We start from the raw sequence: 68,096 nt of genomic DNA, 5'->3' as shown, positions 1-68,096 counted from the left end.
GAATATAGATATTTTCAATCTCCAGTTATAATGGCGAGTGTGTCCTTCTGGCCTTCAGCTATACAGCTGGGAAAAGAATATAGATATTTTCAATCATCTGTTACACCTTTGCAGAGTTTAGTATAAGACTTGCAAAATATATATATATATTATGGACAATTATTGGCAAAACAAATAGCCAATTTAATGTCTTTTCATTTCTATTATGCTTTTTATTAAGCTATTTGAGATATCAATTGATAGGCCACAAAATTAATTTAGATCAACCACTACTTATTTTCTTAATATCTAATTTCTGCACAGGTATTGGACATGTGTGGTCTCAGGATATAAAATAGGAAGATAGTTTTATATATTGGTGGTTTATGTTATCTATATCTCTCACACTTACCTCCTCCTGTGGATGTGGTTGGCTCCTCTCTCCTGCGCATGTGGGCAGCTCTGACCCAGGGCATACCTCCTTCTCCCAGTTTAATGTGCATCGCCCCTCCCACCTGTCATTTAGGAAATAGCCTCTTGATAGTCTCTGGCTATTTAGCTCACTCAGACCTTAGTTTCTCAGTCCAGCTCCTGTTCAAACCCCTTGTTCAGTCTGCTGTTCACCTGTGCTGTTCCTGTCTGACTGTTTCAGTGTCCCAAGTGTCTTCAGGCATCTTCAGTGTTACCCTGTGTCTTTGGTGACCCCTGTGTCACGCTTGCCTACAATATCTTTGTATAAATCCTTTGTTCCCCTGTCTTAGGCGACCCTTGTGTCACCTGTGTCTGTTTCTTTCTTTTTAGTACTAGACCCCTGTCTTTGTTTCTGACCTTGTCTGTTTGCTACCAACCTTGGATTTGGCCATCTTTGACTATTATTTTGTCCGCTGATTTGGTACCCCATGTTGTTCTGTCCACGCTGTTGTGCCAAAGGACGGCAGCTGATAACTGTCTGCAGTGCAACACCCCCATCTCCAGGGGCTCTGGAGAAAACCATACTGTTTCCTAGAATCTGTGCCTTGGCCCTTCTTAGGGCTAACACCATCACTGCGCAATCCAGAGAGCTCCCCTAGTGATTTCATCTCTCTGAGCAAGACAATACCCTGAAATGTATCTATGAATTCTGATACGTTATTAAATAACTATAGAAATATAGCACACAGTACTAAAGAATGAGTGTGTATAGCAGTTTAGAAATCTAGTAACAATTAAACTGGGGTCATGCTCTGTTTATTTCTATACTTTTAACAATCTCGTCTCCTTACCCTTTTGTATCTACACTCTCAATGAGGTCTTCGATTGGAGGTTAAAAGTGCTTCAGGTAATGTGGATAATCACAACACACTGATGTGTACGCCCTGACATTATCCTAGTTTAAAAGCAAGAAGATGCTTTCAGTGACTGCATCATTTTCCAGCCTCCATTGAAACCAAAATATAAATATTAGTCACATGTTCAAAGATTACTGATATGGAAGAACCTATATATATATATATATATATACACTGTTCCTTCATGTTCCAATCATTTCATTCATTGGAAAGATAAAATTGACTCTGGTCATCATGCCTACTTAGCAAATTAAGCTTGAGGGTCTAAGTGGATAGAAATATAGACAGTGGATGATAAAAGGTGATCTTTACATCAATCTGGAATACAACAAATAATCAATAACTGTTAAATAATTCAAAATCATACTTTTATTTGACATCTATGACATCTTTATATGACATATTCATGTACGTGACTGACCAAGTGAAGGGCAAAACATATGTCGTTTGTCCATCATACTTGACCGAGTTGATGGTATCTTTGGAGTTTTGAACTGCCCAGGAGGCTGGAGCAACTATTCATGAGTTGTAATAGCATATTGTTTTCTTCTTTATTTCTGTATGTATCATCATATTTGAATGTATGGACTTGTGTATACAAATGTATATATATCGTATTGTAACCATATTGTAGCACGTCACATCCATGAAGTGTCACATCTCACTCTTTTCACATGTGACACACAAACCTATTTACACCTATTTACACTCATGTATAATTACTAAATTAATGCTGTAAGTTTCTATGAACAAAAATAAAAATAAAATAATAAACAAGTTTTACAGAATACAGAACATACTGATCCTATTATTATTACCACACAAATATTTTTAACAGTAACTGTCTCTGCACACCTTTAGCAATTCTTGCTTCGTGAGGACCTTCTGAAATTTTCTTCAATAAGAAGCCTTTTCTTGGCCATCTTTATTACTAGCTGCTGGCTAATGAAAGAATGGGATGCCATCTTAACCTACAGAATATTTAGTCACAGCCTTCCTTGATAGTAATAATGTAGTTGATTTATTGTATAATAGGACAGGTTTTCCATTTCCTTTATGCTGTACTGATCAGTCACAGTAGTGGGTGTCTGGTTCCGTACCTTTTCATAACTCTCTTCTCCAAGTATATCATAAAAGAGAAGCTGTAGAGATTCAAAACAGCTGGTGTAATCTTTATAGCCTTAGCAGGCTGGATATCACTTTTACCTGGAAAGACAATTTAGATGTAGATGAGATTACTGCCCACAAGTAGTTGAAATTCTTAGTAGCAAAGAGATTACCTATGTAGACAGTCCAGCTTTGGAAGCCCATTTATTTAGCTACCATCAGCAGAAAATATAGCACTATATACTACACCCTACTAAAGTGCTGATTAGCTAACATAATCATAACTTTAATTAAAGATCACCTGTTTATAAAGTGGCATTGATTACCCTTTTATACATTTAAAAGTGTTCATAAAACTGGCAACTGTAAAGTAGTGATCTGTGCCCCCTAGCTTGGTGTTTGAAATAAAAACTTATAGACAAAACCTGCTGGATAAATTATATATTTAGGAACTCCTTTAAGGTAAAGTGATTGGGGTCAGCTTTATATAAATAAGTAAAACTAAAAATGTGTATGTGTGGATAAATTTACCGTATATATAATATTTTTCATAACCTCACAAACCTGTGTAGGAATTTACTAAATGACAGAACTGCTGACAGCAGAAAGTAAGAGGGTAACTATAGTTATAATGATGAAATTTGGGGTCTTGAGAGTGAAAAGTATGACATACTTATAATTAAGTGGTGCACTAGTACTGATAAACAGTTACTGACTGTAGGACATAATGGCCCTGATTTATTAAAGCTCTCCAAGGCTGGACAGAATACACTTTCACCAGTGAAGCTGGGCGATCCAACAAACCTGGGGTGGTCCAGGATTCAAAGCATTTGTTAGCAAATAGCAAATGACATTGAAGAAATCCATTCCAGGTTTGCTTGATCACCTAGCTTTACTGGTGAAAGTGTATTCTCTCTAGCCTTGGAGAGCTTTAATAAATCTGGCCTAATGTATCAAAGAATCATACTGCGCTGGGTAAAAATAGTCCAAACCTCCCATGATGAATTGTTTTATTTTTACTTAATGCTAATTTCAAATAGTCTGAGGAGAAACAACCTTTGAAAGAAAACTAAAATACAATTTTTTAGTAATAATTAATCATTTAATAATATAAATTTTACAAAAGAAAAAAAAATGTTAAAAAGTTTTGCACCTTCCCTTTTTGCATACTACTGGCTGGCCCCTGTTGAAGGAATGTTAACATTATGATTTTTACATTTTTAGTTGTAATGTCTTCATTAGTCTACAATTTTTGGAAACTATAACCTCAAAAAATGTTTAAAAGAAGAAAAAAACATATCATAGTTTTACATCAGACAGCCTTAGACCAAAAGGTGTTGTAATAAACAGGTGGATGATGTTACCTAACAGTCCAACGAATCATATATAGTAACTAACCAGCACTCTGGCTGTAATTGGCTTTAATAGGATCGTGTAAAGTTCAACAAAATTCCCAAGTAAAGGTGTTATTAGTTTACTAGTTTATTACTAGTAGTAATAATAATATTAATCATTATCATATGAATCATCTTCATAACAATCATCACCATCATATTAATCATCATCATAATAATCATCATCACAGGTTTGGATTCTGTAAAATTTCTGTAAGCAAGGGACCAAAGGTTCCTTCAGTTTCTGCCCTATAACTCCTTCTTCTGTTAACTCCATTGCCTCCAAGTCTCACCTTTTTTTAGTATTCTTAGTAAAAAAAAGAGAGGGCTGTGCCACGATCTTGTCAGGCAGGGCTATCAGATTCAGATTTATAACTATAATCAGATTTTAGGTTTGAACATTTGAAATTTCAGATGTTTGCACATTTTTCAGAAAACAGTCAGAGGGAACATGGAAATTATTGGAAGAAATTATCCACTCCTGTGGTGACACAACCCTAATAAAGAATTAATATACTTTCATAGTATATTCCATCCTAATTATAAATGCCATAGCAACTAGAAAGATATATTTTTCTTTAGTTTGGTTTAACACACTTTTTGTTGTTTTGTTTATTTAAATTTTTTTTTATTTGTTAGATGCTCAACTCTTATATATGCCTAATTTGGAACACTGGATTTTAAAGTGGAAATCAAGCTGATCAGGGATCTAATGCTACATCATCACACATAATGCAGGACATCACGATGGGACTTGGTCACTGGTCCTGAATTATGTGTGATGACATTGATAAGAGGGTTGAAGACCTACAAGAAGAGTGGCTTCAGTGAACTTGTCTCACAACTGGAACCTGCAGAAAAGAAAATTGAGAGACCCATGATTAGGGTGAATATCATTACTCTGCTGGACCTTCCTCTATATAATTTTAGCATCAGATTCTTTATCAGCTGAGGACTTGGAGACAATTTTTTAACTTACCAGTGATACTTTATATAAATTTTAAACTGATGGGCCTGTAATTAAACAATCAATATGGTTGTTTTTTTTAGCTTGGGACCATTTATGTTTGCTCTATTTGTTTGGTGTTTTATTATTTTTTCACTTATTACATTACATTAAGTGCATTTACGTTGCATTAAAATGGGGAGTAGAAGTGATTCTTTTTTAGGTTTAAAAAGCCATCTGTTCAAGATGCTTTTCCATTTTTTCAGGGATGTATTAGTGTGTGGCATTTCCTGAAAGTTGTTTTTCCTTGTATTTAGACAACAATATAAAGAATTTGCAAAGGAAAAATACTACATTTAAAATGTTAGTTGATAATAATCATACATAATTCATAGTATTTCTTACTGTATTCCGCCACTTTCAGCAAACTATGTGATATTTATGCCAATATAGAAAGTGTGAAGTCTTCATATTGTTTTTTTGTGGCTTTGTAACCCTAAATATTATCTGTTCATTTCTTGTTTTTGCCAAAGGCCTAGAATCTACTTAAAAACATTTGTGACCTGTCATTATTTTGTATTTGGTCTGTAACCAGACAACCAATGAAGTAACTTAGCCAATGGGTAATTTTTATATTTAAATTGATTGCAAATCACTTATAATAAACAACTTGTATATAAATAAGATTTTAGAGTAATAAAATGGGCAACATAAGGCCATATTCATGCAAAGGGTCAATGTAGTTAAAGTGACTTTCACCAAATATTCAACTGGTGAATCATTGTCATTTCAACCACATGTATCAGAATGATTCTCCTAAAGTACCGGTAAATGTTTGCTGAATGTCAGATACATTGATGACTGACTTCCAAGCTGCAAAGGTCCATTTTAGCTGTCTGCTATTGTGATATTTGAGTAGCTCTGTTATTCCAACTGACCACAAATATAAGGGACTAATTTTTAGGGTTCCTGGGAAGGAAAAAGGCTGTCCTAAAGTATGTTTAATGACTAAAAATTGCAAGCCTGGATTTGATTTCAAATGTACATTTTATTTTTTTAAAATCTTAACTTTTTATAATACTAATTAAAAAATAATCTGGTGATTCAGCCATAAAGGTCACATAGTTACATAATTACTGTAAGGCTCTGGTCCAGCAACAGTACTCACTAGACACCAGTCCCCCAATCTAACACTGCATTCTTCACCTACAGTAAGCTCCCGCTCAGCCTCGGGAGACTGGTTGTGTTTTTCAGCACATGGTTGCCCTCAGGACTTACTGCCCAAGGGATGCTGTCTGGGGATGGGCTGGTAGAGGACCAGGAGTCAACAGATAAAGCAGTACCAAGATTCCTACAGACAAGTCCAGAATACAGGTCAGGAGGTCATACACAGGCAATCCATTCACCAGACGAGGTGCTCAAGGCCAAGACACAAGCAGAGGTCACAGGAAAAAGGCCACTCCAGACAGAAAAACTCACAGGGTCCAGGAGCAGGCAAGGTCAGCAACAGTAAATCAGATAGATAACACACCAGCAGCAAATCAGTCCAGCTTAACTCTACAAAAGGCACTGGTGACTGGGAGCAGAGAGGCTATAAAGTCCCAGCAGCCAATGACTGTGAAGGATAGAGTCAGGAACTAATCTGCCTTTAAAATCCCCTTCACCTGTGCACAGCTTTACAGTGTGTGCTAAGGATGCCAATAAAAAACATCAGGCTGCATAGCTAAAGGGAAGCATAGGTTGAAAAAAGACTTAAGTCCATTAACTTAAACAACTGGGGAAATTAACACATCCCAGACAAAAACCCTATACACATAGCTGGTCCAGGGGAAGGCAAAAAATAACCCTGATACAATTTGCTTTTAACAGGGAAAAAACCCCAGTTAAATTATGTACTTGGAAAAAACATCCAGCTTTTTCTTAATACAATCTATAGTAGTTGCTGAAACTACTTCCTGAGGGAGCCTGTTCCACATTTTTACAGACCTTACAGTGAAGAATCCCTTCCTTATCCGGAGATTAAATTTCTTTTCCTCCAGACGTAAAGAGTACAATCTTCTCCTTTGTAATGACCTTAAAATGAATAATCGGGAAGAGATTTCTATATATGGACCATTTATACAGGGTGATCATATCCCCCCTAAACATCTATTTTCAAGGGAAAATAGTTAGGCCCTTGCTCACCAATAGGGAGACAATGCTTTGTCTCTGTCTTCAACTTCATTGTCATTCCAGTAGAGAAAACAAGTGTTTGTTTGCACATATTGTGCAGACAAATTGTTACTATCTGGAAACCTACCCTAAGGAATGTCATGCATTGTACTTTGATGACACAGTGATTTATTATTCTAAACAATCCAGTTAGACTTTACGTGTACTTTAAAGAGTTGTATTGTAATTATTATTAACAGGCATACAGCTGTCCAATGCAGGGCTATTGTAATACTGAGATATACATCTCATTATTGGGACAATCTTTCCATGACCCCATAACCAGCACAATAATTCCGAACATTAAGACAGGGAGGGGACAGTAATAGACTTGTACTGGTTTGGCGGAACAAATGTTGGTGTGAATTTGAAAGGTGTTCAGAAGAATAGTGCATAGGAAATAGTACTTTTGTGTAGTGGACAGCGAAGCCAGGCTTAAAGTGGAACTAAACCCAAAATTTAAAACTGCAACCAGACAGTTCCTATATTGTAGACGGTCCCTTGTGCTATAAAAAAAACTTCCCCTGCCTAATAGCAATTTTTTAAAATTGCACCCACCTGTTCTTGCTCCAGTACGGGCGCTGCATCTTCACCTGATTTCTTCTTCCAGTCAGGTCTTCGACCATCTTGACTGGCCAGGTCGGAATGAAGTAACTAATTTGGGAGGTCATCCAGTCCCAGCACCCGCAGAGGAAGCATGTGCAGTTTTATGACAGATAGTGTTTTATGACAGATGAAGACAGCGATCAGGCAGGTGAGTATGTTTTATTGCAGACCTGCAATAATAAGTTCTTTCAGGAGTAGCTGTGGTGTTTGATTGTTGCCTTTTGCACAAAGAAGTGTATTGCACCTTCAAAACTAACTTTAGCTAATATTGTTATTATTTTTATAATTGCAGTTAATTAAAATATTAACAGTTCATTATACATTCTTACTGTGGATTTTGTAATGAAAATACCGAATTCCTTCTTACAGGTTACAGTTTGTCATCGTTGAGGTTATTACACTGGCAGTAGTTTACCTTTTCATTTGCACAAACTTTTTTACTGTTAACAAATGTTCTACTACGAGAAACATAAATTGCAATTGTTCTCTATTGTAATGATTTACTGCCATCTTCAGGAACAACCAGGAAATGTTTAGAGGATTTTCCATTTGGAAGCATGAAATGTTTTGTCAATAAATGTGCTAAAACCTTCATAATTCATGATGTTAGATGCCAAATGTGAAAATGACAAGCAGTCTAATCCAGGGGTCCTCAAACTTTTTAAACAGGGGGCCGGTTCACGGTCCCTCAGACTGTCGGGGGGCCGTACAGGAGAAGATTCCTATGCACACTGCACAAAACTTATTTATTGTATAAAAAACACGAAAGAACAATACTATATGCACAGCACACTTGCCGATCATTAAAAAAAAAAAAGTGGCGTTTACTTTGTTGAAGGACCCCTGGTCTAATCAATTCAAACTGCTGCAATTACACACAGTAACAGTTCTTCAGCATACCGCCAGGTAATGACAGTTTGTTTCAGCACTCAGTTGAAAAGAAAAAACAAATCTAGGCGGTAATAATTAGGAGAAATAGAAAACACCTTCAACTGCCCTTCCTCTCTATCCACAGTCCTTTCTCACTGCTAAGGTCCCCATCAGTGGTGGATGTAGCCTCTGTGCATAACTGATGTGGGGGCAGTCTACCCAATACCCCACCCACCTCCAAGCACTGCTTACCTCTACACCAGGGGTGTCCAAACTTGTGAAAACTCCAAATGTGTGGGGACCGACCATTCAGGACATACTCAGGGTTAGTGTGGTCTGTGGGGGTTCCACACAGCACAGGCCCATCAGGGTGACGTGAGGGATTACCTGTGCATGGAGTCCGGTGTCAGTGCGAGCAACGTGCAGAGCATGTTTTTGGAAGCAGAGTGGGCGTGGTGCGCGCGGGTCCAGCACAGCACACACCCACTATAATGACGTAGGGAATTCCCTGTGCTGCATATGCCCACTGAGTAGCGGGCCAATAATTGCAAGGAGGTTGATCAACTCTAATGAAATGAAAAATAGCTTTTTTGTATGGGTGTATTTTATACAACAGTGGTCAACAGTGCTGGGGGCCGCATATTATTGATTTTATGAGAAAGGCTGCGGGCCGGTGGAAATATGAACAGGGGCCACATTTGGCCCCCAGGGCCGGACTTTGGACATGCCTGCCCTACACCCACTGCCCCGGACTCACTGACTGACACAGAAGCCAAACTGCAAGTAGGAAATCTGAACAGGGAGGATGAGTTTACAGAGCTGTCAATTCATCCTACTCATCCAAATGACCTACTTGTGGGTGTGCTTGAGTGTGATAAAGCAGCAAAAAACAATAAGTGTTCCCCTGCTTAGCAACACTGTGTGTTAGATGTGTCTGTCATGTTCTGCCACCTAACAGCTCAAAGCTTCAAATCTTCTAAATTGTTGTTTGTAATGACGTGTTGTCTCGTGTGGGGGTTAGCCACAAGAATTTTCCACTTGCACCTACATTTTTGTTTACCTGCACCTCCCAGTTCCAGAGAAATTGGGATTTAAAGAAAGGAATTGGACAGCTATATGTGACAGGGTAACATGTTTTGAAACGTGTAATGATGAAAGTGATTTTTTTTATTTGGGGGATGTAGCCACAAGTGTCCCCTACGTGCACCTACATTTTGGGTTTTCTACACATCCCAGTTCCAGTTAAATTGGGGTCCAGAGAAGGGAACATTTATAAGTGACAGGGTGGAGTATTTTGCTAGACATAGTTTTTTTTTATCTTGTAATGATGCTTTAACAATGCAATTTTAAAAAAACATGGATTATGTTGTGTGAAAAATGTAGGTTTGGATATTCAAAAGTAAAAGTCCTCAGTAGACTCCGTAGGTGTTAATAACCATTATCCCACATGGCAGGTAGGATAGTATAAGAGGAAAAAGTTACCCAAAGTAAAAGTGTGTAAGAACTGTGCAAATTTCTGAGGAGATGGTTAGAAATACAAATTCTTTGGGATGTAAAACAGCCCTCATAAAGTATATGCAGCTAATCTGTGTATTTCAATGTATTTGTGAAATTCATCATAAAATTTAGTTGAAGTGGTAATGGTGATCTTATGTAATATTTACCTGTGCTCCTACCTACATTAAAGGACTTTATAGGTCATGTAAATGTATCATACACCTAAACAAAAGGTATGGAAATCATATGATTTCACAACCACTTCCTTAACAAATGTCTGTAGGGATTTTAAAATAATTCTGCCACTGCGTTTTAACTTTTCCAACCTTTATATTTTATCAGCAGGACCACCTGCAAAAAACTAATTTTTGACTGGTTACAAATGTTCAAGTTTCTCTCAATGTTTGTTCTATGACAGTTTTGTGAAAAGAGTAAAACATGTTGTCTAATTTGTAAGTATTTGTAAAATAGTTTATTCGTACTAAGGTGTGAGAACAGTAGGACCGCATGTGGTTTACTTCCATGTCAGCATCATGTACCAATTATACCATATACAATAAAACTGGAAAAAGAAAAATATCCACAAAAAGGGAGATCTGGACCACGGTAACCAGTTTTCTTTTTTCATTTTACAGAAAACAAAAGATAAAGCCTGATTGGCCTCATTTGGCATAAAACATCCAAAAATCCAAAAGAAAAATGAGTAAAGTGCCTACAATGTATTTTTATGTCATTTTTAAAGATCAGGTTTTTTGAAAAGTCAGAGGACCACAGCAGTATGCTTAAGTTTACAGACTGAAAGTGGTCCACAATGTCCAATTGCTCCTGAGCACAAATCATTATACAAATTCTGCTGTTTTACAAATTGTCAACTCATAGGAGCCACAATGAAAATTTCATGGGGCCCAAAGGTAATTAGATCACTGGATAATTTTATCATATACAACTTACTAGGATATAATGGATGTTTTTCTTTTTTAGCAGCTAAATGTACTATAACTGGAAAAAAATAAAAAAAGTATTTAACCCTGTCAAAGATGTCCACCCCTGAAGAACTAATATTATTTAAACCCTTCCTCACCCCTATGTAGATTGCTGTACAGACCTGTTTATTTCCTAATCTTCTTCTGAGTTGTACATCATATTTTCCACAAAAGGATATCATATGGATACCTTAGGATAGTGTTTGTCGATCTTTTTAACAAGGGCAAAACCTTGAAGTAGCTTTCAGGTCTTCAGAGAAACCCTGCTATAATTACAGTACGCACAGCTCACAGTACATTAGGAAGAATGCCTCATACATTTCTGGCCAGTTGGAAGAATGTCACCCTTACAGAGAGCCAAAAAGACTTATACTGACCTGAGCAGCACAAATTTCTCATTGCTTTAGGAACCCTTAGCAACATCTGGAAAAACCACGGTTAAAAAAAAACCCACCCTAGGATAACATCTGAGATTTATGTTTTCAGAATAAACCAAAGCCATGCTTTTGACCTATCTGTCATGTCCTGCTCTTGCTCGTGCAAAAAATGGGACAGAGTTTACATGGCATGGCATTTATACAGATGAGCGGCATAGTTGTTTGTTGGCTATCATGGTTGTCTTCATTCTAAAATAGAATGTGACTTCCAATAAAATGTGACAATGATAGGGAAATTAAATTTGGGGCTCATCTTAGGGACAGTTAGTACTGTGACTATTTTTGTTGCATATCTCAGTGCTAAATAAGTTTATGGTGATGATAATAATATAAATTCTTGATCCATACTTCTTTTTTGTTTTTACACCTATCAGTCAGTAGAAGGGCTCCATATTTATTCATCAATGAAAAAAAGCTATAAAAGTGGTTTGTTCTTGGAAGGAAAACCATTTTATATTGTAAATTTATATGTAAAATTTAAAATGTAAATACATGGCACACAAGAAGACAAGGAGAAATAAATTAAATAAACCTTACTAATAATGTTCATGATGTCCAAGGCAGGTTAACTGAAGCGATGAATACCAGCTTGCGTTTTTAAAGCTTTTTTGTGTTATGGGGATGTCTCTTTAAGCTTTGTCAGTTTAGGGTATTTAAGGACAGACGGAGAGTATAAAAGTTCACAAATTGATCCAGTGATGAGAAAAGATGTAAGGACAGGCTAGGGAAACAATATCTGGAAAGATTCCATGCATTAAAATAGTACTCAGAGAAACATAATGGAGGCAGGAGAAGTCTCTGTAGCAGAGGCTAGAAACTGTAGAGTACTGGTTCAGTCTTGGCAGCACATAAAACAGCATTTAATCTGTACCTGCACAGACAGCTCATTAAAACTTTTTATTGCAGACCATTTATTAATCACATTCACCTCCCCACCTATAGGCATCAGCTTTACAAGCCAAACCAACATCTGGGAGGAAATAAAAAAAAGATACATGATCTCATGAGCCTATAAATGAATTAACCCCTGCTGAGATGATGATCAATGGTAAGTGCTAAATGTGAGTGTCCCCATGTAAAGCTCATAAACCTGTAATATTTGTGACCTAGGGCTAACACTGTAACAATTTTATTTCTTTTCAGTGGTATAGAAAATTTCAAATCTGTTTCACACAAGAAAGTTGGCACTTTGATAGGTATTGTTGTGTGTTTGGAAGGCTTTTTGAATGCACTGAAGTAGATCACTAACGGAAAATGAGTTTTAAATACAGAGAGAAAAGGTTTAGACCTCTGTCACATTTTTATTCCTGTCTGTTCCCCTCAAAAGTAAGTTTTTTCCCCCTTCCTGCTTTCCTGATAGGTGATCATAAATATGAGCGAAAATTCCTCAAAAGTGGAGTGATATTAGCCTATTGCTGCCTGTGTCCCTTAAAGTGGACCCATCACCACATTTTTACCACATTTTTAACCCTATTATATAAAATATAAAACATGTTTATTATTTTTTTTTAAAAAGAAGGGGAGGCACAGAACTATGTGGCGTATGTATTCCTGAAGGCTTTGGGCTGCCCAAGATCAGGCGTGTGCAGAAGGAGCTTTTTCCTGCAATGTAAAAAAAGTGCCAATCTCGCGCATTTACAGAAGGATATATCACCCTATCCCGTGCCTGCACAGGGTGAGATTGGGTGATGTAGGCAGAAGCCAGAGAAGGAAGAAAATGGCAGTGCCCAGTGGTTCCTCTGCGCCTGTATGAAAAAAGAATCCAGTACGATGTCAGATTGAATGGAAGCCAATTGTGGAGGAATGGAGGGCTCTGCGGAAGTAAAGGTAAGAGTTATATTTTTATTTTAATGACAGTTCTGCTTTAGGCTTTCCTCTTCTTTTGTGTCCTGGTAACAAGGTGACAGAAAATTGTCCTAAAGCAGTCGAAAAAGAGCAGCTTTCGATGCAGTTCTTACCTCAATTCAGGTTTATCCTCTGTACTTTTTTCCTTACCCCTAGATGTCCTAATTTTTCAGGCTGAATGATGACCTGCTACCCACTTCCTCTGAGCCAAGGTTGTCATGGACCCACCCCCTGCATTCAGGATTTAGACAAAAATTGCACTGCACATAACTGCATAAGTGCCATTCAGTGCTGGAGTAAGGACCATCCACCACCATAGGAGTAAAGGAAGAATACCACCAGAACACCCATGAAAATAATATGTATTTTTTTAAATGCTGGGGGGAGGTGTCAGGGTTAAAATCTTGGTAAGAAACCTGGTGGCTATTAGTACCTTCTGACTATTATGGATCTTCTTGTTTCAATACTTAAAGTCCTTGACCCATAAAAAAAGAACAGATAAAGATTTCTAACTTTTCCTTGACCTTATCTTATCTGATGTCTTGCTCTAGGTCAGAATATTAGCCATCTCATGGAAATTTTCAGAAGTCAGGGCATAGAAGTTTACTTTGGTGGAGACAGAGAGTATTATTATCCTGAAAGATGTTGTAATCTTTCATTACTCCAAAACACAATCTAATTGCAACGTAAAACAAATATTTAATGTATAATTTAAAAAAAATATCCAGAACTCCTCTTTATTATCCAGATATAACAGTATAGGAGAATCAGACAATGGTGCAGCCAATGCTTTATCTTGGCAATGTTTTGATGGACATAGAAAATTGATTTGACTTTTCAAAAAAGCCAGTAAAATATCAAAATAATCTGGCTGAAGGCAGAAAACCAGTTTTTAGATGAATAATAGCCATGAGATTAAGGTAAAAACTTTGAAAAACATTCTCAAGGACTTCAGTTTATATACCTGTAATATATTATCATTTCATGGGGACTATAGGAGTGCAGAGTAGGCAGAGTAGTGGCACTTTGGTAGTATTGAAACTTTTTAAAGCAGAATTTTAGGAAATCTGTTAATTCTTTTTTAACCACTTTCCCCTTTATCTCGATTACGTGGGGCAGAAGTGCTCCGTCCACCCAACCTCTTCCTCTTCTTGATTTTTAGCCCTTTTCTTTTTTCTCCTGTCTCATCCCCAGTTTCTAATTTACCTATCCCTATCTCACTTTGACTATCAGAGGATTCATCAATAAAAGCCAAATTTTCACCCCACTCCATAGCTCGTCTTCCAGCATCCTCTGTTCTCATTGCAGGAGTGTGTGGGGGTGTCTGTGGAATCATTGGAGAAGATGTTGGAGGTGTTTGTGGTTCTTCATTGTCCTCCTCTTCTTCTTCTCTCTCGCCTTCTTCATCTCCTTCTACATTCATTTGTTCATCTTGCTGTTTTTCTGGATCTTGTGTAGCCTCTTTCTGCCGAAGCATTCTATCTTGAAAGTTAAGGCTTATACCACGGTGGGGAAGTTTAATATCAGCAGTCATACTTGCTGTCCAGTTGGCTGCATGGGCTGTTAGACCACCCATCTGAAAGAAAAAGTAAGGTCTTCAGATACTTTTCATGAATTGCTTACATAAACTTTTACTCTCATTATACGTATACATCTTGTTTGTATCTTGTAACAATTCTGTTTATGTAATGTAAACCTATGGGTCTATTTTTAAAGCAGTAAATCTGACATTAACTGAAACATGATGAAGAATTATTTACAGCCATCAAAACATATGGACCTGGAAGATTCTTCACCAGGTAATGTTTCAATAAATGTCAGATTAACTGCTTTAAAATTAGATCCCCTAGGCCATGGTTTCTCAACTTTTTAATATGGGTAAACCCTATAAATAAAGTTCAAGTCTTCAGGGAACTCCTGCTATATTTACTATATCTACAGCTCACAGTACATTAGTGTGGTGGTCACTAGGAAGAATGCCTCTTTCATTGATGGCAATTGGGAAGAATTTCACCCTTACATTGGAGGTCACATAAGCTGACCTGAGGGGCACCGATTGATCATTGTGTAAGAAACCCCTAGTATCCTCTGGAATCCTTGTTGAGAAACACTTCCCCTATATTATAAAGATTGGCCTAAATTCCAAAGTATAGTAGGGAATTAACGTCCCCATCTATTTTACTATCTGTTGTGCTATATTAATCCTGTTTATTAATAATAATAATAATGATAATAATATTAATATCAAGAATATTGCATACTATATGCCTAGCTTAGTAAGGGCTTGTTCAGGTTTTTTAGTGGTAATATCATTTGAAAACGTTTGCAAAAAATAGTTAACATTGGACCGAATAGGTGTATCCATTATTCTTAATTTGGCAGGCGGCAGCATTTCTATGCAATTTTCTGGATGTCGAATGCCAGGAGCGGTTTGCCACCTCTGCCGCCTTGATAGAATTTAATCGGAAGTGTTTAAAAAAGTCTAAATAGGCTTGTACAGGCATTTGCAACTGGCTGTACCATTGTTTTGGGTGTTTTAATTGCCTAGTATAATGCCGCCTATACAGGCAGTAAGTTTTTACCAAAGGTCTGATCAAGTGTAGAGAAGTGGGCTTTGAAATGGGGGGTTCACGGAGGAGCAAATAGTCATAAAATTATTTGGTAGTGATCTACAAAGCTGAAGTCCACATTCAATCTGTAATCTCTGTTACTTTTATCTCTGTGTCAAACAGTATTATCATTTCTTTACCGTTATTCTACGTTATAGAAGATTTCTCTGGAAAAATCAAGCACAAAGAACATTTCCACAGACACAAAAGCAATCCTAGGACAATGGAATGTGGCAATTATTAAAAAAGGATGTAATCCTAAACTGGTTATATAATAACAGACTGCAACTTACATCCATGATATCTACCCAGCACATTTTATACAATTTATTTCTAAATGCTGAAAATGTGAGTTTGTGTGGTGGTGTGGGATGTGTGGGTGTGTGGATTACCTTCCAAAAAACAGAAACATTTATCTTCAGAATTGTGGGTACAGTAATCTGATGATCAGCATCATTTTAGTGTCCCAGACTATCCCAAGGCCAGACTATCACTAAGTGGCAGCATTTAGAACAGGATCAGGCAAACTATGGCCTGTTGGGATTTTTAAACTGGCGCGCTTTTACATGTAGTTTGTATCCGTTTATAAAAACATTCTCCATCCATCTGATACAGGCTGGCCCATCTGTCAAATTTTAAAACTCATTGTGGCCCCTGAGCCAAAAGGTTTGCAAGAAAAGCGAAATATTGGGCTTGTAAAGCCTCTTGAAATTAGTGTAACTCCTGCCAAAATGTTTTTTTTTTAGTTGGAACATTGCGGAAGAGAAACATTGACACATTTTTTTGGAATCTGTTTCCCAGTTGGTAAGATTTCACTGCTTTTCCTCTTACCAGGATGTCTACTCATCATGAAAGGAAATCCTAACTCAGTTGTTAGCTATTCTGTTTGGAAGACATCCCTTTTATCCTGTGCAATAACAACTGTAAATCATGCATTTCTCCCACAATTTCTGGTGGTAATCATGGTCAACAGGACAACTAACGCAATTAGGTCTCTCCAATAGTGAAACATGTAGAAGTATAAAACTTGCAAAATTATAAAACCCTTTCTCACGAAATTTAAAACAAAAAAAATGAATTACAAATTTTGAGAAAAGTTACACTTTATATTGCTTAAAGCAAACCAAAGTTTATTCATCCTTGTTTATTTCTCATTCAGTTAATACAGAGAAATGTAAATTGTTGTGCATATCTACAGAACACCACAGACCCTAATAAATATTTCATTTTTTTTCATTATTAGCTAAAAGAAAAATAAGGAACCACAATAAAATAGCAATGTGCATTATCTCTCAGCAGTTATTTAGATTTGCATTGTTAAGTTGAAAAAAGACATACGTCCATCAAGTTCAATCACTAGGGAAGTAAACCCCACATAAAAACACTAAATACATAGTTGGTCCAGAGGAAGGAAAAAAAGACCCTGGTACAATTTGCTCCAACAGGGGAAAAAATCCTTCCTGATTCATTAAGGCAAACGGATGTTGCCTGAATCAACAGCCTCTGTTGTCTTTAATTTAGGTTTTAGGGATGCTGAAGTCAGATGGTAGTTGTAGATGAATGTATTTTTCTCTTCTCTTTAATGGAAAAGCCAAATTTAACTCTAATGGAGACCTGGAAGGTGCACATAATCCCATCCTAATGGCACTATTCCTTTTTAATCTATTGAACTAATAACCATGTGTAAATGTTTATTATTACAAATATATAGGTTTCCAAAGTATTTTCTGTAAAAAAATATCATGTTTACCTCTGCTCGCGTTTTTCTAGACAAAACTCTCAGCCAGTTCCCAATCATTGTCAAGATAGAAGCAAAGTAGGCAAGGCCAAGCAATATCCAGAACCAGACCAGAGGTTTGTACCACATGTACTCCTTACCAGCGCTGTCTCCTGCAAATTGACATGTGAATTAGAGATACCCATACTCTATTATAGCACATTATCTGTAGATCTATACATCCTACATTAGTTGCCTATTTGGAATCTGATTTTGAGTACTCATAAAATACGAAGCTGTTACTTTGAGCATGGTGAATCAACTCAAACAACCAGATTTTACATTACTTTTTATTTGTTGCTAATATTTACATGCTGCACTTTGGTAGATAAAGCAAACTGAAGAAACAGACAGCTTCTAAGTTGCTGCCAGGATATAGCACATTGTCAGGTTCATTGTATTCAAATGTAATAAATTGGTTATAGCCACAGTGTAGCAAAGAGCTTAATTTTAAAAGAGATGATCGTCAGCTACATTTTCCAAGTTAGCAACCAAGTTTTTCCAAATTCAAGGGGTGCTTATAAAAGTGACATTCCAAAATCACAGTTTGGCAGATAAAAGAATGGCAATGTTCTTGATTAAGAGTGGTAGGCTGATAGACCAAAGCAACCGCTGCTTAAGATTCAGATGATCATAATTTTCCTCTGCTTGTCCTTTTAATATTTTGATACTGTATGTCTTGCTTTTTTTCTCATAGAATCAAAAAATCTAATGTGTAATATTTGTTGATCATATTATCTCTGATACAGTCAGGCATTTATTTTATACCATATTTATATTCATTTAACATGATCCAAACTCTATTACTATTGTAAACTCCTGCTGGTTTCACAGTAACCTACTACAAAACTTTGTACCACAAGCTTCAATAGCTTACTAGACTTGTTCCTTTTGGCAAGAAAATTGTAATGCTATATTTACTATGGTTCCATATTCATAGTACTGACAACATCTCCTGGTCATCTTTAAACCTAAATTTTAAAATCCTAGATAAAACTCTTGCTCTATCTCCTAATTCTGTCATAGATTCTCCCCTTTCAAAAAGACCAGGTTGGGTAAATTCCTCTTGGCCAGCCTAATAATATCATATGTAAAACATCCCTTCTACTCCACTCTATTAAATGACCACAAAGCCCAGCTTTTCTCCTCTTACTCTCCTACTTTACATAAAATAGACATTTGACTCGGTCTCCTTGACATGTTTTATGTTCTTGGGGAACTGGGCTTTAGCTCAAACGTTTTAACATGGCTATCACCCCTCTCTCAAACTTATGTAAACTTTACAGGTTTTAACTCAAACCCCAGATCTGGAAAAAAAAATTTATCTTCCCCCACAAACTTTATCCAACCACTGCCTTCACATGAGTTTCCCACTCCCATCCAAGGCATCCACAATAATGATGCACTATTTAAAGCCAATTACCCTGCTATGCTGACAGAGTTGACTAATCTACTGTCTATTTGCAGCGTTTACCCAACTGAAGAAACAGACAGCTTCTAAGTTGCTGCCAGGATATAGCACATTGTCAGGTTCATTGTATTCAAATGTAATAAATTGGTTATAGCCACAGAGTAGCAAAGAGCTTAATTTTAAAACAGATGATCGTCAGCTACATTTTCCAAGTTAGCAACCAAGTTGTTCCAAATTCAAGGGGTGCTCATAAAAATCAAAAAATCTAATGTGTAATATTTGTTGATCATATTATCTCTGATATAGTCAGGCATTTATTTTATACCACATTTATATTCATTTAACATGATCCAAACTCTATTACTATAGTAAACTCCTGCTGGTTTCACAGTAACCTACTACAAAACTTTGTACCACAAGCTTCAATAGCTTACTAGACTTGTTCCTTTTGGCAAGAAAATCGTAATGCTATATTTACTATGGTTCCATAATCATAGTACTGACAACATCTCCTGGTCATCTTTGAACCTACATTTTAAAATCCTAGATAAAATTCTTGCTCTATCTCCTAATTCTGTCATAGATTCTCCCCTTTCAAAAAGACCAGGTTGGGTAAATTTCTCTTGGCCAGCCTAATAATATCATATGTAAAACATCTCTTCTACTCCACTCTATCAAATGACCACAAAGCCCAGCTTTTCTCCTCTTACTCTCCTACTAAACTGGGCTTTAGCTCAAACGTTTTAACATGGCTATCACCCCTCTCTCAAACTTATGTAAACCTTACAGGTTTTAACTCAAACCCCAGATCTGGAAATAAATATTTATCTTCCCCCACAAACTTTATCCAACCACTGCCTTCACATGAGTTTCCCACTCCCATCCAAGGCATCCACAATAATGATGCACTATTTAAATTTTTTTTTTTTGTCACATGTACCATTTAACTAACCAGATAGTGTCATATAGCCAAATAGCTGAATCAGTCTCAGATGAAGAATAAATAAAAAAGGGGACTTTCATCGGCCATAAATACACAGCTGAATAGCTTATAAAATTAAAATCCCAGCTTTAATAAACACAAACCAATAAAATGCTCATAACAAGCACTATACACATTGTACCTATTAAACTTATCAACTATAGAATGACTACATTTTGATAAACATATTGGCATATGTCATATTTACATATATTTGGCCTATGTTATTAAAGTTCTCCAATCCATTCCAGGCTTGCTGGATCACCCAGGTTCTCTCATAATGGTTTACCTTCATCAGTCTTGGAGAGCTTTAAAAAAATCAGACACATTGTATAATACCCTGTGGTACCTGCTATCAGTTTAGACACCCACTGTAAACCCACACAATGCACAGTCAGGAGACTGGAGTGGGATGTATAATAAACTCAGACAGACAGACTTGTGCGGGTACCTGATAGTCTTATAAATGGAAAAATAATTCAGTTTATATCTGGTAAATGCTAGAATAAATAAACACAATGTGCTAGTGCTCATATCATTTCATAAACCCATATTCAAATCCAAGAAATTAATTATACCTGGGTTCTGAAAATTAAAACTGCATAATATTATAATCAATATGCCCAAGCCAATGTTGGCTATGTACCCAGCTGAGACTTGTTCACTGAATGAAAACAATGTATTGAAGTTATTGACAATTCACCAGCTATAAAAAAAGATTTGTGGGCTGCCATTAATGAACTATCCTCCAGAAACTGTTAATCCCCTAGCTGTCACATTGTCTAAACCCAAAATGTAATATTTTATAGTTTTCCAGCCTTTAGACGCGGCATAGCATTAGTTTTCTTTTTTCAGGCTAAGTACAGCATATATGCAATTGTAAATTGATATTCTCTGACCCAAATACTAAGTGGATCCATACTTATAGTGAAATAGTCATAGTGGGTCCACACTTGCATATTTCCATTTTAACCTTCTCTCCCATCACTAGTGTGTCTGCTTTCCCTATAATGGTATCTGTTCTCCACCCTTAATAAGAGTCCTATATTGGTTCCCATTTTCCAAGCCTCTCCCCCAACTCTTGCACCTGGTAAAAACTTCCACAGCCCTACCCCTATATTTTCTTAGCATCCAACATTAAGGATTCCTAGCTGCTTTCCCTATTACTCCCCCACCCCCTGAATGATGATCAGTGCAGCAGGGAAGCATGAAATAAACAATTGGTAACAAAAAGGATGAGAAAGCTAAATGATGATTTTGTGTGTTGATGCCTATTAATTGTCCAATCACCAGGCTGGTGTAGGTTGGTGAATTGCCAAATTACAGTAAGTAAGAGGGAAAGTACCTATAATGTAATTCAGCTTTATATTTGTCTGAAGTCTTAAAGAGAAACTAAACTCAAAAGTCACCCAAAAAAAAAAAATCTCTTACCTTTAATACCGCAGGGCAGTAGATTGGTCTAGTGGTCTCTTCCATCAGGTCCTGCGTCGTTCCTCCAGAGCACCCAAGAGCCTCCCGGGATGTGTGACGTAGGTATCCCGGGAGGCTTTGCACACCCATTCAATTGGGGGGGGGGGTGCTGCACTCTTTTTTTTTAAAAAAAATGGTGTTGCACTTAAAAAAAAAACAAACGATTAGAATTTTTTCTTACATAAAAGGGTTGTCTACCCTTTTATGTAAAGTGAAAATTGTGAGTTTAGGTACGCTTTATTAAAAGCCTACAAGATCTGTCCATCCACAAAGCACTTATCAAATAATCAAACTATTTGCTGTTTACCCAATTCTGAACACAGGTTTCAGAGGGAATTAATATATTAGCAGGATTTCTAGTCTCCCTTTTACATATGTTTTATAGGTCTATACTTGCCTGATTTGGAAAAAAAAGCATGTGCTTATGATATGCTCTATATAAAAGGCAATTTAAGAAAGTTAAGCCACTGTGGGGCAGTATATATACATATACAGGTAGTCCTTGGGTTACATACGAGATAGGGACTGTAGGTTTGCTCTTAAGTTGAATTTGTATGTAAGTCGAAACAGGTAAATTATTTTTATAAATGCAATTAGGACAGATGATTGTCTCAACATATTATTAGGCAGCATGGTGTTGGTTACTGTATAAAACCCTCACTAGGAGTTAATTACAAACAAAGCAAAAAAAAAACAAAAAACGACCTGTATGTAAAAATGTATAAATTTAAAATATATACTGCAAATAAAACAAACCCAAAACCACTATGCTGGTGTTAAAGAGGAACTAAACTGAAAAGTGCTTAAAACAAAAAGAAAATCAACTTACCTTCAATCCCGCAGGGCAGTTCGATCCATCCAGAGGTGTCTTGCATAGGGTCCCGTGTCGTCCCGGCATCTGTCTCCGAGCCGGCGCACTGGGCGGCGCCATCTTCACCTCTTCTTCCTGGTTCTTCTTCCTACCTCACCCGACGCAGGCGTGAGATTCGGGGACGTAGGTTGGAAAAAAAACTTGCCGATCTCACTGTGCATGTGTGAGATTGGCAAATTTTTCTCTTTTCAAGAAAAGGCTCCTTCTGCCCATGCCTGGGATGCTCGGGCATGCACAGAATGAGCATCCAAGAGCCTCCCGGAATGCTTGACGTAGGTATCCCAGGAGGATTTGTGCTCCCATTCATTCAATAGAGAATTAGGGGGCAGTGCTGCACTTTTTTTTTTTTTTTTTTAAAAAGGGTGTTGCATTTAAAAAAACCCTAAACAAACAAAGTTTCTACTTTTTGAGTTTAGGTACGCTTTAAGTTTACTTACTGTGGAAGATTTAGGAAAGGATTAGAGAATGTTCACCCATCACAGTTTATGTTCAATTTGCAAAGTTAATGATGGTAAATAAATTCACTATCATGAAATAAAATGTCTTTTTTTACATATAAGTATAACATATAAAAAGTATTGCTTTGGTGCTCCACTGCGATAAGGTAATAGGAAAAAAGCTTTAGTATTTGCTCTTGGGACTTATTTAGGAACATAAGGACAGTTTAATAATAATAATCTTATCACACCTCAGCCATACCCCCATAACATTTTCTCATTATCAGTATGTCAAGCAGGCATATCCTAAATGAGGCGACAACTTTGCATTGAACTCAAAAGCAGTGCAGCATTACTGTCACACCATCACAACAAGCTGCATTACCTGGCAGGTATTTATGGGATTTTGTAGGGGGACTAACATAAATCAAAATTAGTGCTTTATCACATATTAATTAATCTTAAACCATATTCTTACTAATAAAATAAAATAGGTATTATTTTTATTCATATATTTAAATATTTACTAATATTTGTAAACCATTTCTGCAGGCACTTCTGAATATCCTGCCACCCATTGATTACCTGCTACGTAGTCTCCAAATCCAATAGTGGTAAGTGTGATAACTACAAAGTAGGTGGCCTCCAATAGGGACCATTGCTCAATTTCCTGGAAGATTATTGTTGGCAGAAGAACAAAGAGGACACAGCCAATAAGGATGAAGAGCACTGCTGAAATGACCCGTACAATGGTAGGGGAGACTCGCCATTTCTGTGAAAAGATAGAAAGATAGGAGCTAAACACATGTGTAAATGTATCCTGAACAGTTTTACTTGGACATTTGGCCAATGCTAAAAAAATTTGCATTATATGAACAGAAGTTAACGTCATTTTATTTTAATTAATTATTAAACTTAGTTGAAAAACTTGTTTTTCTCACAGGAAATGTACTAAACCACTGCACTACTTAAAAATTAACATTTTAGTAACTTTACATCCAGGTTTGCTGGATCACCGGGGTTCACTAATGAAGGTGCATTCCTTCTCTAGCCATGAAAAGTTGTAAAAAAGAGAAGAGAACCTGTTAGCACCTAAATATGTAGATTTTGACTTGTTTTCCAAGGTGCTTCAGGGCTGTCATTCTTATACTGGGCCTGATTTATGAAAGCTCTCCATGGCTGGAGAGGATACACTTTCATCAGTGAAGCTGGGTCATCCAGAAAACCTGACCTGGAGTGGATCTGGTCGAGGATTGAAAACATTTGCTAACAAACAGCAAATGGCTTTAAGGAAATCCATTCCAGGTTTGCTGGATCACCATGGTTCACTGATGAAAGTGTATCCTCTCCAGCCTTGGAGAGCTTTCATAAATCAGACCCATTGAGTCACTAGCCTTGAAAGTGTTTGGACGCTTAACATGACCTACCAGAGAGAGTTAATAAATAACCAAAAAAGCTGTGAAGTAAACTAAACTACAGGTCATTGGGTTCTGCTTTTAGACTGTATCTAGACTTATATAATAAACTGTGTCTGCCCTGTTATGTAGTCTTCTATATACCACACAGCTCTACCCACCTTGAAATTAATATACTAACAGACTGTCTCATGTGATTTTCTGTCTGCACAAAGTCCCAAGCACAACTCAAAATCTAATTGCAAAAGCACAAAAAATTCAATTTCAGTGCGGCAAATCAATGACTGAGCTCTTTCTGAGACAAGGTTCAGTTAATGTATCTTTACGCAAATACCTCCGGGGACTGTGAAAGAGGAGACAAGAAGTGAACAAAACTAAACACCAGCACACATACACCTTCAGTTTGATATGAATTCGCAAAAGAGATAGTCACTGATAAAAAAAAACTGTAAATCACAATAGACCAAAATTGTAATAATTGTGTATCTAACCCCCACAAAAATTTTTTTATACCATAGCATTTCAGCTGGTGGCTGCAGTATTTGTTTTTTGTTTTTTGGGTTTTTTATACCTTTATTTTCTCTTAGTAAATTTGCCAGTAATACACTTCACATCTTAGGTTGACTATGCTCACACCCAGTTTACTGAATCTATGCAGAAGCACCCTAGGACTGGACTACACAACATTTCCTCCCTCCTCTTCTCTATAACATAAAAGGATGAGGTTCTGCAATCAACAGAAATTGCTGAAAGCAACTAATAACAAATTACTAACCAATAACCAGTTGCAATTTTTATTAAAAAAAAACTTTCAATGGCAACAAAAGAAAACACAAAAAGAGGTACAAGTTAGGCTTTACAAATAAAATAAAGGCAAAGTACATTGCATTCATAGCTTCCCAGCAGCTTACACACACACACACCCCTCCTCACTGCTCTGCTGTCTGGAATGGGAAATGAAAGCCACCTGTAAGCTCCAGACAGACTTTCAGGGCTTATAAAAGGGGTATGGACCCCACCTTATCCTCAAAGGTGACAAAGCTGAGCCAATCAGAATGGAGTAGTGAGTGATATGACATATGATGATATTGTTCCTGGGAAAAAAAAACTATGCCTTTCATAGTAGTAAGGAAAAGGTACTTTAAATTATTTTTTTACATCACTTTCACATTTTCACATGCTTTTCATATCTTAGTTATTCTAATAATGTAGATTAACCATTTTAGGCAGAAATGATTACCATAAATATCAAATTAAAAACTATCTGAATATAAACAGAGGTACCTACTTTTACCTGAAAAAAAAACAGCTCAGTACACTGACCCAGGGCACAAAGTGTGTCTGCTACTGCTAATGTTCAAAATGGTGATCACTAGAAATATGAATAAAATTAGTGTGGATAAATACATTCATTGTGTGTTATTTTTAAACATTTATTTAAAAGGGGAAAAATTTACATTGGTTTGGTCTGTTTATTTTTTTCTCTTTTTTACAGGTTAAAGTATTTTGTACCTTTGGGTTGGTTTGGACCCTATACATGAAATGTTGACCCTATAGAGATACTGTTTATTAACTAAAATAATAATAATAATGGGTCATTTGTTTTTAAATTATCTTTAGTGCATGGTTGTTGGCAACCAGTGGATGGAGCTGTGGCCTCTTGTAAGGTGTGTAGAAAACTGGTTTATACACAAGTATATATGTAATTAGATTCATCATTAGATTGACTGGCAACTGTTATATATTGTACATTCATAACATTGGGAATCCACTATATTCATAAGATTGTATTAGAAAAGACATCAGTAAAGCAGAAATTTTGTGTAGCACTGCAAACTGAGCATCTGTATGCACCAAGCAAAAATGGCTGTCTCACAATGCACATACAGTAATACACTATATTTTATATGTTTTTACAGCTGAACATACTTCCTTATTTGTAACTTTCTATTACTTATCTTTGTAGGTATTTGCTGTGTGTTGGAACTGCTGCATAGTGATGTACATCTGGTAAAATAAAATATAGATATCACCTTACCAAGAATATCATTTCCACTTTTGCAATTCCTTTTCGGAGAGCAGATCCCAAATGGTCTCCTACACCTGCCAGCAGGATACCAAACAGTGGAATGCCAATTATTGCATAAAATATACAGAAAATCCGTCCGCCTTCAGTCTTCGGGGCATTGTTACCAAAACCTGTAAAGGACCATAAAAATAAATATTAAAAGAACATAATATTATCTTCATTGTTTATCCATTTCCCATTTTCTACCACATTTTAAACATTCATACAAAAGAAATGCAATATTCTATTAAGCCAAGTATTATATAATAGTCAAAGATATAGCAGGGAAAAAGAAAAAAGCATTTTATGTTCTTGGTCATGAGGAGTATATTCTGCATTATATTGTTTCCTTTTTATCTTATTTTAAGTTGTAATCATTGCCATAGGGTTATGTTCATGAATGGTAACACTTTCAAACCACATAAGCACAACTGGACAAGTTGCAGAGCGTCTGAAAATGTTCTGAAAGACAGTAATGTCCTTTGTAATATGTAGAAAGAGAAATGCTACCTCTGCCTATTTAAACTTAGCCTTATGCTCAGTTACTTGTAATCTGTTGTTTATTATAGAATGAAATGTACCCATTCTTGACAACATTTTTACCATACTGAAGTGTTACAAATTATGTATTTTTCGGAATCGGAATATTCTTATGGTACTAAACATTTAGGGGCACCCAACCCCAAACCATAAGTAAGGAAATACTACAGCAGAATCCAAACCATTAGGTTACAGTATGACAATCTGAGCATGTTCAGAGAGAAAGCCAATTTTAGGCTCCTAATTTGATAGTTGGAAAATGTCATCTTTGCTGATTAAGCAGAGATGAGCTGCCAAAGTGTGCTAATAAAAAACTCTTGGCATGTCCAATGGATGTGAATGATGGATACAAAAGCAATTTTCTGTGCATCACACTGTGTGTCTGATGGGACAATTCAAACACACAAGTGCATGTTATGCATATTGTGATTCCGTTGTGAGCTGTGAATTATGAAATTCTGCTTAGTATTGACAAAATGTTTCATGGCACATGCAGGACACATGATGAAACATAATTGATCTACTTGCTCAGGTCCAACAAAATCATCAAATAATGTCTTAGAGGAAGCTAATACAGTAAAAATGGTTGTAATTTGTAAAATGAACCATTGCATTTTTAATTGAATTATTACATTTGTAAAACAAAATTTTGTAGTTATTGGGGGTGGATTCATCAATGGGATAGATTATTTTATTAGAAATTTGCAAAGTAAACACAGGTCATTGAAGACGGTAAAGCTGTATTAACCCAATTCAATCATATGCGAGCAAAACTATAGTGCACATTCTTTACAAATGTTTTTGAGTTATTATTTTAACAATACTTGTACAAATAATCTTTAGGGGCCAATCCAATTAAATGGGACATTTCTTTCGCTGATAGTTTAAACTACTTTCTTTTAATAATATTTTTTAACTTAAAATTAATGTTTATTATTTATTTAATATTGATTTATATAGTTCAATTGTCTTCTGTGGAGCTAAACAATAAACTATATGTAGTAAACTAATCTAAATATTGAGGCAGATTCAAGCAACCTTGTAAATTATACAAAGAGGTGGGGTAAAGTGTATATACATAACATTTGTACGTACATTGAGGGAGATTATGTAACAGCACAACTGAACAGCACACTCAGTATATTGTAAACAATGGTGGAATATACAACTACTGTTTAGTTATACATATATGTAATACTACATGTAATTCTGATAAGATTTTTGACATTCAGTATATTACATCTTCATGTAATTTATTTTTACTCATTATTATATATATATATATATATATATATTGTGACAGAGTGTCCCTAAAAAATGTCAGGAAAAGTGTAATAATGGCTCCAGGGAGAAAAGAGTAGTCATTTGGGAAGAAAACCAGGTTCTTTAGGGTCCTGGAGCCGGCCAAGAAAAGTGAAGGGTGGGTTCCTTGGCCCAATCCTGACTGGGATATGTTCGCCTGGACTCACCTGGTGCAATTTAAAAAGGTGATCAGACAGAGGCTGGGAGAGCTAGTGTGTTCCAGGCATAAGAAGGAAACAGAGCTCAAGAAAAAACAATGTCCAAGCCTTACTATAAACTGTAGTTAACAGTATTGATATTCAGTCTATGTGTTAGAGAGACAGGGCACCAAGTGAGGTAGCCAGATGCCCAGCCGGGCTACTGTTTGTTTTTTGTTGTAAAGTTATGGAGAGTTTGCTGTAACCCCAAGTTGATAAACCTAAATAATATATATATAAATAATCAGTAAAGAAAATACTAGGAGAGCGACCTGCCCTTTTTAAGCTTAAAGGAGAATAAGGGTAGAAAACAAGCAGTAAAATAATGCTATAAGTGAACTGCATAATGGTAACTGACCCAATAAATCTGCTGTGGTCAGTACAAGGTTAGGTTTTCGCCTCCCCTGTGCACATATAAATGACACAAATATATGATTCAGTTACTTAGAGGTAGACCTGAGAATGAAAGTGACATTTCAGCAAAGTAAGATCAGGTTCTCTTTCTAGTCAAACGGGACTGGATGATCTGTAATACAAATCAATGCAAATCCAAATGAGTAGTTAGCTCTTTACCTGATGCTTTTATGATATAGTAATGTCACTAGCAACTGCAACCCAGGGGAGTCTATCCATAATCATTGTGTCTGTATTGGCTAGACTATAATCGAATATAATGTAATCTAAAGTAAGACTTGCAGTATTGAAAGCCTGCATCATCTCCACTTTTTAGTGACTGAATATAGCATGTGTGTAACGACACGTACAATCTTTTCATTTCATGTTGGTTGTTATTGCATAATAAGGAATTTATTATTAGCTGAAAACACCATATAAGATCTTAAAAAAAGACTTTTTAAATGATGTTTAATAAAATATAGTTTTGTGACTTCTATACCACATACATATGCTCTTCTATTATGTAAGTGTTTTTCTACAAAATTTTTAGGATCTCTCAGCACAGGATTGAAAATGAAGACTGATCTGTCAGAATGCAGAGCCCCAAGAGAGCACTCGATTTACTCTGAAGACATGAAACAGCAACCACGTGAATACAAAATCGATAGCGCGACTCAGAAACACGTGTTTTACATGACCTCACTCACAGCACTTACACACACGTCAGCCAGATACACAGAATTCTTATCTTACAGCTAAATCTCTATTTATTAGTACAGTACTACTAATAATAGTAATATGATATAGAAGTTTCCTGCCTTGTGTAATACTACTTTTTATCCTCTAGCATCCTGTATATTATACATCCAACTATTTAAGTCTGATCACACAAATTATTTTAGTTCTATTGATATGTATTATTATGTGAAGACCTAAACTATACATAATACTTAGTATTATGTCTTCTCTAGCATGATGATTTTACCTTGACTTTTAATATGCGTTGTTACATTCGCTAAGCCCTGTCAATGTTTATTTTGTTGATGAATAAGGAAAAACTGTGTCTAAATATCCAATAACATGTAATGGAAATGGCAAAAATTGCACATGATTAGATGGTGTATGGAAGTGAAAATGGCTTCATTGTATTAACTTATGTGAACATTTAGCTTGATAAATGAAAAATCATACATATATAGTAAATAAATCCAATGACCTCTTATATGCATTCTGTTGTCTTAAAATTATTTTGCATTGGTTTTGATTTACTAAATTAGTATATCAAGTTTATTATGGCTATTATCACTTAGCTTTGTAAATAAAGTGAAAATTCACTTTGCAAAGGATAAAATCACTTTAAAAAAACAGAATTTTAGTTGCATGTGATTGGATCGACGTCTGCACAATTTTCCCTATTTTATTAAGCGAAATGTGCAAGGTGGAACATGGACCACACCTTACGTAAATCAACCACATTGACTTATATTATGGTTGATGTTGTATTTGTTTATTCTATGCCTTGTTTATATGACCTGGATAGTGTATGCCTGTAAATTTAAATGTGTTGTGTATGAATTTTTTGGCATGACTTTTAGCTTGATTCAATTAATTATATTCTATAAGGGCTATATATGGATCACAACTATGGACTGTAGCCTCAAAAAAACCCAAAAACATTTTACATAAATTAAAATTAGCTTAATTCACAGAATTCCTAAAACAAAAAATGTAACCAAAAGTTTAAACGTTTTCCTAATCTATGCAAAATGTTAATAAAAGGATTGGTTATACATAATGTGCACTTTGGTATCAGTTATATAAATCAAGTACATTAAGTTATATATCTTGTGTATGCTCTAAATGTTTAAAATATTTTTTGTGATGTTTGTCGTTGGAACATTGGTAAAAATTGACCATTACCAATAGTGGTGATGACAGTTCCTGCAAAGAAGAAGCAACTTCCAATGTCCCACTGGGTGGTAACGTTGGTGCCATTCACTGCAATATCAGCTCCAGATCCCAGGGCTTCTTTCACCTGCTGTAGAGCCAAACAGTCAATAAATTTACATGCCATGATATCCCTCTTCTCGCAATATGTATCATATATCATCTTATCATATATAAGAAAATATACTATGTGTGTGTATATACTATGTGTGTGTATATATATATATAAAATATATATATATATACATTTTTCTAATTGTTAACACCTGTTGAAATGGTAAGTTAATAGTAAAACTATTAAAAACCTATATATATATATATATATATATATATATAGTTTATTTAGGGTGTTTTATATTCATTTATTTTCATGAGGAAGTTAGTAAAGGTTCTGCTAAAGGATATCTCATGTCAGGTATCCTTTAAAGGGTAGCTGTACTAAAACAAATAGATTATCTATAACACTGACTCACATTAGCTATATAGTTTTAGAAGTTTGATCATTCAAATAATGAGATAATAAAGACATAAAATTCTGATATAGCACACATTATTTCTAAAAGTTAGGTAGATTCTATTTTTGGGGAAATATATTTTTATAATTTCCAGCACCAAATCCTTTGCAGCTCCTGGAAATAGATCACAGGGCATCTCAGGGCTGCTGCAGTAAGTACTAAAAAAAGACAAAAGTCTGGACAGGTAGTTATGTACTAACCAGCAGCTGTCTGAAGTCCTTCTCTTTTTGATGCCTCAATAGTAAACAATCTCCATTTGAACTAAAGCTTATCATATCATATTAGAATCAATATCTAAATACTTGAATACACTCCATCTATGTGCTTTCAACACAATTTTGCCTCATCCCAAAGGGGCCATATATGTTTATTTTATTATTCAGAAAATAGTGACTTTAAGAGGCTGAAAACCAATTTTCAATTGATTAAAACATCTATTGATTAACATACCACATTAATTGTACATGCACATTAAAATAATTTAAAATCATAACCATAAACATATATATTTGACATAAGATCTTTTTGAGGTCCTAGTTGACCTGATATCAGTGAAATTGGCATTGTCCCTTTTTCTCAATTATTGGTGTATTCATCTAAATGGTTAAAATAGTTGAATTTGCTTGTTTTGGTTGAATTGCAAAAAAAAAGATCCTGCATGACTGCCACTTTTCCTTTTGTACCCCGCACCCAATGCCCGTGGGGATCACACAATCATGGAACTGACCATTCTACCTTAAATTGTAAGTTAGATTTAGATTTGTATAGAAAATAATTTTGTTTGTGGGTTGTAATATTGGTCACACAGATATCAAGTGGTAATGTGTATGTGTTATAGTTCTCTTATTGTTTCCTCCTGATGAAATGGACCGTTTCCACGAAACGCCTCAAGAAATGAACAAAGATCAATTAACAATACAGAGAGAATAATGTATATGATTTTAAATGATTTTAATGTGTATGCACATATCATATTAGTACTGGGCCAATATGCAAATGCCCTTCCACACCCCAATCCAGTCCTCTACTAAAGGAATGTTATGCATTCCTGCTGGAGGATTTTGGGTGTCTAGGTAGTTTATAAGGAATGCTGAAAAACAGTTTTCAATATACACCATAATACAGTTAAAAATAGGATTTGAAGAAAAAATACAACTTTAAAACATTAGGGCTCTAATTATAAAACAGGGAATAAGACATTCCCCCATGGAAATCTTCCAGGTCTATGTAATTCAATGGCAGTAATTGACGCCCACCAAGGAGTGTTTGAGGGAATGTCAGATTTACTGCTGTATAAATAGAGCCCTAAATTATTGCACCATACAACTATTTCCTAAGTATATATATATATATATATATATATATATATTTTAACTCTATTTCTACAGGATGCTTACAACACACAGCTAGCTCACACAACCCCTGGAGCACAATTAGCATTTACCACTGCAGTGCAAAGGTAGCCCCGCTGCATGGGTAGCTACACATATACTTCAATCATTTGATGTTTGCACTAAAGCATATTCAATTTCCTCAAGTCTCAACATTGCAATTGTATGTCAGGTAGGACCCCTGCCCATAGAACAATGTGACTTCTTTGATTGATCACTGCTACTACTGGCAGCTACCATTCAGAAAAAAACATTGGTAATATTTACAACATTTTACTTTTAGCTGACTAAAGCTGCTGCAATTAAAGAAACCCTACAATTAAAAATATATACACTGTATTTTTATTCCCAGCCTTAATTAACTCTGTCCCTCCTTCCTCCCTTAGCTGTTATTTTTTGGCTGATTTTTTTATTTCCTATTTTTTTAATTAATGTTTTCAATTTGTTTTGTGTTATTGGTTTTTGCCCCCAACCAAACTAGGGGAAAAACCTTTTATTTAAAAAAATATATTATTTTTACAAAACAACACTACCAAAAGCCTTGTTCGACCCTCCCCCAATGAACAATATATGTATTAATGTATTCTGTAATACTTTGCTAGTTTGTAAAAATTGCTCTGGCCCATAGGTTATATAAAGGGAAAATGGCTAAAGCTAAGCACTAGACAAAAGTTTTCTTTCTTTTTTCATTGTTTGGGATTGATCAATGATTATAATATATTTTTAATAATAAATGCTGTGTCCCAGTTAGGAAGATTCTCCCTTTTTTTCTGTTCTGGTGCCAGTAAATCAAGGAACTCTAACAAATTGAATTACAAAAAATACATCAATAACCTCCGACCTAACCCTTTCCACTCCCAACTCTTTTCAAAACTGAACAAAATATACTTTATATTTCTATATAAATACATTTGATATCTAGGGACATTAAGGTCTTTATCTAATAAAATGCCCATGGCCTTATACATGAAACTACAGCAACTAATTACATATTTGTCTTTAATCAGAATTTTCAGAACATTTGTATTGGTAAGAACTTTGTCCTTGAGTTTCTAAATCTGCACACTGACCGCTCATGTATTTTTTAAAATTTAAATGTGTTTTTCATTGTATAGGATGAAACAGGAGGTACTGGAACACACAAAAAGGTAGAGGATCACCCAAAACCCCCAGGTGTAACGAATTAAGGCAGTATTTGGGTATCAAATAACAAAATGACAAAAGACTATCACTATGAGGTGTCAGGGGCTGAACTGTCCAGCGGGGTTTAGCTACAACAAAAATATTATTTTGGTGGACTAAGCATTTGGATAAAAACATTTTTTACAGGAGGGTTGCCAAACCCTTTAGCATAAAATAATTATTTTATGGATAAAATGGGATTTAACTAAAACAATATTATTTATCCAATATAAAAGACGGCACTGATCCTGATAAAACCAATTACATGATTAATTTTTTTTCTGACAGCAGAATAATAGAACAAGCACTGGTATATGACTGGTTAAATATAGTTAAAGCTAACCAATTTTGCATATGGTTTAGAGATATTTATTTAGTTAAATTAGCACAGTCCAGTCCAAAACCATGTAACTAACATAATATTTACAATAAGGATAAAACAGCAATACTAATTTTATATAAATATAGCTATAAATAAAATACTTGTATATACAGAGTATGCATCATTCATTCTATAGTGTGTCCATATAAAATGTATTCATACAGTCCAAGGAACACAGTAAATTGTGTGAAATTATAGACATGATGCATTAGCAGTGGAATATATCTGCAACAGATGATGCTGTCAAACTCATTGAATTGCTCAAAGTGTCAAACTCATATGAATGGTACACAGTCAGTCAATACACATTGAGGTGTGGCTTTGTTTTTAGGACTTCTCTAACAGTCATCAGCCCTTGTATTGACAGCTATCAACATTTGCAGTTGACATATCTATTCAGCTACAAAACCATTTGTATGGGAGATGTGACACATCATTATGTGAATGTAGTCCTGCTTCCACTGTCCTCCAAAGATTCTGCAGAGGGACCATATTTTAACTTGGTTATCACAATTATTGGTCAAATCTAATATAGGTTAGGATCACTGCAGCCGAGTCAGCCTAGTCCAGCACCATACTGTAAGTGTTATTCAGGGGCTGATTTGTACCTAATGGCTTGCAATATATTAATGACATATATGAATGTGTTGGAAAGCCTGTGATATGATTGTGTGCCTACAGGCTACAGCTATGACAATCCAGCCCTTACCATTATCCTGACTCCACCCTGTTTAACGATAATACTAAACACAGAGTAGTATGGATGGGGACCCTTATGAAAAATGTATCATTCTCTTGCAGACAATGAACTGGGTGAGTGTTACTAAAGGACAAAACACAGACAAAACATGAGAGTTACTAAATAATGCAGAATAACAGAGTGAGTGAGTACAAATTACCGTGTGTCTATACAATTCTAGTTATTTTCTTTGCCATCAACTGAGTTGATCATTGAACAGTCAATTTTTTGTACCTTTCATTCATGTCTTCCTTTTGATAAAATTAAAATGCATGGCTAAAGAGTTACAATATTTGTCCAATGAAGCAATGCATTTCCATAAGCCTTCAAGTATCCCAAAAAAGTAACGTTTTAGTGAACGAATAACTAATTTTGTTAATGTACATTTAGTTGCATATTTTTTTTAACAATAGGAAAAACAACATGACCTTAAAATATTTATATACTGAATACTTAAACATTGGAATACTGCCTATATTTACTATGTTATTGTCATCCAGAAGATAGCCAGACATGGAAACTTTTCTTACTTCAAACTAAATATTTCCTCTTCTATTTCTAGGAATACAGAGCACTCTTTTTCTACAAAAAACTATGGCCTTAATTTATTATCAGAAGAACAAGCACATACAATTTTGAATGATCTTCAGTTGGATTTAAACTTTTATGAGTTCAGTTTAACCCAAGCAATAAAAGATTACTTTTGGCTGTTTACACAGACCATGATATGTTTTTCAAAGTTTATATTCATAACATGCATATCTATGAACCCAATAGTCTATATCTATTGCTCACCAACACAAATGTGTCCAAAGAGTCTTCCTGTACACATGAGTTTTCTGTAAGGAAATTAGCACGGTGTCTTGCAAGTAAATCCTGCTGCATAGCTTCATGGGGTTGTTCAAGCTTCTGGAAGACTACTGCTCCTGTAACCAGGTACCCCAACACAATACCAAACAATGCCAACACAGTCTTCTTCTTCATGACGTTTTTGCTGCCCAAAAGAACCTCGTCAACTCCAGTTTGATCTCCCAGTAATATTGAATCCTGGGAAGAGCAGGAAAGCGGGTATAGGAAGCTTCCAGGAATCTGTCCTATGGGGGAGTGACAAGACACTAAAGAGAGAAGAAAAAAAAAGAACACAAAAAAGTTTATTGTGAGCAAAAACAACAGCAGCTACATAAATGTACAACTTGACTGACTCTGTAACTATGTAACTTTTAACATGATGATTGGGGTAACTTTTAAATGGCCAAAATAAATCATCTACGTTATCTATTGGTGTGGCAATACCTACTAAAATATGATTGACGAGGATATAGATGATAAAAGCAAAGTAGTTTAAAGGGCATAACTTATTTTCTAAAAAAAAAATCAAATTAATGGATATTTTGTTGTCCTTGTTGCATACAGCATAATTGTACCAAATTAATTTTATACATTACTTGTAAATGAACATAAACATTATTTACTATTACAGCTAGAACTAAAGCATAACAAAAAATCTTTAGATGCCCAAAGCTACCAGGACATGTTAGCTGTACTGTGGCAAGTATGTTAAACTATTGTAAATCTTCACTTTCATAAAGCCTCGACATAAAGCATCCAAGTTTCACAAACAGCTTCACCTGTCTTGATTTTTCAGTGTTTACTGGAGTCATAAAACTAGAAACGATTAAAGATATTGGTTAATTAACTTAAAATACAAATTACAACATATACATGCAAACATAGTTATACCAATATAACAATAGCATTTCCATGTTTCATAAAACAAAACTGTTTTTTTTTTGGTCTTCTCTACCCCTGACTAATCCTCAGATTTTGCAAAATATATTGTGTATGTATAAAACAGCACAAGAACAAGATCAAAACTAGGTACATTTCAGATTAAACAATCAGATAGTCCTGGATGAAAAGATTTATATACAAGTAATTACAGGAACATTTCTGAGTATAAGAATGTAAGCTTTCTGGGTAAGGGATCTTGATTATTACTACTAACCAAGTATTTTAGCATCCTAGCACAAGTATGGGAGATTTTTAAGGTATAATAATAATACAGGTACACACTCACACTCAGACAGGTATGCACCCTTACAGAAGGGCCTGCAGATGGTTAGATGTCCAAAAGAGAGTGATACCCACCACACTGAATCCTCCCTCCTATCCACACACTGCATGGGCGTGGAAATAGGGAAGGAATAAGAAACAGGGGGAGTGAAACAGATATAGACACTGGGATAGAAGGAAGAGAGGGTTGATGAGGCTGAATAGCACTGAGAGATGGAAAAAGAGATAGAAAAAGCAGGCTTGAAAAACACAGGCATAAGGATGCAGATCAAGAATATTATGTTATAAACACATGTAAAGCTCATCATGATGCAAAGCAGTATCACAAAAGTCATGCAAAGATAATGCATAAATTAACCACTGTGTTGCCAGTGGACAAGAAACCTGCACTTACCAGCAGTTGTGCAGTCATACAGCTCTTGACTTCTGCTTATTCTGCAAGTGTAGAATGTAGGACAGCCTCTATACTGCTATGCATAACCCCACTCTTTTAATGCACATCCTCCTTACCTAAGCCATTTGATACCAGTATGGTAAAAAGTGGCATAGCATCTCACTGTCTAAACAAGCTAAAGTTAACCTGAAGTAGTCATGCCCATCCTCAGTAAAAAGATGACAAATGCATCCATTACCTACTAGTCTTCTAAGACTTGCAGGGTGCAACCTAGCCATAATTAGTAAATCATCTCTTAACTCTTTGTCTAGAAGCCATATCATCATCTAATGTGTTTACATTGAATAGCATCACCCTTCTGCCTGCTGGAGCCATACAACACTGCAAAGCAACCCCACCCACCTTGGTAAAATGCAGGGGAGCAATAATCCCTGCTGATAGAGACCTGCAGTGTCATTTCACCCCTCCTACTATACTTGCTTATTGCTGGCAGTCAGCGGGTTAATGCTCCACATTTTCTCAAGGCCCTCATAAATGAAGATGACAATCAATAGAAAGCAGTAACAGTAGTACCTGCCACTTAACCTTACCATTTAACCCCTTAGTAGGATGAAGGAAGCCAAATACAGTGTATTATTAGCAAGTCAGTCATACACAGACTGTCATATCAGAAGCACTAGACTAGCTTCAAAGGATTATAAATTATCATATGCGGCTGTCTACTCAGTGCATACATTTTCTATTTTTTGTCTGTTCTGCAGATATACACTGACTAATGGGCTGATCATTGCTCACAAACATTGAGGAAAAACATAATCTGCAAACAAACACTAAAAGCATACCACCTGTATGTTGGACAAATGCCTACCTAATGAGATGGTAGGCTTAGTTTAGACCACAATTGCTTGTACACAGACCACAGATCTGTTCTCCTGTCCAGTGTTATTACACTCAAATGTCAAAAAGATAATCAGTATAGATAAAGAGGACCATGATGAGGGTAATTATGTGTGCATCTACTCTTGCACATAGTAGGAGCACTTATGGTTCCCTCCACAAGCCAGCAGTTTGACTCAGCAGTCGAACATTTTGGATCTTGCAAAGTTGGATTTATCTAAGTATACTCAGATCCCTTAACTTCTTGTCAGTTGGATTTTGACCATTTATGAAGATCTTTAAGCTACAAAAACAAAGTTTGCCATTTATTGCACCATTAGTGCGTGTAGCCAACAGTGAAACCTGTGCGGAACTGACTTGGAGCCTCTATTGGCTAGGGAGGGTCCAGGGCCCTTGTGCAGTCACACACTATGCACCTCCTTGCATTCCTCATGCCAAGCCTTTCATAAGGAAAGATAATCTGAGCATCTAAAAAATTATCATAAAATATATTAGCACCCAACAAAAATGGCAAACATATATGGTTAAAACCATGTGATAAAGCCTAGAATCACAAATAGAGTCAATGCACTCTGTAATGCTATATAAGGTAATCAAAAGAAAATTTACTTATGGACAATTCAAGACATACTCTGTGCTGCTTGCTCAAATATACTATCAAAAGTCATAATGATATATATGCTATTCACAAATATTATACAGCAAAACAATGCATAAGTAGAAAAATGACAAAAAAACAAACCCAATAAGAAAAAACATTGTCAGGTGACTGCAACTGACATAAAGACATAGAGAAGGAATCAGGGAAGGGGGGTAAGAATTGATGATATTGAAGAGGGGGTGTGGATGAAAGGAATAGGCAGTATGCAAGAAAGGTAATTAAATAAAATGGGAAGAGGTAATAAAAAATGGAGGAGGGTGATAGAAGGAATGACACAGAATGTGCTTCATTCTCACTGGTTTTAGCTCTGCTCTCAGCTCCCTGGGCACAGCACTCTCTGCTTCTCTTGAACAACACTCTCTGCTTCTTGGGAACAGCACTCTCTACTTCTCAAACACAGTTCTCTTTCCTTCTTGGGCACAGAACTCTCTACTTCTCGAACACAGTCCTTTTTCCTTCTTGGGCACAGCACTCTCTACTTCTGGAATACAGCCCTCTTTCCTTCTTGGGCACAAAACTCTCTACTTCTCGCACACAGTCCTCCTTCCTTCTTGGGCACAGCACTTTCTACTTCCCAAACACAGTCCTCTTTCCTTCTTGGGCACAGCACTCTCTACTTCTCAAACACAGCCCTCTTTCCTTCTTGGGCACAGCACTCTCTACTTCTCAAACACAGCCCTTTCCTTCTTGGGCACAGCACTCTCTACTTCTCAAACACAGCCCTCTTTCCTTCTTGGGCACAGCACTCTCTACTTCTCAAACACAGCCCTCTTTCTTTCTTGGGCACAGCACTCTCTACTTCTCAAACACAGCCCTCTATCCTTCTTGGGCATAGCACTCTCCACTTCTCGAACACAGCCCACTTTCTTTCTTGGGCACAGCACTCTCTACTTCTCAAACACAGTCCTCTTTCCTTCTTGGGCACAGCACTCTCTGCTTCATGAGAACATCACTTTCTGCTTCTTGGGCACATCACTCTCTTTTAATGGTGCAAATCACTCTGATTCCTGGGCAGAGAACTCTATGCTTCTCAGGTAAAGCACTCTGCAAAGCTCTGTGTTCTCAGTCTGTCACAGCTTCTGCAGGCAGATTGACACAAATCAAAATATATAATATCAGAGTGCTGAGACCAGCCTTAACCCATTTCCTGCCTACAGGCAAAACATTACCTTTTCCTTTGAAAGATCCATCTATTATATACAAATCTCCACTCAGTGTCATTGCTTCAAAGATGTACAAAGCTCATTAAACCGTTAACCCCTCCCATGCTAGTAGCAAGGTTTACCTATCACATCACCTATCACAATCTTCATGTAACAATGTCCAGATATTACCATACACTGTAGACCTTTGTTTCTGTCTGGGAATATGTGCCACCTAATATCTTATATATGAAAACCTAAAATATGCTCCTCGCCCATATTACAGTCACAGTGCCCAGTAAGAAAGAACTTCTCATACTGTCCTCTTCAGCAGTTTATTGGATATTGGAGGGTTAAACCCCTTCCCTGCTCCATCAGCATTTCCAGATAAGTGATAGCAATCAATGGTGATCAATAACCATATTATCATCAGAGTGTGTCTGGGAAAAGGGAATATGCGGAATATGGTACTTATATATATATACACTCATATATACACATGTAATATTACATAGACTTCCAGACAAATATTCATTGGTGGCTATCAGTCAATTCAGTCATATATGCATATATCAACACAACATTTGCTGATCTTCAACGATGCTGTGACAACCCTCATTGTATAGAACTTTAGATTGGAAAGAAAACTGTTTAGGAAAAGACTGTAAATTAAAATAAATTTAAGATGTATTCATAATCAAGATATAGTATAGTGAAATACACAATATGCAGTACAAATAGTACAAATATTTGTCAATATCTGACCATGAAAACTATCAGAGCTTGTTGGACATCCCATTGAGAAACCATGGGCATTATTTCATATTGACCCCCCATTTCCTACTATAAAAGCTTTTATTCTTATAGAAAGTTCTTTCAAGGGATATTGGAATATGTTTGTGTAAATTTATGCACATTCAGCTAAAAGAACATTTGCCATTTTCTCCACACCAAACCATCAATTCATGTGCTGTCATACTGGACCAGGGCCTTCCTCAAAGTGTTGCTTAGAAGTGCACAATTGTCTAAAATGTTCTTGTACTGTATGGTGTAGAAATGAAATTATCCTTTACTGGAAACATCTAAACCCAATAATTCAGAGGAGCAATCACATAAATGTAACTATATAAAGCATCAGAATGTCAATAATAGTGACTATGGATCTATTTTCTGGAATGGAATAGTTTGAGGCACCAACATGTTTTACACAGTTAAATACGTAGACCTGATTATGTAATGAGACACTGTGCATAATTACAGAGAACAACATTTAAGATAAATAGAGAGCCTTTATTTAAAGGACACTGCTTCATAAGAAACCTGGAGGTTGCCATTGGTGACTTTGATCTACAAAAGCTGGTTTGCCTGGCTGTCATTCTGACCCTATCACTCCTACATTCAGTCACTAATTTAGAACAAATATAATATCAGAACTCTATTTTGACTCCCCCTTCTCCCTTTTACCTGTTCCCAATTATTAACATAGAAAGCAACAAATTCAAAGCGTTGGTTTCAAAGTTATTGGTCAGAATTGACAGACAGCATGTCAGACTTTGAGATATCTCTGCTTCAATGTAATACATACAGATGCATATGAAACATGCATGCCACTTAATCCAGAGGCGGCATAGTGGCTCAGAGGGTAGCACTATGGCCTTTGTAGCACTAGGTCCTTGGTTCGAATTTCAGCCAGGACATGGAGAGGACATCTGCATGAAGTTTGCAGGTTCTCCCTGTGTTTTTCCCGTGGGTTTCCACCAGGTACTTCTGATTCCTCCCACATTCCAAAGACATGCAGTTAGGTGAATTGGCTTCCCCCAAAAAGTAAACTTTAGACTGTATTAAAAAAACATATGACTGAGGTAGGAACATTGTGATGACTATGGACTTTGTAAAGCGTAATTTGTCAGCGTTATATAAATAGGGTGTAATAATAATCCAGAGATGCTGTAACATAAGGCTTAGTGATGATGTAGGGTGTGGGTCTGTGATAACCTGGGCTCACAAGTGGAAAGTGATTCAGCCTAAAAGACTGGTGGCACACAGAGGTGTAGAAAAAGTTCTGCTGAAGAATAACTCCAAACCACAGGTTAAAATTGTAGCAAAAACTGTTTATTTTTAATGTTGGTTAACAAATTTAAAAAGAATGATATTACTTTCAAATAAACATGTCTGTTGACTAAAAGTACTGTAAAGTACTACAATTCAGACAGCTGCATCCCCAAATTTGTACTTTGGTACCATGAGTACATTGGGAGAGCTATGGTCCAGCCTTTTCTCCTTCCTATTTTGTGGACATTTTTTTTTTAATCAGCTATGCTTGCATTTGGAAACTGGGCTAATCAAACACGACCACCCTAAAGACAATGATTTGATTGGGCTGTTCACATAGCAAAATGAATAATCACCTTGCAAGGGTTATTTTACTTAGCTTAATAAATTAAAATGAATCCGGTTTTGTTTTTTGACTTACTTACTTTGACTTACTTTGATTTACTTCCATATTATTGGAAATTCTTTGGGAAGTTTATCACTACACTATGAGAATTATTAATTGAAAGGGGATAACCCACCTTAATCTCATTAATCTTAATAAACCAATCCCAATATTTCCATTCTAAACTGACCTTAGATATAAAATGTGCCTGTGGTGCAGCCCTTGTTATTTAAAAGTACATGGTCACAAATTTGAGCAATGACCAATGTTTTAAAGACAGATGGGGAAACTATTTTCTTTTTATTATCATTTTATAGCAGTGACATATCACAGCCCTGTACATAGTGGTGTCCATAGTTATGGCACCAACTGTCTTTTAGAATCGGTAACAATCAACATGTAAAGCTAAACTCCAAGACCTCAAATTCCCTAGATAAGGTTCACTATTCTCTTGCCATGGTGTTTATTTTTAACAGACTTCTGCCAAATTTACACTCAGTGGAGTCACAAAGCAATTCTGTGAGTTATGGTTCTACAGGGTTGTACCTCCCTGGCAAAACATGTGTCTGCACAGCCACTCTCAGTAACACATTTCTTTGTATTATAAAATGTCCCAGACTTTTACATTGCTTGTTAGCACTGACTGAGCTCTACTCTTCTAGTAGTTAGTTCTAGGTATATACAGTAAACCAAAGTGAATAAATGTAGTCTCCTTGTCCCCATCCCAGCATGTCTTGTATGGCTATGACATCTATTCTTGTTTCTGCAATACCAACCCTAGGCAGTAACACAATTATAGCATTCTGAATCAAAGTATTGGCCCTAAATTATGTAACAATCAAGTTAAAATGATCAAAAAGCCACATCCCAAAAATCTAGGATTATTTTAGAAGAACAAGGACAGTGAGGTTCGGAAACACGGGACTTTTAGGGTTTACTTAGGTGTAAGTTCATATAAGAACATTTTATTTTAACTATTTTAAAACAATTTGCTACACAAGAAACAGATCAGCATAAATTTAGCTATGGTTAATAGATCTAAATATTATCAGTAACTTTTGAAACAATAGATCACCTCTCCAAAGGAAAAATCTCACAGAAATTCATTGTACAGTATGGAAAGGTGGGGGGGATGTTCATTGGACACATTTTGCAGCAATTTTAGCTGCTTCCTCAAGAATGATTGGCAGAGATCATATATCCATAACATATAACAATAAAGGTAGGATAACAAAGTTTAATCTGTAGTTTGAAGATTACACATGATGGATGTAGCGATGCTTGGGGCACAGGGACAGCAGGACACTACTGGGCTGAATAACAAAAGGGCCAATTTTTAAATGCTTTGAGGGTCAAAAATCATCCCAGTAGAAGTGTATCCAGGATTGGAGAGTTCTTAAAAGCCCATCCAGATAAAGATGAATCCAATCAATGGACACAGTTCTAATCCTATTTGGGCTTCCACATTATTTACCTCTCGGGTAAATTTCCTTTGATTGATTGATCTGTTTTTATTGTAGCACATCGTTTTAAAATGGTTGAAAATGTTCCTATATGATTTTATATCCAAGAAAACCCTTGAAAGTGCCACTTTTCTAAACATCTCTGTCGTTGTTCTTCTAAAATAATCCACAATTATAGCATTCTACTATAAAAGATAATTGCTCATTTAATAGCAGGGCAAAAACCCATTTGTAAAAACACGGTTGATTACTCACGTGTCACGGTCTGATACTATATAACCATGCAATATGTCCTATGTATTTCTTTTTAGGAAAGATCTGGAAAATCCTTTAATGTTAATGGTATAACATTTTACTTTCTAATTGTTCATAGTATAGACATATCACTGTATCAGTTGCTTTGAAAACCTTTATGAGATCCCCAGTTTGCTACAGATATGGAGAAGAAAATCCAATTGTCTTTTCGATACATTTCCATTGGACTACTACAGTGCAGTGTCTCTCTGAATGTATCTGTTAGATTCATCTCTGTCTATGTGTCATTAAATAACAACAAAGTCAGCGTCTTGTGAGGACAAGAAAGGGAGTCAGCTGAAAAGAAGGTATAATGAATGATAGTAAACAAAAGAGGTGCAGGTGAAAATAATAACCCATGCAGAATGCGATAATATAAAATAAAAAAAATAGTTTCAGAGCAAAGAGGGTCTAAATTGTAATACACAAATGTTTAATTAAAAGGCCTATCAAAGCTCTGTGTGAATTGTGGCACCTGAGTCATCCACCTGCTTCTGTTGTCTTTGTCAATGTCAATGTCTTGCTGCCATAGTTCCTGGCTATGTTCCAGTCTATCCTAGATACGTCAATTTTATTATTTTATATTGTAGAAGTGTATACAGAGAATACCACTTGATGTAGAATTTATCATATCTGTGTTTCTTTTTCATGCCTCATAATATATATTCAGTTAGAAAGCGGAGGAGCGTTTTGTTTATGTAATGGGCATGCCAGGGGTACAGACCTTGAAACCAAGGCCAGATTTTTGTATAGGAAGCATATCATGCTGTTGATGGTCAGTGAAACATTCTTATGTGATATAGACCTGTAAACAAAGGATGCATAATGGTAGCATAAACTGAATATGGTTGTCTCAGTACAGTAAACAAACACTTTAGTATATATTTGGTACTGTAAAATATTTAGCACAAACCCCTGCACATACATTTGTGCATAACTCACATGTGCACACAAGCTTATTAGATGGTTCACCATCCAACTTCTTCTTTGGTTTATGGTTTTCATATGATTATTGCCTGCCCTGATCCATGACCTTGAATAGACTGTGTTGGCCCAGCATATGTTCCTGGCCTGCCTATGGATTATTTTTTTGTTGCCTGGATCTCTGTTATTCTGTTTTTGACCTTGTCCTGCTTACCTAAGCTGCTTTTGTTTAATGCTTTGTACCACACTTGCCCGCAAGTTATTGAACCCAGCTTGTGACCTGGCTTACACCAAGAGGCGTTCTTTTTTGAGATTTTTGTTCACAAGCATCTGCCCTAATGAAGGATAGTGATAATGAGGTGCCCTCAAGCCTGTACCAGGTCTGCAATCCAGACCACGCTTCAAACGCCAGCACGTGTACCCTGGACACCCCGTTCAGTTTCGCCTGGGCTGAAGAGGCAAAAAAAGGTTACAATTACCATCTCAGGCACCCATAAGTATGCGATAATAAACAATAATCAATTCTGCTTTTGCTAGTTTGGTAAAACTAACTATAGCAGAAATGGTGGTTGTAAGAAATGAGCTGAACATTCTGCAAAGTAATTTTCAAAAAAAGAGTTATGAAAGGTTTAGCCAAATGAACTTTTATATATTGTAAACAGACACTGTGGCAATCAAATGTTAATTGTGGCGATAACACAGTTGGCCCAGGGGTATAAATACAGCTTCCTAAATTTATACTCATAAGAAGTGGTAATGGATGGTGTAAATGCAGACTTGCAAAGCAAAATATGCTCATAAAGAGTTGGATATACTGGATTGATGAGAAATGGGCAACCTGAGACAACACAACCTTTTTGGAACTACATGTGCCTGTATGCTGGAGTTAAAAAGAAAGGGTCCAAAGAAAGTACAAATCACTGAATCAAAGTGAGACTCTTGTCCTAAGTTGATGCCTCTATAGGCATCATAATTTGAGGATCTTTATTTTGTCTGGTAGATTTATACTGCCATAAGCATTTGCAGTGAAAAGTGTAAGGTGATGGTTATTCTTTATAAAATGCATACAAAGACATCGGAGAAAGGGGGTTAGGAAAAAATCTTAAAAGTGGTGAATGGGGTTAGCAACTTAACTGTTTAGACTGGCATCACTATGATAAGATGAGTTCCTGACATGAGCCAGATGAGCATACTTACAAATGATCTGTTGAAATACAGATGGTCTGATTTATCAAAGCTCTCCAAGACTGGAGACCATCTGGGTGATCCACCAAACCTGGAATGGATTTGTTAAATATCATTTGTTATTAGTTTGCAAATGTTCTCAGTCCTGGACCAGGTCCATTCCAGGTTTGCTGAATCACCCTGGTTCTACCATGATAGTCTATCTTCTGTAGTCTTGGATAGTGATAAATTTTCTTCTCTAGTCTTTGATTATTATTAATATTATTATAATATTAATTATAATTTAATAAATCAGGCCCAGTAAGTATTAGTAATACATTACCCACAGCCAAATATTGTAGAACATACTATATATTAATCTATTTCAGATATTGCATATATTATTTATTTAAATGTTATTTATGGTAGCATTTTTTTCTTATATGACTTAAACCAGTGGTAGCCAACTCATGAGTTATGAGTGTTGACCTTAAAATGGTAATCTTCCTTCTTGGTCAGCAACGCGGATACACCAAGGATCCCTGTGTATCCCAAGTGTCCCATGTGGGACAGCAGAGCTTGTGAGAGGCATTGGGTTGATAGAAAGAATATTATATTCTCGCCTCTGCGCATGAAACTGGGTCTGATGAAGCAGTTCAGTAAAGCTTTGCCAACTTAAGGAGACTGTTTCAAGTACCTCATTTTGGCATTTCCTAGCCTGTCATTTGAAAAATCAAAGGCCGGTATGTTTGATGGTCCACAGATTCAGCAACTCATCAAAGATGAACATTTCATCAGGACAATGTCAGAAGTTGAAAAGAATGCTTGGTTATCATTCAAAGCCATTGTCAAGGAAAGCAAACAATTACACAGAAATTATCCAGAAACTCTTGGAGAGCTACAAAATGCTTGGTTGCAATATGAGCATCAAGGTGTATTTTCTGCATAACCATCTTTCTAACTTCCCAGAAAACCTTGGTGCAGTCATTGATGAGCAAGGTGAACGATTCCACCAAGATTTGAAGGTCATGGAAGGAAGGTATCAGGGTAGGTGGGAAGGACATATGATGGCTGACTAATGTTGGAGCATCCAGCGAGATTGTCCTAACACTGAACACTCCAGGAAAATCTATAAGCGTAAATTTTTACCTTACCAGCTTACTCGAATAATTTTCAAAAGTTTTACTGTAAAAAAAAAAAAATGTCTTAGAGTAACAATAAATCCTTTGTATGAACAAAAGAAATTTAAATAAACACTACATTCAAGGTATTTAATTATACGTAAAATTTGTATGTTGTTTTGACAAAAATGGAGGGTACCCTATATCATAAAAACTGGATGTGATAGCAAAATACTGGGGGCGGAGGGGGGGGGGCTAAGTTGGTGGAAATGATGTCAGTAAGTGACCACATATGTAGTTAGGCATATGTAACTACAGAAAATTGTCACATACTGCAGACAAATTTCAGGAGGAAGTGGTAACTGCACCGCAACCTCACTACCAGTCTGAACATAGCCTTAATTTTTAGGGCTAAAATGTTAGGAGACGGTTATCTGGCTGGCGATCTAATGTAGTAAGCCACTGCACTTCAGCGCATCCTTTTTTCCCCCTTCTACAGCGTCGCTTGGAGCAGCAAGGGAGATCAAGTATACAGCTGGCAGTTCCCTGTGGCATCTCTAGTTTTCCTGTAGCTGTGAATGGTCTATTGGCATCCCCTGCTCTGAGGCTGTGTGCAGCTGAAGGGAATTTGGAGTTTATGCTGTAGCCAAGGAGTGGTTCCTGGTCTCAATCCTGCTTTGCCATTGGATGCTAGGACTTTATAGCCTCTCTGCTCTCAGTCACTGTTTGCCTGGTTTACTGTTAAGCTGGGCTGACCTGCCTGATTGCTTGTTTGTTTGTTGTATGCTGCCTGGACTGACCTTTTGCCTGTGACCCTGACTCTGCTTTGTTTTTACTCTTGGATACCTCCTCTGGTGGACTGATTACCTGTGTATGACCTCAGGCTCAGAATTGTGGACTTACCTCTGCAACACTCTCCTGTACTACATTATCTGTGGGCTCCTGGTACTCCCTAGACACCACACCTTGTGCACAGAAGTCCTGTGGACACCTGTGTCCTGGGAAGGTGCAACAAGCCTTCTAAGGATGAGGGGGGGGGGGGATTTCCTATAGATAAATAGTGCAGCATTAGATTCCGGGTCAGGTGTCTGGTGAGCACTAGTGCAGGACCAGGACCTTCCATAAAATTAACCTTTCCTGACATCAGAGAAGTCAAAATAAAAACAGTATTAAGTAAAAAGCTTTCATTTACTTTGTCACACTGCACCACACCTCTTATCCTTTAACACACATACACCAACTCACCGCTCTGCTGGTGCTCCAAATATGTCAAAAAACGATTTTATGTGTTTGTCTTTGCACCTACTAAATCAGTGGTGTCTGATGATAAACTATTCACTACTCCTATTATCTAGTATTTGGTGTAAGCATGGAAGAGGTAATGTGTACTAACTTCAAGACTGAGCTGGTCGAGGGTTCTTCCATCTCCTACTTGGTCACCATTGCTCAGAAATATGTACATTTAGATTCACACCACTATTTCAGTGCAATACAGATATCTCCAAAATGGCTTTGATTGTCCTTACCTCTTCAGTTATCTCTCTTTTTGGGTGGATATTTACACCTTTAAATAAAATGTATTATCTTACACTTAAAAAAAATATTTTGCACTGATCTTTTCATTCAGGCTTTAGGTATTCTTTTCTTAGTATTTCCATTTGTTATTTTAAAGAGGCTAATATAAAATAAAAGTAGTTATACAAAAAAGCATAAATCCTTTTTTTGTGTTTTTACCTGCATACTTTCAGCTAAAAAGTGTCCCTCTTGTCCACCTTGTCATAAGGTATGCTTTTAGCAGGGGGATAACATGCAGAAAGAGTAGTACAAATATAAAAACAACACACAGACGCACATATGAAACACAGCAAACTACCCAAACAGAAAATATCAAAAGATTCCGCATAATGCCAGATTTAGATAGCAGAAAATAAATGCCCAATTGCTAATTAGTTCAAGAGCCAAAAGTAGACAGAAACCCACATAGTTTTTTCACTAAAAGCATTAGGCATTAGCTTTTTCCTAACATTAGTAAAAATTAAAACTCATTTTCTAATTTGACTGAATTCCATCGAGGATCCTTTTTTAAGGGAGAGTAAAATTTAAGTGAGAATAATAATCAAGATACGAGTTTTAAAGACAAAGGAAATTCTAGGAGCAACTCCGGAGGTTCCCTGCTGATGTTACCAGCTGCAACTACACAGCTTTCTGTATACAACAGCCCAGTTACATTGATTCATGTTAGAGAGGGGTGGACGAAGGCACAGGTGGTGAAAAAGAAGGTGTCAGTCACTGTCATTAAATAAATATTTTAAAAACTGGATCCCCATTGGAACAGAGTCTCAGTGGTCTTGACTGTATTTTTTAACCGAGGTGTAGTAACTGAGCGGGTGCCAGCTGTAGGGATTGCTTGATCCCAAGGAAGGTCTGATATTGTCTTATGAAGGAGTTTACCCATCCGCTCTTTCAAATTATCTTAATGTATTATTAAGTACCCCTATATGTTTGACATATAAAGATAAAAAAAGAAATGAAGAAGGAAAAAGGGGCTTCAAAGTTGTTTTTTAAACATATATTTCATAAAATGTTAAATAACAAGTAATAGTGTACATTAACATATCATTTTTTATCCATTTCCCATTGTAAAATCATGAAGTGAAGACTGCTGAACTAGACAAACAAAGCCTATGCTAGGCAAACTTGTTAACCTGTGACATCGATTATTGCGATAGGACGTCTTGTTACCCGATATGTTTCGTCTTATGGGCCTCGTCAGGGGTATATTGTAGACCTAAAAGTTCTAGTAGTTAGAAAAAACGTACAGTCAATGATATGATTTCTAAACGACTAGTTAGTAGGATATTAATAATAATGGTAATATTAGTGTGATACAATAACAATCATTACAATACAGGTAAAAGTAATAAAAGTATCCATGCATTTTATATAATGTATAATTATTACAAATATCAATTAAATATTGAGTAAGTATGTATAAAGATAGTTATATCAAGGTGATTAGTTGCATTTATATTAAATAGGGATTTTATATTAAAGTTGATAATGTTCTTAGATGATTGGTGTTATTATTTGTATGTATTATAAAATTTGTGTTATTTATATTAGCAGTAATATTGACTTATTTGATAATCAGGTAATATTAGATGAAATAATAAAAGTGGTTTTATGTGTTTGTTGATATTTGGAAGTATGATTGTGTGTGTCAGTCATAGTGTGGAGGTCATTGGTAGCAGGTAGTACTAGTGTAGGTTCATATTATTATGGTGGATATTAGGAAATGTACAGTAATGTACTATAGAAGCATACGTATATGTATATACCACTTACTTGTTGTATTCAAAGTGATAGCAATTGCAGAAGTCAATAATGTCAGTAGTGGAAAGTATGGGGGACCACCCTGATAAGCAAGAACAAATAAATTATAATAATCATAATGTCATTTAGTACTTACATTTAGTACTTACAGTTATCCAGATCAGTACTATGATAGGTATAGTGCAAGGGAAATTGATGGTAATGGTTAGTCAGGTGGATCAATGTAAAGTGTATCTAGTGTAAAAATTAAAAAAAAAAATAATTGTAGGGGTATTTTTGAAGAATAGTAAATTTCACTACCCTACTACAGGGAGGTATTAGAATGAAGAGTTCTCACCAGTGTTCCGTTTGGGTACAGTGGAGGAGTTGGAAATACTCCCTAAGCCCTTTTAGTTCTCGGAATGCCTAAAGCAGCAGTCATGCTGCCGGTTTAACTCCTACACTGTACCCAAAACGAACACTGGTAAGAAATCATATCGTTGACTGTACGTTTTCTCCAACCACTAGAACTTTTACGTCTATAATATACCCCTGAGGAAGCCCATAAGGCAAAACGCTTCAGGTAACAATTAATGTCACATGTTAACAAGTTTACCTAGCATAGGCCTTGTTTGTCTAGTTTATTTTTTTTCATCTTTATAGGTCTGACCTTAGCCTAAGCACCATTTCCCATTGAAGAAAAATGACCTCTAGTTTTGATGAATGCTAACCATCATGGCTCAATCTGGTAATTGTGCAGTTAAATTCATCTGATTGTGTATTGTAGATGAACTTATTGCACCAACTTAAATCTATGTATTTGTTCACTATCCCTTTGTTCCAGCTGAGTGCACAGTGATATTTATAGCCTGCTAACCCCTCCTTTACTCAGGTTTAACTATTATCCCAAATTCCTTGTTTCTCCCATCAGTCCATCCATATTCAGGGCCCAAAGCACTTCTATTTAAACAACAGGCAAGGTCATGTGGAGACCCTGGTCACTTGCCCAAATTTCAAGTGCCTAAATATAAGTGCAATGGAAATTTATTCCAAGGAATCGAAGCAGGAATTGGAACAGGACTGGGCACACAAATACACTCTGCAACTCACATCTCCTTCCTTTCGACTGATTCATTCACCTGGACTCCAACACAACCTCTACTGCTGCCATTCTGAACTGCTATTTCACCAAGCCATCTCTGTGACTGACTCATCCATTCCCACTTCTGGAACTCAACAAGCCTAAAGGCCTCACTGCAACTTAGATTACAGGACCTGCTCTCATAGACTTCAGTTTGCCACATTATTTATGTACTCTTATGGTTCACAATTATCTGTTAAAATGTATTATTCACCCTGCACTCTCTTCGCTGGCTCTATTCCCTCTCCTCCCCAGTCTGTTAACTCACTGTCTCTCTGCTTCTTCACTCTCCTGCTTTCTCTGTTTGTACTCCCACTCCTTTTTTCTTACTGATACTTTCTGGTGACATCTCACCCAGCCTTGGCCCCCCCACAGCCTCTCTTCCATACACTTTCAGCAAGATACTCCCTCCGCTCAACCTCATTCCCATTCACCCTACTCATAATTTCTTACCCCCTTTTTCTGGCAGTCTACGGAATGCCAGATCTGTTGGCAATACATTAACCTTTATCCGTAACCTTCTCCTCTCTATATCTCTAAACATTCTGGCTCTCACTGAAACTTGGCTTTCTTCCTCAGACTCCGCTGCTGCTGCTCTCTCCTGAACTTCACACATACCTCATCCCAGGTGGCATTAATGTTGCAGTTTTTTGACCCCAGCCATCCTTTCCTAGCCAAACTGCTCTCCATTACCTCCTCCTTTGCACTCAGATAAGAACATAAACAGACCCACACATATCACTGGACACACTTTAGACCTCATATTTTCCAAACTCTGCAACATCCCCCTTCTTGACAACTCACCTTTTCCCCTCTCTGATCACAACCTTATCACCTTCAAACTATCTAACTTGCTCCCCTTTGCTACATCCCAGACCTGGTCAATGGCAGAGAGATATACCTAACCTTGACCACAACGTATTCTCAAACTGCCTTACATCCCTAACCCCCACCCTCTCTATAATCACATCTCCAGATAAAGCTGCCACTTATGTTTCCCCTGTCCTGCTAACCACTGAACCTGGAACAACAATCACACCAAACATCCACAGACTGTTCATGTGGCTGGGGGCAAGTGGAGGAAATCTGGCCTCAGTGCTGACCTAATGGACTACAAAGCCAGACTACAACACTTTAACACTGAACTCACTGTCACCAAGTAAAATCATTTCTCCGCTGTCATTTCCTCTCAAGCTTCCAACCCATGCAGCCTCTTCTCAACAATTGACTCCCTCCTAAACCCCATACCTGTTCCCCTCACAACTACCCTCCCTGGCCAAGACATTACCACCTACTTTAGAGATAAAATTGACAAAATCAAATATGATGTCTCTGCTCACCGGGCCATTCCAACCATATCCGCCCCTTCCACCTGTAAATCATCACTGGCTTCCCTAAGCCCTGTTACTGTGGATGAAGTCACCTCTCTTCTCTCATCATCCGCATGTACTACTTGTCCGCTTGACCCAATTCCCTCTGATCTACTCCGTGCCTATTCCTCCACCCTGGCCCCTGCCCTAACCGAACTATTAAACCTCTCCCTTTCTACCGGTATATATCCCTCCGCTTTCAAACATGCCATAATTCTCCCTATCCTGAAGAAACCCTCCCTAGACCCCTCCATACCTTCTAACTACCGTCCTTTCTCTGTTCTCCCATATGTTTCCAAATTTCTTGAGTGCCTTGTCTACAAAAGACTCACCGATTACCTGAGCACCAACTCTCTCTTTGACCCTCTCCAGTCTGGCTTTCGAGCTGCCCATTCCACTGAAACAGCCCTTACTAAAGTGGCCAATGACCACATCAGAGCTAAGTATCAAGGCAACTTTTCCCTCCTCCTTCTCCTTGATCTTTTCTTTGCTTTTGACACTGTTGATCACCCCCTTCTAATATAAATCATGCGCTCCATTGGTATCAGTGACACCTCTCTCTCTTGGTTTGCTTCCTTCCTTTCTGACCACTCCTTTCAAGTTTCTTTCAATGGTAATTCCTCCTCTCCTCCCTGTTGGTGTGCCCCAAAGGTCAGTTCTTGGACCAGTTCTTTTTTCTCTGTACACCTCCTCTCTCGGTAGTCTCATTTACTCCTTTGGTTTACAGTACCATCTGTATGCTGATGACACTCAAATCTATCTCTCCACCCCTGACTTGTCTCCCTTAGTCCTGGATAGGGTTTCATGGCCTGCCAGCCATCTTGTCATGGATATCTGACAGATTTCTGAAACTCAACCTGCATAAAACAGAACTCCATCTCCCCACCTCAAATTCCAAATCTTCCCCTAAAATATAACCCAATAGTGTTGATGTTTGAATTCGGGTTGTCCTTATATTCGACCCAAACATGGCTGTTCGAATTCGGATAGACCCGACCCGAAAAACACGGGATTCGACAGCAAAAGTTCGGGGAAAAAAAAGTTTAAAAAAAAATAAAAATTAATCTTAAATTAATTTAATTTGTATGTGTTTTTATTTTAACTTGTTTTTTTTTATTTTTTATATTTCTGTAAGTCTACAATTGAAAAAAAAAATTTCATGAAAAACAGTGTACCGCTTTTGTTACAGAAATCTAGACATCAGTGAAACGCCCAGGTGGTTAAAAAGCCTCAGGTTAAACGCTGGGGAAACAGTCCGTGTAGACTAAAGCTGCATACACACGTCTAATAATTATCGTTAAAAACAACCGACAAACGACCGATAAACAAACGATTAGTCAAAAAAAAGTGACCAAGGACGCCGACGAACGAGGATTGTCGTTGGAAAGGAACGTCGTTCAGTGATCGTGCATGTTTCTGCTTTACATGTCCCTCCCTGCATCGTTCAAACAATTGTATCTAGCGTGTGGACACTGTTGGTGGATTATATTTGAACGATCATATTGTTACAGCATGTACAGAATTGTGCACAATATGATTGTTCAAGTATAATTGTGCATAATCCTTGATCAGTCGTAATCGTTGTTTTTCTAACAATAATTATTGGAAGTGTGTACCTAGCTTTTTGGAGTTGTGGAGTCGTGCGTGTGATGAGGTTATGAGTGAGGAAGTCAGTAGTAGGTCATTGAAAGAGCGAAGAGAGTGGCTAGGGGAGTATTTTTTCACCAGGTCAGAAAGGTAAGTGGGACAGGAACTGTGGAGGAATTTGAAGTCAAAGAACAGGAGCTTGAATCTGATTCTAAGGTGAAATAGAAGCCAATGAAGAGAACTACAAAGAGATGCAGCAGAAGAAGAGTGGTGGGAAGGTTGGATGAGTCCGGCTGCAGCATTCATGATAGAGAGTCGGGTTAGTGAAGAGGAGAGAGTCGGGTTAGTGAAATACCAGAGAAGAGGAGGTTACAGAAGTCCAGACAAGTGATGATAAGAGCGTGTACAAGGAGTTCGGTGGTCTATGGGGACAGGAAGGGGCAGATTTTGGAGTTGTTGCGTAGGTGAAAGTGACATGACCTGTAAATATTCTGAATATGGGGGTAAAAGAGAGGGCAGAATCAAAGTGACGCCAAGACAACGTGCCTGAGGGGAGGGATGAATAACAGTGTTGTTAACAGTTAGGAATATGTCAGGGGGAGATTTGAGCATCATCAGCATACGGATGGTACTGTAAGCCAAAGGAGGATATGAGACTACCGAGAAAGGAGGTGTACAGAGAAAAGAGAACCGGTCCAAAGACTGACCCTTAGGGCACACCAACAGGGAGGAGAGTAGGAGAGGAGGAATGACCATTGAAAGAAACTTGAAAGGAGCAGTCAGACAGGAAACAAATCAAGAGAGAGCAGTGACACTGATACCATTGGTGCCGCAGGATTTGTATTAGAAGGGGGTGATCATTAGTGTCAAAAGCAGAGGAAAGACCAAAGAGAAGGAATAGGGAAAAGTTGCCTCTGATGAGGTCATTGGCCACTTTAGTAAGGGCTGTTTCAGTGGAATGGGCGGCTTGAAAGCCGGACTGGAGAGGGTCAAAGAGAGAGTTGGTGCTCAGGTAATCGGTGAGTCTTTTGTAGACAAGGCACTCAAGAAATTTGGAAACATATGGAAGAAGGGAGAAATGAGGGTAGTTAGAAGGTATGGAGGGGTCTAACGAGGGTTTCTTCAGGATAGGGAGAATAATGGCATGTTTGAAAGCAGAGGGGTAGATACCAGTAGAAAGGTAGAGTTTAAATAGTTTGGTTAGGGCGGGGCCAGGGTGGAGGAATGGGCACAGAGTGGATCAGAGGGAATTGGGTCAAGTGGACAGGTAGCAGATGGGGATAATGAGAGAAGAGAGGAGACTTCATCCACAGCAACAGGGCTGAGGGAGGCCAGTGATGATTAACAGGTGAAAGGGGAAGAACATTTCCAGGTGCTGTCACTTTCACCTGCGCAACATCTCTCCAATCCATTCCTGTCCCCTGAGACCACCAAACTCCTTGTACACACTCTTATCATTTCTCCTCTGGACTTCTGTAACCTCCTTCTCTCTGGTACTCCACTAACCCGACTTTCTACTCTACAATGCTGCAGTCAGACTCAACCATTCTTCCCACCGCTCCTCTTCTGCTGCATCTCTTTGTAGTTCCCTTCATTGGCTTCCATTTTATCTTAGAATCAAATTCAAGCTCCTGTGCTTTGCCTTCAAACCCCTCCACAGTTCCTGTCCCACTTACAGTACCTTTCTGACCTGGTAGAAAATACTCCCCTTACTGCTCTCTTCGCTCCTCCAATGACCTACTACTGACTTCTTCACTCATAACCTCATCACACACACGGCTCCAAGAATTTTCTAGACCTCCTGACTCTCTGGAATGGTCTTCCTCGTTCTATTCAGCTTGCTCCTACTTTCTGCGCATTTGAAAGAGCGCTCAAAACCTATTTTTTCTAGCTTGCCTACCCATCTTCTTTTGTCTTTTGAAACCGTCACTACTTCCCACCACCACATATCTCCCCTCCTATTGTGTGTTACTTCTCCCACCTATAAGATTGTAAGCTCTTTGGGGCAGGGTCCTCTCGTCCTGTGTCACTGTCTGTATTCATCTGTAATTTAAAAGAGAGAATACAAAAAAGACTGGGTTTGTGCTGGCAAAGGTCAGATTTATATTTAACATATTACTTCATATGCCTTTTGATGAGTGAAAACAATATAAACATAGTTCAATCTATGTACAAAAAGTATTTGTATTTATAATTGTATTTGTAATATATTTTCCTATCTTTTATTCTCAAATTACTCTTGGTATAAACAATGTTTCCACACTTATTACAATTTTTTTTACCATGTTTATTCAATTTTAATTATGGACATAACAGCAACCTAAATTTGATAAAATAATAAAAAATATGGCATCTATCATACATATCTTTAAAATCAGAAAAACAATAGTTACCTATAAAATATACTCACAAAATATAATAATTTAATATGTTTTATTAGAAGCTGTATCCTGTCTTCATGAACATAGGCTACCAGAAGATGGCGCTGTATTATAAAGAAATAATTACAGTTTTCTTATTTCTTCCACCGATAACTAATCTGTGTTGTCAGGGTGAAAAAAAAAACAAATATTACTGCTAAACTAACTCAAAACTAACCTCTTTATTTCTAGAGGAACACCCTGAACCCCTGTGGTCTCTGACAAATGCTAATATTGCTTTTGTAGGCCTGTACTATTCTTATTGCTGACAGCAGGTCTGTATGCATCTATGCTGTGTGCTCAGCAAAAGAGCTGGACAGTAACATGAGCAAGCAATAAGTGAATATTTGTGCTTAAAGGAAAGTACCAATGATTTTTAGTCAATTTTCTTTTGACTTTTTTTTACAAATGATTTGATTTTATTTGTTTAATTGGTTATATACTTTTTTTATTTTACAAAAACCCATTCTTGGAATCATGCTAGAATTGGAATCAAGTAGGAGATCAAATTAAGCAGGGCTATATTTTTAATACTTTTTTCATAGAAAAACTGCAGCCAGGCTAAGTATTCTTTTATACATATGGATACATTTAATATGGGGTTTCATGCAAATGTATAATATTATAGATTTAACAGTAATGGATATTTCGAATAATAATCTAAAATATAATATAATCTTTACACTGTGCAGTGAGGATAAAGAAATTATCAAAGGAGGAAAGGTATGGGGGTAATATAAACCTCCTGGTAAGGAGCATTAAAAACTGGAGGAAAAAAAGAGGGAGATAAGGTTGAGCTGGGGAAAAGGGGGGTTGTACAAAAGGTTGTAGATGTAGATTATAAAAAAAAAGGATAAGAAATCCATAGGCAGAGTAAATAATGCAGGTGGTCTGGATTTTGTTCATTTTTAAAGTAAAATTTGATTTGAGATTTAAATTACTCGAAAAGGATATTTTTTTTAACGTGTTATACATTCACATGTTTCACATTATGTTTTGCTGTGGTAAATATATGAGTGAGATGTTTTAATTAGTTTTTTGCCTAAAAATAATGACATTTTCATATGGTACACTTCTTGACTGCATGGATGAAAAAAAATTATTTCTAAATACAACAAACACTGCACATTCTATGTCATATAGGACTGTCTATAATTTTTCAGCAAAAAGAGTAGAGAGAAAGTTGTTTTTTTTTGGCAAATAAACTTGTATTAAGTTAGATTACATTTGACATCGTATATATTACAATAATTTGTATAGCATACAGGTAAGGAGTTTAGAAAAGTTGATCCCAAGTTAATAGCACTGGCATACAGAATACTTTAAGCTAGACACAGAATTCCCTGATTAGGTAAATATTGATATCGCTAGTAACTTATCGTATCCAGATGCGTTTCGCCTACTGGATTCTTTAGGGGATCTTGCGTTGAACGTTATAAACTGCGCATAGAATTTTATATGGTATAGTTAGTCGAGTGAGTTGTCAAAATAAATGAGTGAAATTCCTCAAAGAAAGTCACTTTGGTGCAGTGATAGCATCCTGCCGAGTATTGGCAAATGGAAGTGTTGCTCGTCTATGAGGCAATGGCTGGGAATGGGGACCTCCCGCCCTTATAAGGTCAAATATCTGGTTTGGGCAAGATGCCCAGACGAATCCAGTAGGCAAAACCCGTTCCAATACGATGCGTTACTAGCAATATCAATATTTACCTAATCAGGAAATTCTGTGTCTAGCGTAACGATTCTGTATTCCAGTGCTATAAACTTGGGATCAACCTTTCTAAGTTTTTTACCTGTATGCTCTACGAATTATTCAGATATATATGATGACAAATGTAATCTACTTTATTACAAGTTTATTTGCCAAAGAAAACTCCAACTTTCTCTCTACTCTTTTCACATTCTCTCTATATCTTCTTATGTAGGGTTGGCTCAACTATGACAATATCAAACATTTAAGGATAGGTAGATCCTTTTACCCTTTTTGCCACATAATTTTTCAGCAGGGTTTTGTTATGATTACATTGATATCATTGTTTATTTATATGGAGGGCTTGTCAGGGTTTGTGTTTTCCTAAGCAAATAAAGACAAAGTGGGTCTAGTAAACTGAAAGGTAAATGCACCCGTGGCAATGTTACATATCTTTACACAGCAAAATTAATTTAGTCAAGCAAAGGATCAAACATAAATCAGACTATTTGCAGAACATGCCAACAGACCACATTTCTCCAGTGCAATCTATTGCAGATAAGTTGGTATAATATTCGTTTCTCAACAGCCAGTAGGGATGGATAAGAATCAAGTTTGGGGTTAACATTAGTTCAAGGGTTGAGGACCCAGCAAATAATTGCAGGGATATTCCACAGTGTCCATAATGCACAGCCTATTTTTGTCCGTATGCACTACAGTGATAACAGTCTGCACATATTTTTTGGCATTTGGCTTTACAGTATGTTCCATATGGTTTGTAAGAGTAAGAGTAAGAGTAAGTAAGAGTGTAAAAAGATAGGAGTCCAACAGTGAGCTTTAAAAGGGCATGCCCACCATTTATGGTTTAGATTGTTTATCTTCATTTCTGTATTAGAGTTCATAGTAATATATAAACATCATGGATATTAGTAGACTGGTGTGTTTTATAGAACAGATTCGCTTCCTAAACCTGGTCCTGAAATTGCAAACACATCACAACAAATGTACAGATTTAGTGGAGCATGCATGGAACTGTAAAAAAATGCCAGGCAGTATGTGGCAGCCACGCACTGTTAACCTGTCAGAAGCTGAAGGATATGAGATCGAAGGTTGGAATGCAGGAGACTAGGCCTGTCAGCACTGGATGCACTGAGATCAAGACAAATACATGTTTTTATTAAATGTTAAACATTGAAAAAAGAGATTTATTACCCTTCTGTTCAAGACATATAGGACACCCAGATGGGCAAAATGTTAGTAGACATTTTTTGTACTGTTTTATGTAATATATTGTTGCCTTAGATAGACTGGGGCACAATCAATAAACTGTGGTCTCTTTTTGCACATTCGGTTTTTGAGATCCCAATGTACACGGAAGATCTGATGATGGGTCCTGGAAATAAACAGATCTGTGGGTCAGTGGCCAGAATGAGTTGAGGATCACCGCCACAGTTTCTCGTCAATTTGTTAGAAGGGTGGTTGATTAAGTGTGGACCACAGAGCCAAGAGTTGGGCTTTAATCATCAGATTTGTTAGATGTTGGTGAGTTGTCATCCATTTATGTCTCGGAAAGTATGTGAGCAAGACTTTCCCACTTTAGTTCCCAGCTCTACTTTTGTTGCCTTGGTTGAATTATGTACCAAATAATATCGGTAAAGGAAACATGTTAAAAGGTAAACAGGGAGGTTGATTAATTCTCCCGAAAATTTTAGTTGTCAGGATTCCATGTTGACTTTCATGCAGATGAGGACTGCTGACATTTCTTTAGAGTACCTGTTCTGTATTCTTATTTTGAATCAGTGAGTATGGTCAGCTAAGGCAGTCAACTAGTTCACTCCTATTATTTCTCTCATTAGAAAGTCTTAGAAGACAAATGTAGGTATACCTGAAAACAAATATTTAATAAAGTCTAATAAATCACAACTGTGTATCACAGTTTATTAGCTGTAGCAGTCAATTGTATTTTGGTTTGGTTTTCACTTATATTATCTCTTTATTAAAGGTTATCCATTCAAAACTGTATCCATTTGAATAAACCTTTATAGGGGATTAGCACTCCCCAGGGACAAGTAGATGGCCGAGCTCTTGGAAATAAATGAATGCAGCAGAGAAACCAGTGCCCAAAATTAACAATGTACTTCATCTAAAGAATATGATATTTGTAAAAACAGCTACTATGACTTTGTGTGATATATACACACTGTGTAAAAATTATTTCAATTGTTTTCTTCCTCTTTAAATATGTTTTGCGTTTCAACATACACCTGCAGGTAAGTATTAATAATTTATACTAATAATTTGCATGTCAAAAATCTCAAATGGTTCTCAAAGCTGTAGGTATAAGAATGTATGTATATGTTAATCCTTTTATTTCTCTTTTTTAGGCTTGGAGTGGGTAAGGATTTAAACACCTATTAGGTTCTGGTGGGACGGCTTTCCCAGATCCGATGATATATCATCAGGCTGTGCATATTAATCGTCTTATTAACCCCCCTAGCGTTCAAATTATGTCCTAATTTCCATGCAAAATGCGTTACAATTTTTTGCATTGAAATTTATTATTTTACATTGTAGGCTTATATATCCTAGGCATAACTCATCGAAATATGTCCAATATTTAACAAATTTATTAATAAACTTTAAATAAAAAAAACACAAAAATCTGTTAAAAAAGGGTGCATAAAAACATAAAAATAGTGAAACTTGTAATATAACTGTACAGTACCATATATTATATATATATATATATATATATATATATATATATTGTGGGATCGCCTGTAGCAACAGGGTCAGAGTGTAGCAGTAATCAAACAGCAGCCTTCAAAAGGCAGTTGAACACAAGGTCCGGACTGACTGTTTAATGGCTTGGCTGAGCAACTAAATACATTCACTTTTGGTGGTCCCTCTCTGACTACCACAAAAGTACAGCAATTTCCAAGAAACAGTACACGGCAGTCTTTTAAGGCAAACAAAGTAACTGTTGTAACAAAATGTTTTACTCACATGAAGTTCTGGGTTGTATCTGGCACATCTCTATTCTCACACAGCTCTGGGAACCAACTGAGCTCCCTCCAGCTTCTTGCTGGCTGGCTAAATTGCACACCTGTGCTTCCTTAGCCGCAGGTGAAAGCCTGGACATGAATCCAGTGGTAAAAGCAACGCATCCTTCCGTTTCTTTTGGCCCCATTCCAGGAACCTTAAACTGGCTTTTAAAAACCCCTTTACACAAAATGCCTCAGTCTGTCTGCTACATATACCCCATCCAAGACCTTTTCTGACAGGCACTGCAAGACCCTGTCACAATATATATTATAAAGATTTCTTTGTATTGGACTCAATACAGTTATTTTGTATTGAATCCAAAACAAAATTATTTTAATTTCCCACCGCCCCTCCTGCACGAACCAACGTCACTGGAAAACCCCGGAGAACATCTCTGCAGACGCCGGGAGAAGATCGAGAGAAGAGGTCGCCGCTCGAGGACCTGGACAGAGGAGCAGGATGCCGAAGGACGCAAAAAGAACAAGGTAAGTGGGGTTTTTATTGTTTGTAGCACCCCCAACCTTTTTGCAAGTAAAATCCACCCTGAGTCACACTCGGGAATACCGCTAGGGGGGTTAATTGGTGTACCAATCAACACTCCAAATTATGGGTGTGTTTAGAAAATTACTTATCTGAGTTCCTCATAGACACTCTGGCTTGGGCGCCTAGCACAGCCAGGACTAATGCGCTTAAGCATCCTCTGATTGGACCCACCTTCACAATACTCTTCAAATACTTTAAATACGTGAAGTTGACCCATATCCATCCCTGCTTTTTCTGATTATAGGCCATCCTGATTTCCCTACCAGTGTGAAAAATCCGATTTTTAGGATTTGGATATCTCAGGCTCAGCATTTCATAAGAGATGAGTTTTGGATTTCCCTTTTAGATTTACAGGCTGCCAATGAGCTACCAAGCCTGACTGCATGGCGTCATTTACAACTCATGTACCTTTTGCGGTCATTACTGCATCCATCTCTATTCTCATGCTCTCTCTTACCGCTGGAGTCATTGTGTGCTTCTTCTGTAGTTGACTACACGGAGTACATTATCTTATGCATATCACAGCCTGATCTCAGATCAGACCGCCGTTTCCCCCCTCTTTGTAGCCAAGTGGGAATCAGACTTGGGCCTCCAATTTATGGAAGATCAACAAGACCAATTGTTGCATTTTGTTCACAAGGCACCAATCAGTAATAAATACCAAGAGATACGAGATGGTACAGAACTCCGACAAAGTTAGCCAAAATGTTTCCACATGTAAGTGACCTGTGCTGGCCATGTAAATCGAATAGGGGATCTTTATTACACATATTTTAGGAGTGTCCAAGATTATTCTTCTTTTGGGAGATGGTGCCTACCCTGACTCATCAACTCATTGAGGTAGATATAAGGGGCAAAACGCAATTGGTGTTGCTTCATGTTTCCAGCATGTTAAACAGGCAGTACAAACGCTCGTTACTTTGTCACCTTATAAACGCTGCAAAGGCATGCATACCGTCATGCTGGAAGGGCTACATAGAGTGGCCAACATATACAAAATGAAAGTCTTGATATCTGTAGGTACAGACAATACCAAAAAATTCACCTCTACATGGTTTTACTGGATCCAGTTTAGCACCACCCAGGAATATGCGGCTCTGACACAGAGTCCTACAAACAGCCAAAGTTCATAGCATTTAAGGTTTTTGACCATGCACCTTTTAATTTGTTCTAAAAGCTGTTTGGAGTGTCATACCTGTGGACTCGCCCCCGTCTCCCTACTTAACAATACCCCCCCCCCCTTTTTTTCTTTTTCCCCACTCTGAGTTAAACTTGTTTTTGTGTTAGTGTTTGTATGCTCCCCCCAATGCAACGTATTATGTAAAATGTTTGAGGTACCTCTAGATTTGCATTTGCTGTCACAATCACTGTTATTTAACTTGTTATACTTATGTTTCTTTTCCCACATCTGGTTATATGTTTATTGTACCTCTATAACTCAATTTGTTGTATCTCAATAAAAAATATAATTTAAAAAATACACCTATCAGGTTTATACAATTATCTGAGGATCTATTAGCCTCAATACACAAAGAGCAACTTTAAACCTTGTTATTATTAGTGGCAGGTATATGCCCACTAAATTGTCCTTAGAGCAAGTGCTAACTGAATAAATGAGAGTACACTTGCATTCATTGGAGAGCATTCAAGGATTTTCCCATTGGAGGATTTTTCTTCACTTGCTGCTCTGAATACCACTCAGAATGTTGGGTTCTTAGTGATAATGCTCACCGAGACAAAAAAATTAGTAGAATCTTTCCAGTAGTGGTCACAGACAGCAATAAAACTCCCCAAATCTTCATGCTGTTTATAATCTGTTTGGATATCTTTAGAATTATCTGTTTTTTTCTGTTTACTGTTTTATTTTTTTAATGCATGTTGTAACGTATGCTTTATTGAGCACAGCATACAGCACACTCCACAGAAGCAAATAAATACAAACAAATAAAAAGAAAATGACTTGAGTAATTCTATGAAGTACACATTATGAAAGCAATTGAACCTTTATTATGATTTATACAGTCTTGGAATCCACAACTGCAAAACTCGCCAAGAGTTAACAGCAGCTATCACAACTGACACCAAAAGAAATTACACAAGACCGCAACAAACAAAACAAAGTGTTGGCAGATCTCTTACAACAAACTTAAAAAACACTACAGAGATGACATTTAATTGCAGAAATTAATAAACAAATGTATATTAAATCAGAAATGTCCATTGAAACCTAAAAGGGGCAGCAACAGTATTTATACAAAATAGTATGTCTATCTCATGTATCTCCCCCAGGCATGGAAAAATCTCACTGAACTTCCAGTTTAAATGAATAAATATATTCCAGATGCATCAAAATGAAAGGTGTTTAAAGTCTTCAGTTCATTTTCTTATCTGTCTCATGTTAGCATGCTGTGAAGAACCCTTGGAGTCTACATATAAATGTTTTACCAAACATTTACACATTTTTCACACAAAACTCAACACAAAATATATGAATCATGAGTGAAGATTGATTCACACATTTTCTAGTGCATCCCAAGTGCCTCTAGTGCAAAATGTGTGAATTATGGGTAGAAATTAGTCTTTCTATTTGAATCTTGAATGAAAACATTTGTTGTATGGTGTGTGTGAAGATGCTAAGGGCATATAGCACTATATACCTGTAGTTCAATCCTAACTATGGTATTGCTTTTATAGCACACAAGTCAGTATTGGAGAATTCTGGCACACACACACAAACTCTGTAAAGGCAGTACAATGAATCTTACCCATTGAATTTACAAATGCCAGAGGAAGTACTTCACCTGGCCACACTAAATTTTAAGCAGTCCACACTAAGCAAAATATCACAAGTCCAAAATGGACCAGAGAGGTCTGGAGAAAATGTAGAATTAAAAAAAATCTCTCATTATACTCCTGTAATTTTTTTAAACTGCGATTTCCCCAATTTGCAGACAGAGAACATGCGGCCTTGGGAAATACTTTGTACCCCTTTAATTTTATTTTTTTGTTTTATAAACCACTGCAATTGGACCCCATGTATCTTACTACAGTTAATGTAAAGATTGGCAATATGAAGCAAAATTACTCCTTGTGCTGTTGTGCCCTGTCTTTTATAGAGAACTGCAAGGACATCCGCCCTCTGTAAATGACAGAGGAAGACTTAACAGTGCAGTTGTCTTTGATTGGCTGATACAAAATTCCAAGTTTCAATGCTGGGATAATAAAACATTTGGATCAAAATTTCTCCAACTAGATTTTTCCGAAAATGACTATTTACCACCTAATCTAAAAAAAACTTTTAAATACAATTTTTAAGAGGAACTTTACTTAAAAATTAAAATTTGGGAGCATGCAGGTCCTTTATAGCAGAAGATCCTGGCAATGTCTGCAAAAGAACAAATGTATCTCCATGTTTACAATTTTTTAGCTAAATTCACTTTTCCTTGCTCCTTTGCTGGCATCTTCAACAGGTTCATAAACAAGTGCATAAACACTGGGGTTCATTAGTTCATGGCAAGCAGCTATACTAGGATTGCACACTGAGCTGTGCATATACAGTACATGAAGAGACAATGTTTTAGGTATAGTTCCACTTTACTTTAGGGTGTTACACATAAATATGTTGTTGATTTTGGAATATTTATCTGCATAAATATGGAACTTTTATCCCCTATCAATGCATATAGATATTCAATAAAAGAAGGTTCATGCACAAATGATAGCTAGTCACTCAAACAGTTTAATTAAGAAAACAAGATGAAACATAAAGTACACAGCAATATTGTCTGATATACAGATATAGGAACTTCAATCAATGATATATACAGCACATGGAAATAAGGGTACTAGTAGTAAACTTCTGTAATAATCTAATAATTGCTTAGTACAATACAGCAAAACAATATAACAATAATAACATAGACATATAATAGACAATATAGGAATGCATTCAGGAATGTCTTAGAGATACCTGTAAAGATGTATATGGGTACCCCAGGGGGCCTGATTCCCTAAGAACTAACTGTTATTATCCCATTAGGTAACATTGGGGACTCTTGGATTGGTTAGTGGGTGTGGTCTGTACGATGACCATCAGTTGACACACACCCCACTAGATTGGGATTGGTTAATCCCGACTTGGTCTAAGTTTTTAATTTCAACCCTCTGTGTATTTGAGATTGACACCCCTGAGTTTCACTGAATGCTATAGACAATACTTGACTCCAAGGATATTTATTTCATAAAATAAAATGCATAAATCAGGAAACAGGATGACAAAATGCAGCTTGAAGCCTGAAGTTTTTCATGCATAATGTTCTTAATCATAGAGTGCCTGAAGCAAGACGCACAAGATATAAATATTTGCAACAAGCAATAATGAGAATGTATTTACAGCTAATACACAATGAGATAGATTTATCATTTTGGTACATGGCAAGACAGTGGAGCAGAGAGATATTTGATGAGACACATTTAAATCAATATTGTAATGTGAATGGGTAAAGTGAGATATTGATGCAAGCATGGTGATAGATCTGCTGCAGATTATTGCAGGGTTGATAAATCTTCTAGTGCAGATGATTTGCAGAGTAGGATCTGATAATCCTTGTTGTTAATCCTTGGTAAATTTAGTTTAAGACGTTAGTTTAAATTAGATTAGATTAGATTAGATTACTGATCAGGGGTTAACTTTCAGTTTTAGGGCCAATGTTTAAACCCAAGAACATAAATGGACCAAATATACACAAATAATACAAGCAAGCCCAGGTACATCTCTACAATCCAATCAGATCTGAAGGCAGCAATGATTCGTCTCGAGGACATGGAAAATCATCACCCCAGGGGCAATATGTGAAAATGAGGATTATCTGAAAACATTGTTTTCAGCAACTCTGCAAGAACTGGGTATAAAATAGCGCTGGGGTTCCCCTTTAAATTGTCTTTCATGCACCTTGGCAACCACGTTCTGTTATGACACCGGAAGAAGCACAGGAACTGTTTGAATACCTGAAGCTGCGGAATCCTGAAACTACACGGCTGTCTCTTGTTGGGGAATCTCAATACCGCAAGAAACATTCTCCACCCCAGAAAATGAACAACTCGAAATGCTCCACAAGCTCTAATACTGACAGAGGAATGGTGGAAGATGGAAGGCTATTTTTTTTATCTAGCCTATTGCCAGACAGGCGAACAGATGAGGTTATCACCTCCACACTTTGTTTTTTTACATGTTTTTCCTTTTTTTTTAGGTATGTAACTATCGCTGTTTAATACTGAAGATTTTAGCATCTTGTTAAGCAGCTCATGCCCAGGTAGGTCTGCTGTACCCCCCATTAGGGCCTTGCTTTCGGGTATGCCTTACTCCTGATCTTGCAGGTATTGTAGGTGCCACATGCCAGCCAGCAATCGTTGTTGGAAACCCTTCCCTAATATTATATGGCCCCAGTTTACTCACATTTTCCCCCAGAAGGTTACTACATTAGCTCATTGTTCTAAACACGAAGGGTACAGCTTACACCTAATGAAGAATCAGTACTATATGAGGAAAAGATTTGTTCAAAATGCTTTTTGGCTCCTTCTGAGT

At 36.8% G+C, this 68,096-nt stretch overlaps 1 protein-coding gene across 1 annotated transcript; it reads right to left on the bottom strand.

Moving 5' to 3' along the window:
• Positions 1–13,354: 13,354 nt before the first annotated feature.
• KCNK4 (potassium two pore domain channel subfamily K member 4) lies at positions 13,355–35,941 on the bottom strand. Its single transcript, XM_072422678.1, has 6 exons — positions 35,630–35,941; positions 30,599–30,716; positions 26,214–26,374; positions 23,346–23,532; positions 17,563–17,702; positions 13,355–14,779 (listed from the first exon to the last, which is right to left on the bottom strand). Exons 1-6 carry the CDS (start codon positions 35,816–35,818, stop codon positions 14,285–14,287), a joined length of 1,290 nt encoding a protein of 429 aa, XP_072278779.1. The 5' UTR covers positions 35,819–35,941; the 3' UTR covers positions 13,355–14,284.
• Positions 35,942–68,096: the final 32,155 nt, after the last annotated feature.

The sequence above is a fragment of the Pyxicephalus adspersus genome, chromosome 9 (genome assembly GCF_032062135.1).
Source record: "Pyxicephalus adspersus chromosome 9, UCB_Pads_2.0, whole genome shotgun sequence".
Classification (NCBI taxonomy): Eukaryota; Metazoa; Chordata; class Amphibia; order Anura; family Pyxicephalidae; genus Pyxicephalus; species Pyxicephalus adspersus.
This window is presented reverse-complemented; position numbering and strand designations above follow the sequence as displayed.

What these genes read in the sequence shown, in the direction of transcription:
- KCNK4 (XM_072422678.1), bottom strand. Translation starts at nt 35,818, where the DNA reads ATGAAGAAGAAGACTGTGTTGGCATTGTTTGGTATTGTGTTGGGGTAC. An exon ending in CTTTGGACACATTTGTGTTG is followed by an intron (nt 30,717 to 35,629) that starts GTGAGCAATAGA and finishes TTGGCTCTACAG; the next exon opens with CAGGTGAAAGAAGCCCTGGG. An exon ending in AAGTGGAAATGATATTCTTG is followed by an intron (nt 23,533 to 26,213) that starts GTAAGGTGATAT and finishes ATCTTTTCACAG; the next exon opens with AAATGGCGAGTCTCCCCTAC.